The sequence below is a fragment of the Gopherus flavomarginatus genome, chromosome 5 (assembly GCF_025201925.1).
Source record: "Gopherus flavomarginatus isolate rGopFla2 chromosome 5, rGopFla2.mat.asm, whole genome shotgun sequence".
NCBI classification, from domain to species: Eukaryota; Metazoa; Chordata; order Testudines; family Testudinidae; genus Gopherus; species Gopherus flavomarginatus.
In genome coordinates this window covers 143,018,307-143,089,874 of record NC_066621.1, presented here as the reverse complement: position 1 = coordinate 143,089,874, position 71,568 = coordinate 143,018,307, and the positions used below count along the sequence as shown (strand labels likewise).

The 71,568-nt window shown below is 43.5% G+C and overlaps 2 protein-coding genes and 1 long non-coding RNA gene across 12 annotated transcripts in view; 2 read left to right on the top strand and 1 right to left on the bottom strand.

Annotated features, from left to right (window-relative positions):
* Nucleotides 1-23,367, top strand: part of LOC127050958 (SERTA domain-containing protein 2-like) — a 24,873-nt gene extending 1,506 nt beyond the window's left edge. For 2 of the 10 annotated variants that reach the window (XM_050952725.1, XM_050952724.1), the window contains exons 2-4: nt 994-1,682; nt 1,983-2,113; nt 18,747-23,367. In XM_050952725.1, coding sequence (XP_050808682.1) covers nt 18,751-19,605 — 855 coding nt within the window. In that variant the 5' untranslated portion in view covers nt 994-1,682; nt 1,983-2,113; nt 18,747-18,750 and the 3' untranslated portion in view covers nt 19,606-23,367. Of the gene's footprint in view, nt 1-989; nt 1,683-1,982; nt 2,114-11,946; nt 11,976-18,746 lie in introns of those variants that run through there. The other 8 variants (XM_050952721.1, XM_050952723.1, XM_050952726.1 and 5 more) reach the window with 5 other exon arrangements.
* Nucleotides 23,368-34,794: 11,427 nt separating this feature from the next.
* CLBA1 (clathrin binding box of aftiphilin containing 1) lies at nt 34,795-53,795 on the bottom strand. Its single transcript, XM_050952695.1, has 6 exons — nt 53,695-53,795; nt 51,541-52,245; nt 46,121-46,269; nt 43,434-43,563; nt 38,505-38,615; nt 34,795-36,767 (listed from the first exon to the last, which is right to left on the bottom strand). Exons 2-6 carry the CDS (start codon nt 52,018-52,020, stop codon nt 36,600-36,602), a joined length of 1,038 nt encoding a protein of 345 aa, XP_050808652.1. The 5' UTR covers nt 52,021-52,245; nt 53,695-53,795; the 3' UTR covers nt 34,795-36,599.
* Nucleotides 36,778-49,757, top strand: LOC127051003 (uncharacterized). Its single transcript, XR_007774373.1, has 3 exons — nt 36,778-37,753; nt 45,339-45,369; nt 49,674-49,757. It is a non-coding gene; the product is annotated as an uncharacterized LOC127051003 (long non-coding RNA).
* Nucleotides 53,796-71,568: the final 17,773 nt, after the last annotated feature.

The window sequence follows — 71,568 nt, the reverse complement described above, 5'->3', positions numbered from 1 at the left end:
AAAATGAGTTATAGTTAAGGAAAAGATACTCTCTTTCCAAATAATGACAGGTTTCAGAGTAGCAGCTGTGTTAGTCTGTATCTGCAAAAAGAACAGGAGTACTTGTTAGTCTCTAAGGTGCCACAAGTACTCCTGTTCTTTCCAAATAACTAATCCTCTACATAGTTCTTTAAGGTCTATATGTAAAGAAATTAAGATCAATACACCTTGAATTCCAACAGTCTTTCCAGCCAGAGATCAAATTTTGAAGGATATTACATATTTTTAACTTTTGTTAAAAACCACTTTTGCATTATGAAATCTTTTTATTAATCTCAAGTTTGAAACTAAAATCCTTTCTTATGTGAGTGTGCACACTGACTTGCCTGCTTCACAGCTGTTCTTGAGTGCTGGGCTGACCATTTAAAATGTGAAATCTCATTAGCATTCTTATAAAGGCTATATTCCCCATGAGCTTCACAAATAGATTTTTTTTTAAAGTAGATTTAACTTTCAGGCGTATCAACCATGTTAGTGCCTTTTTTTTTTAAACAAAACAAGAAAAAGTCATGCTTTTTTAATGTTCTACTCAGTGTTAAAAACCTATTTTAATTTCTTGTGAAGAATGGTGCAGATCTTCAAAAACCCAATTTCTGTGAGGAGTTGGGTTAAATTGGCAGTCTCAAACCAAGGGTGGTGTTCTGCTGAATTATTACTTCTCTTTTTATGAGCTGGTCCTGTGTGGTGAAATTTTGAAGTGGAAAAGCAAACATTTTACAGAGCTCTCTGTAGCCAGATGCTAAGAAAGTAAGATGTTCTCTGTTGTTAGAATATTAGAACTAATTGCTATGTTAAATGTACTTGCCAATAACAAAAATATTGGTTTATGAATAATTGAGTATGATTGTTGAAATGAAGATTTTGAACTTAAAAGCTAGTTCTTGGTTACAAAGGAATATGTTTTCAACTAGATAGAGTGTTGATATTTACTCCAGTGCTGAATTTTCTAGACAGACAGACAGACTACTGTGGCTAGGTCCAAGTTTGAAGAAACATTCCAGGCACAGACTGAAAAAGCACTCAACTACCAACAGTACATGGGATTCCAGGGGGCAGATAGCTGAAGTCACTGGAGCTACGACAACTTGCATCAGCTGAGGATCTGCTCCCAAGAATAAATGAGACTATCAGAGCAACCCAGTTTGTGGACCTCAGTGGAGGTTGAACAGTCCCTTTTACTTACACCCTCAAGCCTTCGCCTAGTCTACTAGCATCACTTGAGCTTCAGCCACCTTGTTATAATCCAAGTTGCAGTTTCTGTTGTGCACTGATGAACCCCACACTCTGTGCTCTCTGGGTATGATGAAAATTATACTATGTTGTGTGTTATCTGCAAATTTATGGCTCAGGTCAGTTCACTGTATTCCCCAGTGGCCTTGTATATACTGAAGATGAGGAAATTTGGGTAATTACTGTGAAAAATATTTTCATTAAACAAAAATCTAATAAAATCCAAATCTGGATGCCTAATGCCATCTCTCAGTAGATATCAGTTTTGAAATATGTACGTTATCCAGAAAGATTTACTTATAACTTGGTCTGCCTGTTGTCTTTATGGTCATGTTAGAAATCCTCTGAAAGAGAGGAGTTTGTTGTTGCAGCATGTTGGATAAGATGATACAAAATTAATATCTCCGAAACTGGTACGTGGTGGTCAGTTTTTTGTTCCATGTTTAATTATGGAGGGTAATTACCGTTTAACATGCTATACTGACACTTTAAAATTCTAATTTATATTTTATGAGCCCAAGGCATTGAATGAACTTAATTTTGACTCTTATCAGTTCAGGTTTTTCAGTTGTTTATAGTTGTCCTGTTAGCACTGAATATCTAAAATGTCAGCTTAAGAAAGTAGTCTTAAATTTGTCTCTTAGTATAGTCGAACTTTTTTTTTGTAAAGCAATGTCATAGTAATAGATCATTTTTATAATTCTGTCCTAAAGTTGCATCATTCTACTGAAGTGGATGACTTGGGCTGTTATCACAGTTTTATAGTTCAACACCTTTTCGGATGAATGCGCTTTAAACAAAATCTAGACTCTTCCTACCTGGAACACCTTTCTAACTTGTAAAGGTAACTTTTTTTTTCTGTGAAATCTTATTTTTACCTGCAGAGTTTCTATTATGCTTGTAGCTAGACTTAATATCCAGCTTCTAAATAACTTTTTGTGGTAAAATCAACAGTCCAAAATGACAGTGGGCTTCCCTATGCTTAGCGGATAGGATAAAATCTTCAGATTTGCTTTGAATGACATGTTTTATGTGAGTTTCTGTTCACTTAAACATTATAGGGTTTGGCTACACTTGCAGCTGTACAGCGCTGGGAGTTAAAGCTGTCTTCGTACAGCTGTGTAGGAAAAGCGCTGCACTGTGGCCACACTGCCAGCTGCCAGCGCTGCAGTGTGGCCACATTTGCAGTATTTGCAGCGATGTTGGGAGTGGTGCATTATGGGCAGCTATCCCAGCATTCAAGTGGCTGCAACATGCTTTTCAAAAGAGGGAGGTGGGGTGGAGTGTGACAGGGAGCCTAGGGGGGAGAGAGTGAGTGGATTTTTGGAACCGACGCTGTGTCAGCTCCCTGCTTTGCAAATTCCGACCACTTCCCCCACCCCTCTCTCATTCACTCTTAAATGCAAATAGCCTTCGGACCAGATAAGCAGCTGCTCCGAGGGACACACAACCCCCCCCCGCCCCTGTTTCTCTCCTTAAGCAAACGTTAGCTGTGGACATTCCCTGCCTGCCTCTGCTCCAGCACACAGTAGCTGTGTTTGTTTTTCGGATAAGCAGCTCCCCGAGTTCACAACAGAACAAAGAGAGGCATCATAACAAAACAAAGAGAGTTCTTTAGTTAAAAGCATTATGGGAAGGTTCCGGAGGTCAGTTACAGTGTAGTAAGATTAATCACTGTTTACACTGGCACTCCAGCGCTGCAGCACCAGTGCTGTTCTCTTTATTCCTCTCGTCCATGTGGAGTACAACCAGCACTGTAGCCAGGGAGATTCAGCGCTGTATATGCCTTGCCAGTGTGGACGGGGAGTAAGTTGCAGCACTGTAAAGCCACTACCAGCGCTGCAACTCTCCAGTGTAGCCAAGGCCTATGTGTTACAATAAATTGTTTACATAAGACCCCATTTTTCTGGGTTTTAATAACTAGGGCCCCAATCCTACAGTGAGCTCTGGGGTGCATGTTCATTGGCAGACCCTTCAGCTGCAGGAATCGGGGGGCCTTATGGGGGTATGTCTACAGTGCAAAAAAATAAAAATAAACCATCTGGGACTACAGACTCCGGCTCATGCTAGAGCAATGGCTCTCAACCTTTCCAGACTACTGTACGTCTTTCAGGAGTCTGATTTGTCTTGCATACCCCCAGGTTTCACCTCACTTAAAAACTACTTTCTTATAAAATCAGACATAAGAATGCAAAAGTATCACAGCACCTTGTTACTGAAAAATTACTTTCTCACTTTTACCATATAAAACAAATTGATTAGAATATAAATGTTGCACTTACATGGCAGTGGATAGTATGTAGAGCAGTGTGCGTAAGTCATTGTATGAAATCTTAGTTTGTATTGACTTCCCTAGAGTTTTTATGCAGCCTGTTGGGAAAAATAGGCAAATATCGAGGTGAGTTGATGTATCCCCAGGAAACCTTTGCATACCCCTGCTTGAGAATCACTGCACTAGAGCAGTAAAAATAGCAATGTACATGTTCCCCTTTGGGCTCAGACACCCACCCCTCTTGCTTAGCTTCAGAGCCCAATCTCCAGCAGGACTGCAAACATGTACACTGCTATTTTTAGCTACGTAGTATGAACCCAAATCTGTACACCCAGGTTCTGAGGTTTGTTGCTGTGGGGTTGCAGGTGGTTTGTGTGTGTGTTGTGTGTTTGACATACCTATGGTTTGTTATTACTATACTCTCTCGTGAGGCAGTGTTTCTGATATATGCTGCTCTACCATAAGATCTTGGGTGTGATCAAAAGAATGAATCCCAGTTTGGCCCAGTCAAATGTTTTAATGCACTTCAGTGAATTGTGTGACATATTAAAATGTATGGCCTTATGTATGAGGAAAAACACTGCTGCTGCCCTCCCCTCCCCATATCAGTTACATGTATTTATTTTGGTGGTGGAAACTTTGATTCTCTACCAAATCCACATACTAGCATTTCATCATTCTGAATAATCTAAATTCTCCTGACAGTGGATTTTCATGTGAATCACTGCAACTTATATGCAGTTTCTGTCTATGCAGGGCCGGCGCTACCATTTAGGCAGCCTAGGCAATCGCCTAGGGCGCTAGAATAATTGGTGGGCGCCGTTTCGCCGGAGGGGGCAGCAAGTGGCTCCGGTGGAGCTGTCGCAGTGGTGCCTGCGGAGGGTCTGCTGTTCCGCGGCTCCGGTGGAGCTGCCGCAGTGGTGCCTGCGGAGAGTCGGCTCCTCATGTGGCTCCGGTGGAGCTGCCGCAGGCACGACTGCGGCAGCTCCAGTGGAGCCGCAGAGCACCGGACCCTCCACAGGCACCACTGCGGCAGCTCCACCGGAGCCGCGGAACCAGCGTGCGGGGCGGCGAAATTGCTGTCCGCGTAGGGCGCTCAAACCCCTAGCGCCGGTCCTGTGTCTATGGCATTATATATCTGATCACATGCAATAGTTTTGCATCTTGAGTAGGTAGGTGACTTAGAAAACAGTTGGAAAAAAACTATTCCTTCTCTATCAAGTAAGGAAAGCTGGTAATAGGCATTACATTGAATCTGATTTTTTATTTAGTTTGTCAGTCCAGCTGTATTTTGCTTCGGTGGAACCACAGTTAAAAAGTTCAAATTTAATTAGTTAAACTTTTTTTCCTGCAGTTTCTAAATTTAGTAACTTTTGATCATGTTTGGTTCAGTTCAAATTTTGAACTGTTCTGTTCTGCCTTAGCTTAAATGACAACCCTCCCCTTCTTCCCGCTGAAACCTTTCACCCAAAAATCTTAGCTGAAATGTAGCTGCTGCAACACTTTTTATACACTAAGGGTACATACTTGCAGGGTTCACAGCTGAAAGTGGAGTCATACGCACAAATGACACAAGTTTGGGGACAACCTTTTTGAAAGATATAGGTTTTTTTTTCTAAAAGCCATGCTACCTCATTACTCTCCTGCAAGTGACTCTAGTGATAGATGTTAGATTCTAAGAGTACTACTTGTTTATTGCTATAAGCAGTCCCAGAGACATCACACCATGCAGTTATAGCAGGTAAAAATATAAATCCTGACTGAGTTGCTTCTTTCCCAGAATGACATACCGAAACTAATAAGTAGCAGTAAGTGAAAAACTGTTCATTTTCTGTACATAGAAAACTGATTACCGTTGCTTTACAAAGAATGACTTGTGACTGGGGGTCTTTTTAGTGTAGAAAGTCTCTTAGCATAATTAATTATTTTTATTGCTCAGCTTTTCCACTCTTCACCTCTTATTTTTAGATGAAAGTAAAACTTGTCACTTGAGTAGCTCCTTCTATCCAAGGACCTTAGTACCTTACAAACACTAGTTTAGCTTTGTAACATTCCTGTAAAAGTCTGAATTCTCCTGTGTCTATAGATACTGAAACTAGTGCAGAGAAGTTATAAAATAGAACTGAACTCCCAGTCTTGTGCTTTACCAAGGCTATTGTTTCTCCATTTATTTCATTTAGTGCTCTTTAGAATCCTGTCTGTATTAAAAACATTGTTTGGCAGGTGGATTGTCCTCATTTGTAATTTTAGGAAAATCTTGTCACTGTGTTCAGATAAGTCCCTCTATTACTATTAAAAGTTAACTGAAGCATCTGTCAGCATTTGGGGACCAAAAATATGTCCTGCTCTAAAATCACTTAACATTATCTGTTCCCCCTTTTGAGGAGCTATTTCCTTTTGGATTCTAGCTCCAGTAGATAACTTCACTGTACAGGAGCTTAGATTTTTTTTTGAAAGCAACAAAGAGTCAAGGCAGTATGTGGGAATAGTCCTCTTTAAACTATTTCAGACATGCATAGCTCCTATTTAATCTCTCATACCGTTTGGCTAAAATAAAAAGAAAATGCTTTTCTTTGTCTCGTTCTGTCCGTAAATCTAGAGTCATATCTTATCATTTAGTATAATATATTTAATCCTTCTTGTTTCACCTCATAAAATGACCCAGCCCAATTGTTAATAGAAACCTGAGTTGAACTGTAAAATCCTCAGGGACCTTGGCTAGCAGGACACCAGTTGTGATTATCCAATCACACCTTGCTGTGTTATGTAAGCTATTTTGGGTTGTCAGTGTAAATCCATTCCTAATGTCCAACCTGGTCACTTCTGTTTTGTCCCTTGATCTCTGCTCCATTAACAACACTAGCTTCGCTACCTCCTTTGCTGCTCTTGTCTCTCTTTTGTGAGGAGGAGAGGGAGCAGCCATTGCAGGAATACTCAACCTCCAGTTGTCAGGACCTTACCGTGCTAGGTGCTGAGATAAAATGTGGGTACATATACTCCCTTACCCTTGGATGTTTGCAGCCTAAGACAGGATGCAACAAGTACGTTAGTTAATACATTAAAGATTGTCATGCTCAGATACTACAGTGATGGGAGCCAGATAAGTACCACAGGTGGATAGATAAGTGGCAAATAGTAGCAGGGAAGGAGAAAAGATGAGGATAACAAGTTCACACAGTTACATATACTAGCTGTGTGCACAATTTGATTGTTCTGAATTATAACTTTCTAAAAGTCAGCTACAACTACTTCCTTTCTAGATGACCGCTGTTAATTTGCTGACTTACTGTAAGCACCCTTATGTCTCTGATGTCTCCATACTTCCTCGTATGTTGTTCTAGTGCTTGGAACACCACTCTTTCAGAATCTATTCAAGCCCCCAACTCTTCACCCTCACCTAATTCAAATTATTGCTAGAAGTCTCACTTCTCTAGTATTGCCTGCATTAAATGAGCGTTTACAAAAAAGAAAGGTACCGCCAAGATGAATGAAAACTTAAACTGGGTCATCACGTAAAATCTCCATAACCTGTGCCCTTTCTTGCCCTATCCTCTTGTCTGTCTAGTCCATCACTTATATTGTAAGTTGGGGCATTGAGACTTGTCTTTTAGGTGTTTTATCTTAAGTGCCTTGTACAGGCATATGGGCACTCTAAAATCTGAAATTTTGAAAGCATGTCAGTCAATCTATATGCCATGTCTGAATGAGTCAACATGATGCAGCTGTGAATAAGGCTAATATAATTCTGGGGTGTATTAGCAGGAGTTTGTATAGCCAGGTGATTGTTCTGCTATACTCAGCACTGCTGAGGCCTCAGTTGGAGTACTGTGTCCACTTTTGGGCACCATACACCAAGAAAGATGTGCGCAGACTGGAGAGAGCTCAGACTAGAGCAACAAAAATGATAAAAGGCTTAGAAACCTTATCTATGAGAAAAGGTTTAAAAAAAAAGTGGCATGTTTAGTCCTGAGGGGAAAAAAGATTGAGGAAGGATCTGATAAGTATTCAAACATATTAGGGGCTGTTATAAAAGAGACTGTGATCAGGTGTTCTCTATATATACTGAAGGTAGGCCAAGAAGTAAGAGGCTTAATCTGCAGCAAGGGAGGTTTAGGTTAGATATTAGGAAAAGCTTTCCAACTGTAAGAGTAGTTAAACTCTGGAATAGGCTTCCAAGAGAGCTTGTGCAATCTCCATCACTAGAAGTTTTTAAGAACGGATGGATGAATGCCGATGAGGGAAGGTCTAGTTCAGTGGTCCCCAAACTTTCAGTGTGGTGGGCGTCAGATGACCAGCCGCCGAAATGCCACCGAGAAGCAGCATCATCAAGAAGCGTTGCCGCTGATATGTTTATCTGGCAGTTGCGCTCCTTGTTGGCAGGGCGCTCCCTTGTCAGTAGGTGAGTGCACATAAATGCCCTGGTGGGTGCCATGGCACCCGCCGGCACTGCGTTGGGGACCACTGGTCTAGTTTTACTTAGGTCCTGCTTCAGCACAAGGGGCTGGCCTTGATGACTTTTCAGGGTCCCTTCCAGCTCTGTGTTTCTGATTTTGACTTTCTTGGTATAGTTATTCTAGTTAATTAATTCTTGGAAATAAGAAGGGCAAACATGATTGTTGTGGCTGTTCCCACAAGATAGCATACCTGACTTAAGCCTGGTCTACTTTACAGAGTTAGGTCAACGTAGGGGAGCTTATGTCAGCCGAACTGGGTAAATGTCTACACTGCAATGTTCCGCCCACCGATTTAACTCGCCCGCCACACCGACCTAATAACTTCACGTCCGTGAGAGGAGTAGCATTTAGGTTGATGTAGTTAGGTTGACGCAGTGTCTGTGTAGACACTGTGTTGCTTATATTGCCTGTTGCTGCCTTTGACAGATGGAGCCCTCTCAGCCTTGAGACTTCGGCTGTTGGCCCAGGGCAGTGGGGCTGCGGTTGTCAGTGCCCCACAAGGCCCCACTAAAATCGGTGCAAGTGCTTTTGGTGAGGACCCGCACTGCAGACAGAAGGAGCGTAGTGTGGACACAAAGATCTGATTTACCTACTGTGGTTACTGTAGGTGGACCTAACTTAAGTCAACTTAATTTTGTAGCATAGACATGCCCTTAAATAGGCATAAGTTCAATAAAGATGATTGTAAAAGTGACCCCTTGTGCAGAAAGAAACTCACCAGGAGATCCAGTAAAGCCAAGTCAGATTGTAAAGCTGGAGTGGGCAAACTTTTTGCCCTGAGGGTCACATCAGGGTATGGAAATTGTATGACGGGCCATGAATGCTCACGAAATTGGGAGTTGGGATGCAGGAGGGGGTGAGGGCTCTGGGGTGGGGCTGGGGGTGCAGGAGGGTGCTCTGGGGTGGGACCGAGGGGTTTGAAGGGCGGGGGAGGGGGAAGAATCAGGGCTTGGGTAGGGGTGTTGGAGCGGGTCAGGGGTGCAGGCTCCAGCTAGCACTTACTTCAAGCAGCTCCCAAAAGCAGCAGCATGTCCCGCCTGCAGCTCCTACATGGAGGTATGGCCAGGCAGCTCTGCACGCTGCTCCTTCTGCGTGTGCTGCCCCTGCAGATCCTGTTTGGCTGCAGTTCCCAGCCAATGGGAACTGCAGGGGAGGTGCTTGGGGTGGGGGCAGCTTCCCTACGCTTAAGAGTCGGATGGGAGCCATGCTGCTGCTTCAAGGGGTGCCCCGGCTGGAGTGCCAGAGTGGGGCAAGCCCTGGACCCCACTCCCCAGCGGGAGTTCGAGGGCCAGATGAAAACATCTGAAGGGCTGGATGCAGCCCCTGGGCCATAGTTTGCCCAGCCCTGTTCTAAAGTCAGAAGAAACCATTGTGATCAGCTAGTCTGGTCACCTGCATAATACAGGCCGAATGATTCCTTAGAGATCATGTCCATCAGCATGTATTGTAACAGCAAATGAATATGTTAGCCCCCGTGTTGGGTGTTGTTCATGAGAAGGAAAAGTGTGCACACTGTATACAGTCCTAGATTCTATAAATGCACTTTCTTGGAAGCTTGCTCTTGTTGAAACTTGCACCACATGCAGTTCTAAAGTTTAGCAATGTTGCATACTTCTAGTGGGATGTTTTATGAAAGGTGGAGAAAGAGGAAACAAGGAAATGGGCTTGCCCAAGCAGAAATAGGAGATTCCAACTCAGTCATTCACTGCTTTCCTCCTGTGACTGCAGTTCCTCACCACATGTCAGCAGCAGCTGCTCTGCAGCATCAGTCCCTGTGACAGATGGAGCTGGTGTCTTCCTCTAAAATTGTAGCACTTATATAATCTGCCGCAGGCTTCTCAACATTTCTGGGAGACTTGAGTGTTTCTTTTGCATCGCTGCCTGCTCTAACCAGGCTTCCCATTTGGCATTCTTTGCTTATGGTTGATCAGTGACATACCTTCCTGTCTCCTCCCACTTCCTTCATACTTGAGTAGAGTTTAGAATTGTGGCCTATAGTTGCTTTTGCCCAACCCAAAGGGGCAAAATTTCTGTGGAGCTACCATGGGTCTTAAGTGGAAAGCATGCTGCTGAGCCAGCACCTGCTCCAGACTGGATCTGTGGATGTGAGCTCCTCTCGCCTTACTGACATGGATGGGAATATTTGGCCCTCTTAACAGTGAAAAGTAAGCTTTTTTGACTTACTATGCAAAAAGTAATTAAGCTTTTAAACTCTTAATGTAAGCTTTCCATCATAAATGACGTATAACTCAATGTTGGTTCACATTGTGTGCTAACTTTGGTTAAATAGATGAGAGGACAGTACCCAAAACACTTAAGTGTAGAAGTCCCTATTTTTAATTATTCTGTGTGTGTCGTGACCAAGACTCCAATGGAGACTCTAAATTATTTTCTAGAACATGTTCTAGTTCTTATCTAAATTTAAGGAAAGTGTAATCTATAACTCGTCCTTTCATTTCTAACTGGATAAGTACAAATCTCAGGTTTATGTTGACATAGGCTTTAGTCTGTGCTCACTTTGTATATTTACAGTGGAATTTTGAAATCAGTAACCACATGATCATTTTGCTAGGGCCCTATTTTTGAGTGTTGAGTAGCTTCCTGGAATTAAGCTAAAGCGAGAAGGATACACTTCACAGCAGATTCCAGAAGCTCCTCTTAACAATTCTAGCATGTCCAGTTTTTGCTTCTCTGTTGTCCAGATTGTACAGTTCTGTCAGCTGTTTGAAAGGACTGACAACTGGAGAGCAGTCACTCAGTAACATAGGATTATCTGGGTATGGAATTGATAGAGGTTGGTTCTTCGTCTGTAACAAAAATTATAGTGCGAAGTAGATTACAAAATTAAACAATGTGGTCATAGTTCCGTGCTGTGTAATGGAGCAGCACTGAAAACGAGTACCTAGAAAAAATTACAATACTCTTAAAAGGTAAGTTATCCATAGAAACCTGGAGCAGCTTGTTAAAAGATATACTCGTAACAAATTGACAAATTATCTTATACTAGAAAGTAAAGCAAAAGGCCTGATTAAATGTGGTTTATTTGGTAAGAGAGGCTTCATGCCTTTGTAGGTCAATGTTTGAGTGTATTTGACACAGAATTGAAGTGTAAAATGACGGTAGTATTATGGTTACTAGTGAAAACGTTAGCTGCAGAGTTATTGCAATGCTGCTTTGGTTTTATTATCCTCTTTAAAAATTTCTATACTTCTAAAATTATCTAGCTTCTAAAAACAGACTTGCAGCATTTGTTTAGTTAAGCAGACAGCCACATTAAACAGGTATAAAGGCTGCTGCAAATAAGACTAGGTATTCTAAAAGTCCCTCCCCCTTTATGGATTTAGAAATAGATTTGGTTAAAAACAAATTTGCTTTGGTCTCACTCTTCATGTATTAGAAGAGTTAAATGTAATGTTTAGAAAGCTACAATCACTCAAACTGTATTGAACATATCTAGAACTGCTAGTGTTAAGGAGGTGGAACTTGTTTTGTTTTGCTATTGTGGGAGGAGGTAAGGGAGGGCATTAATGCATGTGTGTGTTGGAGTTTAGTGTGCTAGGCACACTATGTGAAATGAAAAGTTAAACTATATAAAACTGTCATGCAACTTTCATGAATTTCAGCACTGAGCTGGAATTTAGCTGAGTGTCTTCTACTAAAATTGGTGGTTTTGCAGTAACTAAAAGACTGTGCACCTCTCTGAGAGAGAATGTAGGGATTATCGTTTATCCATATTAGTCAAATTGATTACTTATAAAGGTTCCTGAATTGACGATGAAGCCTAAATATGTATTGCAGAAAAATTACATTGACTTCGCAACCTTCTAGTTATTTTAAACACTCAAGAAATACTAGATTTTGGTGTCCTATACAACCTTAATTTGGCCCTCTTGTCCATATGTATTAAGAGAGTCTTTATTTAAGTGATCACATACTGTTTTTTTCATTCAGTGTCAGGATGGATGACGCTCCCTGAACGGGTAAGCTATTCAGTATTTTTTTATCCTTGTTCAGCATGTGGTTCCAGGTCATTTTGCTGCACATTATCTAAACCCTGCACTGATTACAGAATTAGATATTTTCTCATGGCTTTTCTATGACACTCATCACCATAGCAGATGGCTGGTTTGCAAACACTAATTAAACTATTTTCACAAGGCTCCCATGGGATGGGGTAGTGACATTATTCCTAATATAGATTTCCCCCTGCCTCAAGATTGTGCCCCAAATTGCCAGAGAATCTCAAGTTAGTCACCCAAAATTAGAATAATGTAGGATCTGATTTGAGTATTTCACATTATTTTTGCATTGTATATGTTTAAAGCACATTTTCTATAGACTTGATCTACAGTTAAGTCCTCAGCATTTCTGTAAATCAGTCTCCAGATGTCTTAAGTTGAGCACCCAGAAGAAAAGAGAGATGCAGTTAATGGCCACTTTTTAAAAGTTTGATTTAGGTGATTTGTTCAGTATAGTCTCTAGTCGTGTTCTTTGAAAAACTGAACTATTTTTGTGGAAAACTTCTGCCCAGACAGTTGACAAACTGAAAGCAACATCTTTATAATGGAAAGTATTAGGCAACTTAACAATAGGCAGAACTACTAGCCCCACCTGTAACTTAAAAGTTCATTTGAGTGGCAAATTTGATTTCCTCCAGGAACATCTACATCAAATACACAGACTATGAGGGAGTCTCACTTTCATTCCTTTACCATCTACAGTGTCCTCCTTCCCCCTGCTGCTCCATCTCTTGCGTCCTGTTACCTTAGACAGTACTCTTCAGTTATGTTCTGATTCAGTTCAATTGTGATGCAACACAGACAGTGACACCCACTGTCAATAAATGCCTGCTGACTAGTTTCAGCGGTGGCCTAGAAGAGCTGCATCACTCCACTGAAGATGCCATCACTTGGCTAGATGGCTATGCACACTAAATGTATGGTCCAGGCAGATGGATGCATTGGAAGCCCTGCAGTATGTTTGAAAGTCTGAAAATCTGAGATGGGATCATCCTCTAGGGTGAAGGGGGCTTTCTTCCTCCATTCCCCTCTAACCAGAAATCTAGCAGCAGGTTGTCTTAATGGATAATGTGTGGTAATGGTCTGGCAGCTAAAGTAGGCATCTGGACTACTGCTGACTGTACCCAGTACTCACATGAAAGGGAAGTCAGGAGGCCTTCTACAGTGTGCTGGGCCTGGATCCTGGCGTGCAAAGGATCTGACATTAATCTGCCACTGGGTGTCTAATTCGATTGTTTAACATTTTATGTTGAGTCTGGGAGTAAACTCTTTCCAGTTGTACGGACAAAACCAGGTCCAGGCTTTACCAATGTCTTCAGCAGAAACTGAAGTCCTTTTTTCCCCCCCCGAACTGCATATTCTAGCTGAATGTTAGCCATGCTGTGTTCTCTCTACTGCAAGCAAGTAGAAAAAATACTCAACTCAAATACAGAACTGCTTTTTTTTTTTGTTCTAATGTGTATAGTAGTAGGACTGGTTAATATCAAGTCGTTGTTTTGAGCCACTTCATAGAATCATAGAAGTGCAGGACTGGAACGGACCTCAATAGGTCATCTAGTCCAGTCCCCATCACTCAAGGCAGGACTAAGTAATAATTAGACCATCCCTGAAAGATGTTTGGAGGTCTTTAAGAACAAGTTAGACCAGGGTTTCTCAAATTGGGGTCAGTGGACCCCTGGGGGTCCATGAGGGTACTCCAGAGGGTCCACAAGTCATGTCCAGGGCCACTGGCCCTGCTGATCAACTCCTCCGTCTCCTGCAAATGGCTGAACAGCTGTTCCACAGTGTACAGGGAGGTACTAGGAGGGACGGGGAGGAGCGGGGATAGGGCTTGCTCAGGGGTGAGAAGAAGAGGGGCAGGGGTGGAGCGGGGACAGGAAGAGGTAGGGTAGGGGTGGGACCTTAGAAGGAGTGGACTAGGGGCAGGGGCTGAGCATGAAAATTTTTTAAATCAAAATGAGGGTCCTTGGGTAGCTAAAGTTTGACAACTGCTAGGCTAGACAATGATGGCGATTCTCCAATTTGTCCCACATCTTCCTGAAATGTGGTGCCCAGAGGTGGACACATTATTCCCATTGAGGACTTAGCATGAATTAGAGCAGAAGAATTACTTCCAGTGTCTTGCTTACAACACTCCTGCTAATACATCCTACAATGATGTTGGCTTTATTTTGCAACAGTGTTAAACTGACTCGTGTTTAGCTTGTGATCTACTATAATCCGCAGATCTCTTTCCGCAGTACTCCTTCCTACTTGTCATTTCCCATTTTTTGTATGCGTTGTGACAAAGTTCTTCCTCTACCTTGATGGGTCCTGTGCTTATTGGCGGATTTGCTCACCTCACAGATTCACCCTGTGGGTCAGGAAACAGCCCAGAGACCTTCCCCTCTGGTAGAAGCCACAGTCCAGGTCAATACCTCCTGTGTTTGATCAGGGGTTGGGAAGTTTGGGGGCGGAACCCGGGCCCACCCTCTACTCCAGGTTCCAGCCCACGATCCTGTGGACTGCAGCTGTCTAGAGTGCCTCCTGGTACAGTTGCATGACAGCTACAACTCCCTGGGCTACTTCCCCATGGCCTCCTCCAACACCTTCTTTGTCCTCACCACCGGACCTTTCTCCTTATGTCTGATAATGCTTGTACTTCTCAGTCCTCCAGCAGTCTGCCTACTCACTCTCAGCTTCTTGCACACCTCTTGCTCCTAGTTCCTCACACACACCTCCTCTTCTCTGGCTCCCTTTGCCCTGACTGGAGTGAGCCCTTTTATAGCATCAGATGGGCCTTAATTGGAGTCAGGTGCTTAGCAGGTTAATTGGAGTCAGGTGTTCTCATTAGCTTGGAGCAGCCCCTGCTCTGGTCACTTAGGGAACAGAAAACTGCTTATCCATTGGCCAGTATATCTCCATTCTACTATTCTGCTGTTCCCAACTGGCCTGGGTCTATCACAGCATGCAATTAATTGTTCTTTCCTAAGTGGAGTACTTTGCATTTGTCCTTGTTGAATTTTATCCTCTTTACTTCTGACCATTTCTCCAGTTTGTTCAGATCATCTTGAATTTTAATCCTATCCTGCAAAGCACTTGCAACTCCTCCCAGCTTGGTATTGTCCACAGACTTTATAAATGTATTCTCTCTGTGCCATTATCTAAATCATTTTATGAATATATTGAACAGAACTGTATGCAGGAACAATCCCTGCAGGACCCCATTCAGTATGCCCTTCCAGTTTGACTGTGGTGATTACTCTTTGGGAATGCTTTTCCAATGAGTTATGCACCCATCTTATAGTAGCTTCATCTAGGCTATATTTCCCTAATTTGTTTGAGCAGGTATGCAGAATTGTTGCAGCTGTATCAGTCCAAGGATATTAGAGAGACAAAGTGAGTGAGGTAATATCTTTTATTGGACCAACTTCTGTTGGTGAGAGACAAGCTTTCCAGCTACACACAGCTCTTCTTCAGGTCTGGGAAAGGTACTTGGTCCAATAAAAGATATTACACCACCCACCTCGTCTCTGATTTATTTGTAGGCATTTCTGTGGTGTTCTCTCTATTTGCATGATGTAAATGTGAGCAGTTGTCTGTTATAGCAAAATATGTGGTTTATAAATTGTATAGTTAGTATTATGTTGAGACTCATTATAAAACTTTACCTCCCTTTTAGCTTTCTGAAAATCTTCATATACAATTTTCTGTGTGAGTTCTCAGGCGGTAGGTGAATTTGAGGAGAGGGGGCTGAAGGAGAGAATATGAAGCAAAATCTATTCACTTTTTGAGATGAAAGGGTAGAGGGAGGATTGGTGTAAGATTTTATGAAGTTATAATGAACATGTTACTCGCTGCTGAATTTCTCAAGCTGAAACTTGGCAATTAGTTCTTACTAAGGACTACAGCACATTCTCCTCCCCCCACAAAACAGTGGAATAGTAACTTTTACACTGCAGTACAAAATTCCTAGTATGTTCAGAGCTATGGGACTGAAATAGTCCAGCATACAGTTTTATTTTCCCCTTCAAGTTAAAGTAATTAACAGTGAGGAGTAACTAACCAATGGAACAATTTACCAAGGGTTGTGGTGGATTGTACATCACTGGCAATCTTTAAATCAAAATTGGATGTTTTTTCTAAGATATTCTCTAGGCATAACTTCAGGGAAGTTTTCTGGCTGGTGTTATTCAGGAGATCACAATAGATTATCATAATGGTCCCTCCTGGCTTTGGAGTCTATAAATCTGTGAAAAATCAGTTTTGATGAGTAAGAACAGATCCAGGAATTTATGGGGTTTTATATAAACGTTGGCAGTTATGGAACAGTTTTGGGAGGAAGACTGAATTCTAGGTACTGTTTGTAGGTGGGCAGTTTGGGGTGGGGGTGGGGGGAGCGACATACCTATACTGGGGAGCAGTGTTCCCTCTAATTTTTCCCACCCAGGTGCGGAATGAATTTTGTTATGTGCACCACTGTTGAGGTGATGTGACACATCACCTTCATATCGGTCAGTGCACATAACAAAATTCATGTGGTGGGGGTGAGGCTGAGAGGTTTGGCGGGTGGGAGGGGGCTTAGGGCTGGGGCAGAGGGTTAGGGTACAGGGGTGTGAGGACTCGGGGGGGTGTGGGCTCTGGGCTGGGGCAGAGGGGTGCAGGAGGGTCCTCTGGGGCTATGGTGGGGTGAGGACTCCCCCACATCTCTCTTCCCCACAGCAGCACCTAGGCTGTGGGGAAAAGCATCTCTTCCCTGCTGCAGCAGCTCCGAGGCTAGGGCCGCAGGATAGATGCTCCTCCCCCCGCCCCCGCAGGCCTGGGCTGGGGCCGAGCCAGGGGAGGGGCCCCTGGGCCCATGGCCGTGGCATAGTTGGGGCCGGAGGGCCACTGTGGCAGATTGGGGGTTGGGTTAGGTTGGGGCCAGGGGAGAGGGGCATCCTGGCCTCAGCAGGTCCCTGGGTGGGTTCCCTGAGTGCCTGCATAGTGCTAAATAGGCTGCTATGCAGCTTATAGGGACCTTAGCTGGGGAGTCCAAGATGAATACCTCTGTTTTCAAGGCCTTAACATCTGTGGGATCATCTGACAGCGAGAGCCCACAGAAGCCTGCAATTGTCATCTCTGGTGCCATGCAATTCCACTTACCTTCTCCAGTAGCATCACTGAGAAGCAGCAGTCTTGTTCTTTCCCCTTAAGATTTTTCAATAAGCTTCAACCTGCACTTCTTCCATTTGGGAATGAAACAGCATGATGCGTTCTGCTCTCCACTTAGCTCATTAAGGGAGACTGTAGGCTTCTCGTTTGATTTTGTTCTTGGTCTTAGACAGTAGTCTGGAGTGTTCTAGTCCCCAGAAAAAATAATTATCCATGAATCAAAATCCCTCACTCTTTGGTGTAATGACTGGCAGGATTCTTGACCAGCAATGAAGAGAGCTGTCCTGCAGCCACATTCCCTTGCCTGTCCTATCTGGACCCCTTCCCTGCTGCCTTTTCACTGCCTGTACTTTTAAATTGTCTGAACATTTAGTGGCATAAGCACATAAATGGCTTGAAATCCCTGATGTAATGTTTTAAGGCAACATAAGTGCTGATAACATTCGTTGAGAAGTTTGCATTTATGAAGGAACTTAAATGCTCCTAAGTCCTTTGGGCTGACTGGTGCTTACTGGTATACATTAAATGGGGTGCACTTCACATGTATGTACGCAAGAAGCACATCTACATATGAACACTGACTGAAGTGTTGTAGCCACGTCAGTCCCAGGATATTGGAGCTTACACAGAACTTTTCTTCAGGTCTGTGTAAGCTTGAAAGCTCGTGTCTCACCAACAGAAGCTGGGCCAATAAAAGTTATTGCCTCACCCACCTTGTGTTTCGAACACTGACTGAATGCAGTTTTCTATTGTGGGAGTGTAGTAGCTCATTTTCTATTGCTCACAACTTTATTATATAACCATACCTAGTGGCTGATCTGCTCAGTGAGAGCTACTACCTCTACATGCCAAGTCTCAAAATCCATCTTGTAAATTTCATGGCATGGGGAGAGACTGTGGTGAACTCAACTCAGACAGCTTCCTGTTCCAGTTGGGAGAGAAGGGGAATTCAGGAAAAGAAACTTCAGCCTGCAAGGTGTATTTTTAGGAAGCTTTGACCATATGAAAATAAGGTTAATGAAACCTATTTTGAAAGCTTAACTATAGTATCCACAACAAGTGAATACTACCATAATGCAAATTGTGAAATATTCATTATAGCTAAGGCAATTATAATAATAAACCTCTCTTTACTTGGCAGGATAGCTGTGAAACTTTTTTCCTATCTTCATTGAATTCCTCTGTAATTCTGTCTTTCTAGCCTGGAAAGGTTGTGAGCTTTATTCCAAAATACTTGATCTATAAGCCTGCAAAATGTTCAGTTAAAAAAATTATCAGCTATTAAAAAGCCTCAATATGGTCCTGTTGATGCAGTTTTTTGTAGTTATCACTGAAGTATTTTTTTCTCTAATCTAAAATTGTAAGCATTATTAGGGAATCTAGTTGGAATCTAAATAGAAATAAAAACTTCTGGGGAAGAGAGGATATGCTCCCTTAGCTATGTGTGATCAGCTCTCATTAGCACTGATTAACTTAGACAGACTGTCTCCACTTTCCTCATTGACCACTGTTAGGAATATAGCTTTTGTAAAAGTGTGCTGTTTTCCTATGATGCTTAATTGAAAGTGTAAAAGATTGACTAGAATTTTTCCTTTGCAGGTTCATGTTGGGGAGAGGCCTAAAACGCAAGCTGAGTGACTATGAGGAGAACATGGCTGGTCTCTCAAGTGCCTTTGATTCCAGTCGAAATCTGCCATATCCACTTAAGAGGCAGTTAGTGCTGAATATGTGCCTCACTAAATTACAAACTTACAAAACGCTGGTGGAACCAAACTTACACCGTTCTGTGCTCATAGCCAACACAGTAAGGCAAATTCAGGAGGAAATGAGGCAAGAGAGTAGCCAACAGCCAATTAATGTATGTAGTGGCATTGCTCCCCATCCTCACAGCTACCCAGGAATTGATTCATCTGGAATTTCTTTACATTTGCCTTCAGGTAGCAGCCAGCAAGAGTCTAACTGTTGTAACTCATGGTCTGCAGAAGGCCCAATTGAAAATAGCCTGCTGATGGTTTCAGATGATGACATGTCATCTGCCATTTCATCTATTCTGAAGGATTTGGACTTCATGGAAGATATAAGTCCACCTACTTCTTTGGTTCCAGCTGGAGATGATGAGCCGCTGAAGTCTCCAGAGAAAACATGTCTCAAGCTAGAAGATGATAGACAAGATTTGAAGGGAGCTGAGTGTGTATTTGGTTCCTTTGAAATTTCAAATTCGACCAGTTACTTAAAAGATTTGGCTATAGATGACATCTTTGAAGATATTGACACTTCAATGTATGATTCAGACTTCTGCTCTCCCCTACTAATGGCACCTAGATCACCTTCTGCTGCTACAGAAGAAACATTGAAAACCTTCCCATCTTGCAATTCTTCCTCAACAAACAATATTCCGATATGTAGAACAGATCTGAGTGAGTTGGACCATATCATGGAAATTCTTGTTGGATCTTGATATTTATTTATTTTTTTTTTAACCAAAGATACTTTCTGTACTGCCACTTAACATTGGTTTGAGGATAAAGCCACTGGGAAAGCTGCAAGGAATTTCTTTTAAAACAAAACACAGTTGTCCATGAGTAGTTCTTAAAATGTCTATTATAAATCAAAAAAAGTGGCAGTTTTTAAAAATAATTTATTTGATAAATTGTGCAATCATCTTTTTCCTTCTGGGAGTGCGTGTGTGTGTGTGTAGTGACATAAAGACATGCACGTATCCTTACCCGCCACCCCTCACCCCCTTTGAGTAAATGTTTATGTGCAATTTTTAATTTGTCAGAAGAATTTACATACAAAATGAATTTCAAATGTGAATCCTCTTATGAAGCCTAGATTTTATTTTTAATATTAAAATACTTGCCAAGTTGGCATACATTGGAGTTGCATATTTGGATTGTGCAAATCCATCAGCATTACTAGAGATATAGGTATATTTTAAAAATATTAAAACAAATGTCACTTCCCTTTGGTCGGAAAAGCAGACTCAAGATACTTGTCAGTGAAGTATCTTGCATTTTCTAAAGCATTCAGAACTATTTATTTTTGTAAATTTTATAGTCTTTCTACACTTTACTACGTTATTTCATCATAGTACAAATATAATGTATTTCTAGCTGGATGTGGCTAGTACTACCTCTATAAGCTGAAATGCTTTGACTCTTTCCAGTGCTTTGTCTAAGACTGCAAGTTTTTTTTTTTTTTTTTTCCTTTTTGTTTCTCCATGGTATTTTTCTGTTGGAGGAAGGGGGGGCATTTTTAATTCATTAATTAGATCCTTTGTTTGACAGTGATGACCTAGCTGATTTGTGAAATTAAGAGTATTAACTGTTTAAAATTTCTACAAGTATTTGCAAATGTAATTTATATGTATAATGTCCAATTTAACATTTTCTGTCAGTATTATGTGCTTAGATTTTAAATAATCTTGGCATTCTTTAAATTAGCATTTACTGTAAAGATAGCTTTTTATTCTGTTTGGAGAACGCCATATGTCGTCTTAGTCCTGTTTTCACTACAAAGCTTTTTTTAATGTGCAATATTACTTACAGATACATATTTGCACAGATGACATTGTAGAAAGAAATGCTTTACATTTAAACTTGTAAAGTAGCACCTTGGGAAAGGTAGCTGAAGAACCAGTGTCTCTGTATTCTTTTAAGAAATAAGTTGAGCATTTCTTATAGTACCAACATTTACTGTGTTGAATACTCCTGAAATGTTCTTATAAATGTGGTGGGTCATTTCTGATGACTAAGTACTGTCTTGTGAAAGCTCGAGGGTCAGCTCACTCTGATGCAGTTGCAGGACTGGAGCCTAAGTGTGCTGAAAAAGTATGTTTCCAGTACAGAACAGAAGGGTTTGGTGGGTTTTTCTTTATATTATTAGTTGAAGATGAGGTTTGTAATGAGAACTGTTGCTCCATGTGATAGTGGGAAATACATTTTCCCTCAGACTGGGGTTTTTATTAACCTCTGGAGTGGCTTTCTAAACTGTACAACACTGGTTTTCCCTTAAAACTGTAAAACTGTTTCAGTATAGCCATTAACGCTGCAGTACATTTAGGACAAAAAAGTTTATAGTGAGTTTTAAAAGCTTCTGTAGTTCATCTCAGTCTCGCCATTTCCTATGTCATTTCTGTTTTCAGCCAGTAGCAGAAGTTTAGCAGCAATAATGTCTCCATTTTGAATAAAGATAATTTTTGCTTTTTTTTTTAAAAGCATGAACTCGCTCATGTTCACTTCAGTGTCTTTTGCTCAGAGCACTGCTTAGATCTGCCCTAACACCCCTCAATGTGTTTTTTAAAAGTCTTTGCTTTTGTTCCATTCTTTAATTTTTTTTGTGGGTTCAGTATCTGAAAAGAATATGAAGAGCAAGAAAATGTGCCCTAAGTATTACATCTCAAAAACAAGGGGTGAAGTCCTGGTCTTGCAGAACAATGGGAGTTTTGCTATTAACTTCAGATAGGCCAGTATTTCACCTGGGATCTTTAGTCTTAAATATGCTGCAGCATTGGTTATCCTGTGCTAAGATCTCCATTTCAAACCATGTGAGTTCCCCAGTTAATAGTCTGTACCCCAAAACTGTGCAAACCCAGTTTAGGTCACATTCTCTCAGCCATCTGGATTGTTTGGCAATTGAAGGGTATAAATATATGTGCTCAATGTTAATGGTTCTAATAATTAATCTAGATATTCCGATGGTATAAAACATTCTAAATCATTGGATAAGGGATTAGTTGGGAAAATGTATAAATAGCTACTGAGAAGATACAGCTTCAGAATGTACACAGACTGCATTGTGTATAGACTACTCTGGCTTTTCTTCAATCTCTACTTTTGTATGTAAAGAGATGCCTCAATAAATCCTTGAAATATTACTGTCCTTCTGCACTGTGATGAAGCAGAATTGGGTTCAAGATACTTCTAATGTTGGTCACAGAAATAAAAATTGTATCTAATTTCTTGTTTGCATTTGCAAATGTGGAATTTGACAGTGCAGTAAATATCACCCTTTTTTTGTTTAGTATTGCATTCATACCATGTAGCAAATAGTGTTAACTTTACTATGTTCCCACCATATTCACCACCCTGCTCTGCAGAAACATAAGAGGTTGGGGGAATTAACTTCACGTGCAATTGCTGTAAACTAATTTCTTATACACTTTGGTAATTCATACAAATTTGTGAATACAGTAGATGACACTTCATTCACTCTTTCTGTTGGTCATATCACTCTTGCCACTAAACTCTAATTCTTAACTGGTTGCTTAGTATCCCAGTACCAAAACCATAAACTGATATGTAATGCAGTGGTGGGTGGTATGGTATTTTGTTTAAAAGGAAAGTGTTTCATTTTAATTATGCACAAGTTAATTTTAATTCAGTATAAAATAAAATCAGAGACTAGCTAGGGAGGTCTATTCAGTTGTTTAGGAACAATTACTTTTCAATTTAGCCATAATTTCATGAAGTTTCCAGTATGAGTGTAACAAATTTACCAGCCTTGCCAGTATTCATTGAACTAATGAAGATGCAAAATAAATGTTTCCCTAGCAGGTTGCTTTTGGGAATAACAGTTTTAATAAGAGAACTTGCCTATCTCTTCACACCCAGACCCCATCTCTCTCTAAAGCTACAACTTGACAGAATAGTGGTGGTTGGTTATGGGAATTCCTCCCAAGTCAGTGTGCTGGGAAAAGCCTCACTGCTCTTGATAGTCAAACATCACTTTCCTACCAGTATTAAATGTAGTTTCCCCGTCTACACAAATGTACAGCAGTTTTCAGTTTAGTTTGCAGGAAACAAGATGCACTGTTTTTCTTGGTGGAAATACAGCTGAGATCAGAGGCTCCCATCTGTGTATGGGGACTAATAGTGCTCTTCACTCAGCATTCGTGGAAGTTAGCTGTCATCCAGTGGGAGAACGGACCCCATTGATAGGGAATATATCTTTGAATGAGCTTATTAGTTTAAAAGTAACATCTTCAGGGTAACTTCTCTTATTGGTGAGTTGGGATATGTTAGAGTATGCAGTGCCTTAAAAACGTTGACTGTGTAAGTTGTCTTGCTGATACAGAATATTTCATATCAGGGTAAGAAATATGGATAAAATTGCTTTCGTGTGTGGCCCAGACATCTAATCATGTGTTCTTACCACAAAAGAAATAACTGCCTTTACACGTTATGGAATTTAGTTTATTAAACAGCTTTATAAAGCACTCATTTGCTTAAAAAGTGCAGTTGTACTCTGAGAAATGACTAAATAAAAATGGTTCTGTGGGGTTTGACATTGGTGTCCATCTTCTCCCCAAAATAAGGTTACTAATTACAGGGGAAAATGTCTGTCTGCCACAAATGCTCCTGGACTTTAAGAGCCTGGCCTCTCTCATTAAAATCAAATCTGGGTTCTTCTCATGAATCGCCACCAACAATGGATTCTGCAAGCCAAATTGGGCCTTCAGTGATGAGTGCACAGGTGTAGGTGATTGAGATTTAATAAACAACTTGTTGAATCCAGCTCACTTCCAGTTGTGTGGCCTCTGTAGTGGTAACTGATGTAGTAAAAATCCAGGGAATGCTTAGTGTTCATTCTTTTTAAAAGATCAGCATTTTAAAAGATACCGTACCTTAAAATCACCCCAGTTACTTCCTGTTCTATGTATAGGGTATCTCAAAAATCAGTGTGTGATAACTCTTAAAAGGAGCTCAGATACCCCAATGATCTTATTAAAACAAAAAAATTTGAGAAAATAGTCAAATGCTAAACAAAGATTGTAGTGGTACATCACTTGTATGTAGCTTTTTACACTGAGAGACTGCAGATCTGGAGGCATAAAGCTGAGTTTTAAATTTATATTGAGGACAATAACATCTTCAGTGCAGTGACTTGATTACAGTCTAGACCAGTGATTCTCAAACTAGGGCCGCCGCTTGTTCAGGGAAAGCCCCTGGCGGACAGGGCCACTTTGTTTACCTGCACTTCCGCAGGTTTGGCCGATTGCGGCTCCCACTGGCTGCGGTTTGTTGTTCCAGGCCAATGGGGGCCGCAGGAAGCAGCATGGGCCAAGGGACATTCTGGCCACCTTTCCCAGCCCCATTGGCCTGGAGCGGCGAACCGCAGCCAGTGGGAGCCATGATCAGCCGAACCTGTGGACATGGCAGGTAAACAAACCATCCCAGTCCGCCAGGGGCTTTCCCTGAACAAGCGGCGGCTCTAGTTTGAGAACCACTGGTCTAGAACAGGGGTTCTTCACCTATTTACCATTGTGGGCCACATCCAATACTACTTTTATGGCCCTGAGGATGTCACATGGACTGCAGCTGTGTGCTGATTGGGCCACAAACAGGCTGCAGGTTGAGAACCAGTGGTCTAGAAGTACCTATGTAGGGACTAAATATTTAAGTGTGCTTTTCAATCTAGGAGAGAGAGAGAACACAATCATGAAGCTAGACAAATTCAGACTGGAAATACAGTGTAAATTTTTAATGGTGAGCATAATGCACCATTGGAACAATTTACAAAGGGTCATAGTGAATTCTCCATCACTTACAATTTTTAAATCAAGATTGGATGTTTTGCCTAAAAGACCTGCTCTAGGAATTATTTTGGAGGGGGAGTTCTATGGTCTGTGTTACACAGGAGACTAAATTAGATGATCACAATGGTCTCTTCTGGCAGTGGAATCTACAAATAAAATTTGCCCTCAAATTTGAAACAGTTGAGCAAACTCTAATCCCAAGGGGTGAAATTGACACAGTACTGCATACAACCTGTATAAACAAGCTTTTCACAGGGGGAACTTTGGTAAAGAATCAACTCGCTTCCATGAGCAAGGCAGCTTCTAGTTGGAACAGAACCTGAGGGCTTGTCTACATCAGAAAGTTGCAGCGCTGGTGAGGGAGTTACAGCGCTGCAACTTAGGAGGTGTACACATCTGCAGGGCACCACCAGCGCTGCAACTCCCTGTTTGCAGCGCTGGCCGTACTCCCGTTTTGTCTCGGGTGTAGAGGATCCAGCGCTGGTGATCCAGCGCTGGTAATCAAATATAGACACTTACCAGCGCTTTTCTTGACCTCCGTGGAATAAGCAGGTATCCCAGCATACCTGAGGAAGCCTCTGGTAATCAAGCTGGTCTCCTTCCCCGGTTTGCTCTCGCGTTCCCCGAACCCCGAGCAAGCAGGTCTCCTTCCCCACGGTTTGCTGGGTGGTTCCGGGAACGCGAGAGCAAACCGCGGCGAAGCTGGTCTCCTTCCCCGGTTTGCTCTCGCGTTCCCCGAACAAGCAGGTCTCCTTCCCTGAGGTTTGCTGGGTGGTTCCGGGAACGCGAGAGCAAACCGGGAAAGGAGACCAGCTTCGCCGCGGTTTGCTCTCGCGTTTCCCGAACCCCGAGCAAGCAGGTCTCCTTCCCTGAGGTTTGCTGGGTGGTTCCGGGAACGCGAGAGCCAACCGGGAAAGGAGACCAGCTTCGCCGCGGTTTGCTCTCGCGTTTCCCGGAACCACCCTGCAAACCGCAGGGAAGGAGACCTGCTTGTTCGGGGAACGCGAGAGCAAACCGCGGCGAAGCTGGTCTCCTTTCCCGGGTTTGCTCTCGCGTTCCCCGAACCACCCAGCAAACCGCAGGGAAGGAGACCTGCTTGTTCGGGGGTTCGGGGAATGAGAGAGCAAACCGGGAAAGGAGACCAGCTTCGCCGCGGTTTGCTCTCGCGTTCCCCGAACCTCCCTTGAAGCCGCCCAACAGCGCTGCAGTGTGGCCACATCTAACACCACTTGCAGCGCTGGTTGCTGTAAGTGTGGCCACTCTGCAGCGCTAGCCCTATACAGCTGTACTAATACAGCTGTAACAACCAGCGCTGCAAAATTTTAGATGTAGACATGGCCTGAGATGTACTTGTACTTAATTTACTGGAGTTTGAGCTGAGTCTGTCAGCATAATGGCCACATCTCACTACTCTGAAGTTGCCTTCCAGAAAGTGGTGCAGACCCCAGCTTTGCAGTGTGCAAGGTCCCCCTGCGTACTGGCTAATCTGCCTCCATGCTACTAAATCATTGTGACTCTGATGGGCGAGGGTGTGTCTTGGAAACTCACAATATTAATAGTATCTTTTTGGAAAAAAAAAAAGAGCTTGGGTAAAAAATATTGCTCCTGTTTGAGCCATGCTACAATGGTCATCTAAATTTACGTCGTCTTGTTGTTACAACAAGCCCACTAGCCCTCTTTTGCCCCCCTAAAACTGCAGAGGTGTTAATGGGCCATTATACCTTGAATGGTCCCTTACAATATGTGCTAAATACTAAACAATCTGTTCCACATCACATTTTGCTGTGAAGCTGAGAGTTCCTTTCCCAGAACTGAAGAAGAGCTGTGTGTGGCTGGAAAACTTGTGTCTCTCACCAACAGAAGTTGATCAGATAGATAAGGTGAGTAATATCTTTTGTCTAAACCAAGGTTTATAGGTGTGTGACAGCATGTGTGTTCTTTCTAAGGCTTTTATTAGTTAACGTATATACAGAAGCATGTAGATATCAATACCTTTATTGAAATAAAAGCACAAAAAAATTATATTTTATTTATTCGTAGATACTTAGCCCTGCTCTACGGTGGAGGTGGGGGGTCGACCTGAGATACGCAACTTCAGCTATGCGAAGTCACTGAATTTACCTGGCCATGAAGACGGCAGTGAGTCGACCGCTGCCGCTCCCCCGTTGACTCCGCTTCCGCCTCTCACGAGCTGGAGTTCCAGAGTCGACAGGGAGGGTGTTCAGGGATCGATTTATCCACATCTAGATGAGATGCAATAAATTGATCCCTGATAACTTGATCTCTATCCAGTGGGTAGTGAAGACCTGCCCTTAGGTCAGAAGGAACCATTATGATCCTCTAGTCTAATCCCCTGCATGGTACAGGCCACAGAACATGGCAATTAGAGCCGTTGAAATTTTTTTTTTTTTACAGAATAGTTTTTTATTAGAAAATGCAGTTTTGTCCAAATCAAAATATTTTGCAGGACTGGGTATGTTGATGAGATTTTAGGGCAAAATTCTAAAATCATTTTGACGTCCTGATTTAATTATATATATATAAAGAATAATTAGACATGGTCAGAAAAACTTGGATGGATTCTGTGAGAATGCAGTTCCGGCTAAATCTAAACACTTTGCAAAATTGTCTCTTGTCCAAATCCTGTTTTGCTGGAGAAGAGGGGGAAGGGGAAAGGAGTTCAAAAATGTTGAAATGTCCTGTTTTGACATTTTTTGAAAGAAATATGTGTGCTTTTCAATTGAAAACAATGTTTTGAAGTTTTGGTATTTGGTAGAATGTAAAGTCATAATAAAAAATGAAAGACTTGTGAATGGCATAGAATATGCTGTAGCTCCTGTAATCCACCTTCTAAAACTATACTTGTGTAATTCAGTTCCTTATCTTTCCCCCTCTCCTTCACAGAATGGGTACTACGTTATCTATCTTAATGCAAGGTTGTGTGTCAGATGCTGAGAAGTCACTGATTCAGCTAGAGCAAATGACTCAGTGCCAAGGAATGGGAGCAACAAGCAAAAACCAAAAGGAAATAAACAGCAAGTATTCACAGGAAATTTATCTGAGGCTGTCTCCCCACCCTCTCCCAGACTCTTTAACTTCAGAGAACTAGCATGCGGCTGCTTAGATTCTAGCCATACTGTTTTCCTACCTAAGTTGTCTTTGGATTTTGGGAATGCTTGTATACATTTACAATGTATATGTTGTCTACATTAACCCTTTTTTTTTTTCTTTTGGCCAAGACTTTGCAAACTCTCTAAACTGAAAATAACTTCCTAAAATAATTTTCAAAAAAGGCGACCTTTTTTCTTCCAGCTGGCTCCTACCTGTCTTGGCTCAAAATCCTCTTGAGTGGTGGTGTCCTTGGATCTTGTACTCAGCTAAGTCTAGGGAGTTCAGATGGCTCCAGATTAGTAGAAAATAGAAATCAGCCCCAGCAGATATCAACAGGTTGCCTCCTGTTAGCTGAGGTGCAAGCTTCCCCCTAAGGGCTTGTGTACATTTAAAATGCTGCAGCAGTGTTGATCCAGTGAAGATGCTACCTACACCGACAGGAGGGGTTTTCCTGTTGGCATAGGTACTCCACTTCTCCGAAAGGTAGTAGCTAGGTCGACAGAATTCTGTCAACCTAGTGCTGTCTACGCCAGGGTGCTAGGTCGGTTTAACTATCACTTAAGTGTGTGGATTTTTCCGGCCTAATTTCCTAATGAAGACTAGACTAAGGCAGAAAACTGTTTGAAACTGTTTCTCTCCCCATCTGCCATATCCTGGCCAGGAGCTGTAAAAACCTGTCAACACTGGGAATTCAACTCCAGACGTGGCAGGAGCAGAACAGTGGTGGAAATGTGTACTTGTGAGGCTGAAAGCAAGATGGAGGAGCCAGCTGCCAAGCAGTGACAGTGCAGTCTGCAATATAGATATCACACCTGCCTGCTATATGTGTGAAAGTAAGGATGAGGTGTTGGGCTGGGAACTGAAGAGATGCTGGGCCTGCCGCAAATGATGCTTAGCTATTCAGAAACACAGTGGAACCTGGTGCTGTAAATGCTGCAAGTGTCAGTCGTGAACCTCCTCAGACGCATTTTGTGCAGATATTCTGCAAAAGCAGGGGTAAGTTGGGCAGGAAGTGAAGGAGATGATGATGTTTTACCTAAGACTGTTGTAGCTGTTGCGTTTTGGCCTTGAGCAGTAACTGTGCATGTCTCCGGTGACACAGAAGTTTGGTGTTGATGTGTTGGAATGAGGGAGTGCTCTGTGCCATAATGTATGCCTCAGTCGCACTGATATTTCTGCTTCTCCCTCCTATATCAGTCTGTCTTAACTCCGCATTCTTGACTGGTTAGATGAAGGAGATTGTTCTGCTCAGATGAGCTTTCAAGACCTTGCTTCAATGGGAGAACAAAGCATTAGGATAGCTGTTGCAGCCTCCTAGAATGCTTGTAATCCAACATGTGGCCACACAACATTGCCTCAAATGGTGCACAGCCAATCACATCACTTTTGGGATTGCATTTGCTCTGAGCAAGACTCTAATCATCCCAGACTGTATTCTAGAATAATACAACAGTGCAGATCACTAGAGCAGTCAGCAAGTACTGCACTAGAGCAACTGGTCCGCCCAGAGCTTCAGAAAAGGGAGGACAAAGGATAGTGATTTTATCTGAGACACCAAACGAAAAAGGCTTTTTTGGGGTAGTGCTGAAAGACATGCATGCGTGGAGTGAGATACCATAACAGAGTACAACTGTCAGAGCAGGGCCAGGAGGCTGGAGGAGAAAGGCTTCCGCACCACCCCTCCTTGCTTAGGCTTTTGAAGTAGCAATTCCAGAAGTTCCTTCAAATTTACAACGATGTCCAATTCCAGTGTGTCCTTCAAACTTGCGTGACAATACACCTCACGGTAAAAACACCCATTGTTTTCTCTCGCCCCGGTAAAACCAGTAGCTGCCATTTAGGCTTTTACAGCTGAAATCTTTCTCACAAATCCATTGTTTCTCCTTGTCCTTGGAGACAAAGAATAGCTAGGTCTTCCTTACAGGTTGTTTTCACACTACTTAGCCTGCTAGCTGAAGGACAAGCTGATAATAGAAACTTTGAGGGGAGGGAGGACTGACTTTATAGCTAATAAAAATATCACCATCCATGGCAGAATCAAACCCATACAACAGCCATTATTTTGGGCGAGCTTCCTGTTCTTTTTAAGGAGAAAGGTGTAATAGTGCCATTGTCTTTCACTTATACGCAGGGGTCCTGGAACAGTTTTTTATAGTGGGGGTACTGAGAGCCATTGAACCAAACTAAACCCCGCATATAATGGAAAGCACTTCAGGCCGCTGCACCCCAGCACCCTTAGTTCCAGCACCTATGCTCATACATCAGCAAAAGGTCACTAGCGCATTAAATCTGCTCTTCCTACTACTTTGGCTAAACTCTGCGCTGCTAACATAGCCAGACTATGGTTCCTTTGTCTTAAGGTGGGTTCCTCTTTTTTGCCTCCTGTTGCAGTTATATTTGTTTTCCTATAGAAGAGACTGCTGTCCCCGCTGCCTCTTGAAAAGAGAGTGTATGAGAGGGCTTAAGAGGTCTGGCACCACTTTCTCTATTCCAGCTAACCATTTCCACTTCTCTTTGCTATTTGTGCCTTAAATGAATGGCATGGAGGATGCTTAGCTTCTCCTATGAAAGCTGCCTTGACATTTTCCCCCTAGACTTTCTTTGGTGACTTAGGCCTGGTTCCCACCATTTTTGGACCAGTGTAACTATTTCAGTTAGTGTAAACTGGTACAACCTCTAGGGCATGTCTAGACTTATCATTTAAAGCATGGAAAAAGTCCCCTTTTTGCACTAAAACTGTGGAGAATGCACTGCCAATGACTTTTTGCAGTGAAACTCAGAAGTTTCACCACAGAAAGAGAACCACCTCCACAAGAGGTGTACAGCTCTTACCGGTGATGCTTTTGCAGTGATGTGCAAGTGAAGATGCATTCTTCCTGTTTACAGAGCTTTTAGCCTCCACGGGATATCCCACAGTGCCCAGGTGACCACTCTGGCCAGCAGCTCTGCTGCTCTGACACCAGGTAAACAGATATCCACCACTCCTCCTTGTAAAGCCCTGGGACCTTTGAAACTCCCCTTCCTGTTTTCTTGGGAAGTGCTCACTTATCTGGCCAGGTGACAATGTCTGCTCCATGGAGCATCCCTTGCTTGGAGCAATGCTGAGCCACTGGAGCTGATCAGTGTTTGAGGAGAGGAGACTGTGCAGGGACCCAGGATGCCCCGTGATCACCCCCCCGCCCCCTTCCTACAAGACCTATAATCAAAATGGAGAGAGCTATACTGTGGGATAGCTGCCCTCTGTGCGCTGCTGTCATTGGGGATGGAAGTGCTGCAAATGTAAACGCTCCCTGATGCCTATGGAAGTGAGTACACAAACCAGCGCTTTTCTTTCACCGGGTCACTATCACTGCTGAAACTGACAGTGCAAAAACTCTGCAAGTGTAGACACAGTTATACTGGTATAAAGTGCCTGATAACAGTGTAGCTTTCCTGTATGGGAATAAGTTGTATTGGTGTAAACACCTTTTTACTGGTGTAACTGTGCCCCCATTAGTGGGGTTGTACCATTTTAATTATATGGGGCAGGGCCGGCTCCAGAGTTTTTGTTGCCCCAAGTGGCGGGAAAAAAAAAACCAACCAGCCGCGATCGGCGGCAGCTCCACCGCGCCACTTTCTTCTTTGGCGGCAATTCGGCAGCAGGTCCTTCCCTCCGAGAGGGACCCGCCACTGAAGAGCCCGGCGTGCTGCCCCAAGCACCTGCTTGCTGAGCTGGTGCCTGGAGCCGGCCCTGATACAGGGATAGTTTAATGCCACACAACGTTGTGTAGACAAACCTTTACTATGCAGTTAATGACTGGCTTTCAGTCAGTAATATGGCTATTTACAAATGCCTGCAGAAGTTTATGGTTTATAATCCTAGGCAGCTACATTGTTTCTATTGGTGGCATTAAATCAATGGAACTAGAGCCACCTTCTCCCTTCTTACAGTCTCACCTTCCTTGATCAAGGTCTAACCATCACACTGTTGCTGCATCCTTTATCAGGGTCCTCTGCTGCTGTTACTATTGTACGGTTTGTAGCGATTTGTAATACAGAGGTCCCAGCCAGGTTAGGGGCCCCAGTGTGCTAGGTGCTGTGCAGATGCATCATAGAAAAAAGTCCCTGTCTCCAATTACATCTAATCTTAGCTTAAGCTAAGGTATGTGGCTGAAACAAGTGGGGAAGATGGCACTTCAGTCTGGTTTTCAGAGTCTTCCAGACTCCAGGGTTCTGAGCCACAGACAAGAGCCTCTTTCTTGCAGCCATAGTTTCTACAGGGGCAGGGTTAAGAGCCAAATACTCTGGCCAACTTTTCCCTTCCCCAGCTACTGCCAGACGTGTTTTTAACAGTTCCTGCCCTCTTATTTAACCAAGACATTTTTTTAGCTAGCTTTTGTCCTTCACATCTAACAGTGCCTCTTGCAGTTAGAAAAGCCTTGAAACTCTGCTTAGGAATTCTATTACTGCAAATGATTCTTATGAGAGGGGCCCAGGAAGGGGGCCAACTGTTGTAGTTACTTTAGCTCACTGGTTTTAAACTTGTGTTCAGGAGTCCTGTTTGGCAAAAGGGACTTGTCCTCTAAATATTCGAGCTTACAACTTGGCCTTTAGCCACTTGCTGAGCAGAAAAAGTAGAAATAGCCTCGCTGAAGTTCCATGCAAATCTGTGTACAATCTTCCCAGCATACTTCCACCCAGCATGACTGTGTAGATACGTGCATATGAGCAGATGGATTTTAATTGATTCCCGTTACTGTAGTATTTGAGCATCTGACAATCTTCAATGTATTTATCCTCACAACAGCCCTATGAGGTAGGGAAGAGGCACAAAGAAACTGTGACTTGCCCAAAGGTCACACTGCAAGTCTGGGGCAGAAGAGGAAACTGGATACAGTTGTCATGAGTCCCAGGCCAGTTCCTTAAGCACTGGACCTTCCTTCCAGCTCTGAGTGCCAAAATCAGATGTTCCTCAGGACACTCCATCCCCAACTCCTGCTCTTAATGTGCAGGATAAAGATGGACCCTCCACATCTCTCCCTAGCCCCAAGATTGCAGACTGGCATTAGGCATTTCTTCCTCACCACATTCTCCTTATCAAACTTTTCCTCTGTATTTTTCTTTCAGATGCTCCTGATGATGTGTTCAGAACAGGTATACACTTAGGAAGAATGATGCCTCATTGTTACCTGCTTTTAAGAGATTTTTAGACATTGTGTGAATGGTGTGTCAACACATCTAAACCAACATCCTGGAATTTACTCTTCCCGGGCTGATATTTGTGAGCTGAAGTCACTAGTAGAATTCCAGCCTGACAACTTTTCGACTTTGTTTAAACTTTTATCACAACTACTATCTTCCATAACAAAGAATGGGACCCTTTCACTAGGTTTTTTTTTTGTATGTTTACTTAAGTCCCTGCTTTTAAGCATTGCTTTTATTCCTGAAGGCTGTGGGAGATCCCTCTGGGAATTGTAATAAGTAATGGCACTACAAGTCCTCTGTCTCTGAGGCAGGTGTTTGGGGATGTCTACACTAGAAACTGCTACAGCAGCGGAGCTGTAGCGTAGACACTTACTACAGTGACGGGGTTCTTCTGTCACTGCAGTAAATCCACCCCTCCGAGAGGTGCTAGTTAGGTTGACAGAAGAAATCTTCCATCAACCTCTGGTGTCTACACTGGTGGTTAGGTCACCGTAATTACATCAGACAGGGTGTGACATTTTTAACAGCCCTGCCTCTCTCGGCAACAGAAATTCACTGTTTGTCGTACATTAGAGATGCATTTACAGGTAAAAATTCTAATCTAGGTGTCAACGGAAAAGTCTTCTGTATGCCTATCACGCATGTATGCTCATGTGTAGCGATTGGGGCTGGTCACTTGAAGGCATCATGATAATATGCCCTAGGCTGCTGTTACAGGCACCAACTTGCTCCGGTGGGTGCTCATGCCCCCCTGCCCCAACTCCACCTCCATCCCCAAAGTTCCTGCCCTAACTCCACCACCTCTTCTCCAGCATGCTGTATTTCCCCTCCTCCCCTTCCCTCCCTGCCCCGCGAATCGACTGCGTCACAGCGCAAGCGCTGGGAGGGAGGGGGGAGAAGCAGGATGTGGTGGCATGCTCGCAGAGGCGGAGGTAAGCTAGAGCAGGGGGGCGGGGCAGGGCCATGGGGAGCTGCTGGTGGGTGCTGAGCACCCACCAATTTTTTTTCCGTGGGTGGAGCACCCACAGAGTCAGCACCTATGGCTGTTATACACATTATCTAGTAGTTGGAGCAATGGCCAGGGAGTTATGATTTCAGGTTTGTATACCCAGCTCCACAGCTGATTTACTGTGTACCCATAAGCAACTTATCCAACCTTTGTAAAAGATTTCCCCATCTGTAAGATGGAAATTCTTGACCACGTTAAAGGGACACTGCCTACTTCTGCTTTCTATCAATAATGGATAAAAGAAAAACCCCACCTATTAGGTATTAACTGAAAGATTTTTTTGTTTTCTCAGTCTGCTTTCTCACAACGTCTTCGTGCATTGTTTGTATGTATCCAGTTTCTCCTGTTTTTTCACATGGCAAGAGGGGAGAGCAAAATGGGGTAAAACCTATACTAAAGTTCCTATGCCGATTTTGTGGATGTGAATCTACTTAGGGATCTGTTCAGATTGAGTTATTTGGTGATGCTTGTAAAGAGTGATGCTCTTGATGAGAGGTGCTATAAAAGCTATTTTTGGGGTGGGAAAGACGTTCCGGTAGCTTAAATAAGCTTTGCACACCCTCGTCTCCTTGGACAGATTTTTACAAGCTAATCTTGAAATAGTGTCTAGTATGTTTTAAACTAAAACTGGTTAGACTAGCAAAATAAAAATCCTATAGATATGGACCCCAATATGGCAAGATTCTTGAGGATGTGAAGCCAATAGTTAAAGTTGCACATGGGTATATAAGCACATTATTGAATCTTAATGCAATGATTGCATTTCCATTTCAAAAGAGATGAAAAAATACATGCAGCAGAAATCTGTATCTGGAACGTTTTATTAAATACATTACAAAAATCAGTGCAGACTTGTTAACTCTTGCCAACTGTTTACTATAAGGTTTCTGAAGCTAGGAATCAGTGTTTCTTTAAAGTTCTAAGACCTTCGGCCCTGATCCTACACCCACATAAAGCTTTGGGTCTAGCCACGCAGAAGTCATTGTAGGATCAGAACCCTAGATTCCTGGGCCATGTTAAATGGCACCTAGTCAAATAAAAGACTAACGGTTAAGCTAAACTGTTGCCATTAACTGAGCAGGCATTATGTAAACACTTTTTCCTACATTAATAGCAGTGAGGTATCCTGAAAGTTCCTACTGCTAGTAAATGTATAACTCAGCTCTGATTTTACTGCTGAATGGAGTTTACACCGATTTAGGCCTCGATTCTGCCAATACCTATGCACTTCATTTTAAGCACAGACTACGCATGTTCTTAAAGTTAAGAATGTGCATAAGACTTGGCAAGGCGTTAGTGAGAATCTCATTTAAATACAGGTCCTAACACAAAAAGAATGAATTGTTTTATTATTATTTAAATTAACATTTAAAACATTTAATTTCAGATTATCTAGTTTCTCTGTCACATGCCTTTACAATTCGACTATATACAATATACTTTAACATGTACAAAACCTCTTGTGCAATGCTGTAAAGTTATCTTCATAAAGTCACAGAGGCTTATCTGGCTTGTTAGAATAAAAACAATCATACAAAGTTTTCACATTCATAAGGGACAAAATAACAAAAATATCAATATAACCTGCATATAAAGTTCTTGCTAACAAGTAATGTAACTTATATACCCAGTGAAGATGAATGTTTGTCATGAGCGAGCCATAGATTCTATGGCTGATATTAAATATGAAGTGTATCTGACTTGGTACTATGGGACTTGTACATGCAGGACAGTGGGCAAACTAGTTAGTCATTAGTATGAAATTTAAAGTCTTAAAATAGCAGCCTACAGCACTGCACAGTACAAGGCCTTGACTGCACAACTAGCTTCTAACAGTTTTACAACCATGATGACTATGCACAGTTTAAAATGGCTGGGGACTGAATGTTTCTAAACACATTCAAAAGACATTCTATTACAAGCAGAGACTGATCCTAGAACCGTTTCTGAACCTGATTATAACACTGACTCCATCCAGGCTAGCTGGTTAAACTGTGTTAGAACGCTACTCAGTAAAAATGCCATTCGGCAACCGAGATAAAACTGTACAGAGCCATGGTTATAAACAGAAAACGATGTGAAGGTCATAGTGTGTGTGTGTGGTGGAGGTGGAGAGGGGCTCCTCGGAGTAAGGGATCAGCAGCAACACACAGTACCAGACCCAAGGATGGTCCAAACCAAACCAAGTCAAGGAAAAGAGATGGTAACACCAAGGCACACCTTACAACACACCAAAGATGTGTTCAGAGTTTTGGGGGAAGGAGGGAGTTTGAATTTAAAAGATCCATTTAGACCCAAAAGGGAACAGTTGTTTAAAAGGTCACAGAGCAACGACCATATGCCTTCAAATGTAACACTTGATTCTAGCTGGATTACCATACAAGATGTGACTTCATCATTTACCATGACTGCCACCAAAATTTACTAGGACAAAACTAGAATCTAAAACTAAGTAGAGTAAGTACCTTTTGGTAAGAGAATTGCTTTAAGTGCAACACACAACTATTATATAAGATTTTTTTTTCTTTTTTCTTCACAAAAACATCTCCAGTCTTAGGTAACAACATGAAGGTAACCTTTAAATGAAGGAAAGATAGGTACATTTGCTTTAGCAAACATCACTATTGAAAATTTTCATTTTTAGACTGTGTGTACTGAAAATCCTCTTCTTTCCTGGGACTGTTTTAAATTGCATATTTCCATTTGATGGTGTCCTCTTCAAAAACAGGTTATAACTAAAGAAATGACCATGTCTGGAATCTGGTGATACAGCCAGCTGAGTCAAATGAGGAAAAAAAAATTGAATAGTTTTCTGCAATTAACTAGTTAGGGAATTAAAACTGTTTACATTTTCAAACAGACTGAGAAATTATTAGTCTTCCTGACAAAACAGGGTTACCAAATGGAAATGTTTGCAATCAGGAACAGAAATGGAAAAGAGCTTATTAGTGCATCTAGCCCATCCCTAAGTAAATACAGGATTGTTCACTACAAGACCCTGCCTAACGTGTATTCTAGTTTGCAATATCTAGCTCTGGGACTTCCTGTTTCTCCTGAGAAGCTATTCCAAAGTCCATTAGATCTTGTTAAATAAGATTTTCCTGTTCAGCCTACATTTTCCTCTTTAATTTCATCCCATCGTGTTGATTTTTACCTCTTTGTTTTTTGTGGGAGGAGTGAATCCTGTCTCTTACAAATGTTAAAGGTGTGTAGCCAGAAAGATCACCCCACCCTTACCAAATAACACAATAGCTGCAGTTTATACCTTCATGAATCAATCCTACCACTTTTTCTCTGTCCCACCTGTTTCTCTTCTCTAACTCCCTCCTGTTTATATCTTTCAGGTACTGAGGTGTCCAAAACTGAACACAGTTCAATATTCAGCTTGAAGTGGACTAAAAACCAGCGTGTGTGTGTGCGCACTTTGCACTACCACAGCAACAAGACAGTTTTTCTCCTTAAGAGAAAGGGAACTTTTGTTTGACATGCTCATCTAAACTTTACCATGGCTTATTTAAAAAAAAAAAGAAAAAAAAAATGGGCCTTTCCTTTTAAAGTAATGAACAGGAAAGCAGTTTTGCCACATTTATTTCTAAATGTGAAGTTTTCCTTCAAAATGAACTAAATTCCTTTAGCAGAAAACGAATGGAATTTGTAAGGCTCATGAACAACTGCTCCCTAGCGCGTAGAAATGCTGACTTGAAATAGAGACTAAATTTAAGGGCAAAGTACACAGACACCAGAAAATGTTGTTTTCAATTGGTAAGTGATTACCTGATTAAACTAGCTTTAACATTAAGTATTCCCAGTTACATCTCTCTCAGCCTACTAACACAAATGGGCTAAGTCCTAGTAGTATCCTTTGCTCCTGAAACCCCCTACTCTTATGGTAGTTTTATTTTGCTTTATTCCAAACAGGTTGCTATTGAGTCTCTTGTTGAGAGTAGTTTTTGTTTATTTCTCACCACCTCTTCTTTCCCTCCATGAAGGAGCTTAACCTCTGATTCAATCTGAATACCTGAAATACCAGTTGGACACAATTGCCTCCTCCATTCTTGTTCCCTTCCTCCCTCGCTGTTCTGTAAGAGCGAGTCGAGTCAGTGTTGCTATCTTTTCATTCATGCCTTCATCACATTAATCCTGTTGTTTGGTGACTGGACCTTCTCAGTCATCAAAGTGTCATCAATCAATCTTACATGTTTGCTACTGTCTTAGCACAGAGCCCATACTAATCATGCAACTCAGGTTCCTTAAATAACACATGACCTGAAGTTCTAACTCTCCCAATCTTACATCACTTTGCACTTGGTGCCTACAAAGTACATAGTGCACAACTTCCAGGAGCATTTGAAAAAGCAAAATTTGGCTGAAGAACTGCCAGGTCCCACTAGAAAGTATGTTAAAACACCAGCAGGGGAAGGGAAATCCTGACAACTGTCTGAACAGCACCCAGGGACATGTAAAATATGAGACCTGTATCTCTCTGATGTACTTACCTCAGAACAACTCTTACCTTGGTTTGAATTAGTGCTTTACAGTTGTTAATATTGAATCTATCTTCTAAGTCTTCATTTATTTTAACATTTGTCTCTTCCAAACCATCTTTGCTGTCTCCTGAGAAGTCCTAATAAACAAGAAGCATCATTTAAAACACTCTTCATAATATTAAGTGTCCATCAATGTCAGAACTGTTTTATTCAGGAATGGCCTTTGGCCCTCTGAAAAAAGGTCCCCCTCTCAGAACTAATAAACAAATAGGCATTTAACTTTATTTTTGGAAGTTGCAAGCTAAACCCCTGGCCTATACTCAGATCTGTAATGTGTATCCCCTGCCGCCACCTACCTCTCATTGACTTCAGTGCAGTTCTGTGCTGGGGCAAGATTCTGTCCACTTGGATCACACAGCTTGATTGTGGTCTAAAAAGTTGCTTGGAAACCATTCTTATTAGTTTTGTCTTTTGGGGTTAGGCCGTGTGTACATGAGAAAGCTGTTCCATTTTAACTGTAGCAGTATCACTAAAGCGGTACCACCCCTACTAGGGATGCTCTTGTATAGTATAATGTGAGGAAAACCTGTTTGAATGCAGAAAAAACCCCTCCAGCCACACACTCCTAATTGTCACCTGCCACCCTGCAATGGAACCCATACTGGGTATTATTAAACAACTAAAACCCATACTTGATGGAGACCACATCCCAAAGAAATATTGTTTGAACCCCCTCTTCTGGCCTTCAAAGCTCATCTTCAGAAGGAAGCTTCCCACAGACAAGGACTCACCAACTCAAAATAGCATCCAATCCTGCCATCAGTGGCGGATTAACGCATGAGCCCACGCCTAGGAGCTCCAGCCATTTTGGGGGCCCCCACAGGAGCCTGGGTAGAAGTAGGGGGGCAACTGGCACCAGAACAGTAGCACTGCCCCCTGCTTCTCCTCTTCGCCCTGAGGCCCCACCTCCAGGTCAGACCAGAAGCCAGAGCCAGGCAGTGGTAGGAGTTGCCCAGGGAGCCTGGGCCACTCCAGGAGTGTGAGGCCCAAATGTTCTTTGTGCCCAGTGTCTCAGTAAATCATAATCCACTTCTGCCTGCCATAACAGATGCAAAACCTGCAGATAAATCTCCACTGCTATACCTCCCACAACACACCTTTTAAAGTCCATGGGTATTGCATCTGTCTATCCCAACACAGGGCATACCTCATGCATAAGGCTAAGATTTTGTCACGGATATTTTTAGTAAAAGTCAGGAACAGGTCATGGCTTCCGTGAATTTTTCTTTATTGCCCATGACCTGTCCCTGACTTTTACTAAAAATATCCGTGACAAAATGGGAAACCACTGGGTAGCTGTGGGGGCCGACTAGGAGCCCTGGAGGCCCCCAGCACCCATGAGGGCTTGGAATTGAGGTGGTACCCCTTTCCCCAGTGGTGGCAGGAAGCTGCTGGGGGCTGCAAGGATCCCCAGCTGGGATCCCCCTGTCCCCCAGGGCAGTGGGGAACTGTGGGGGCCCCTTGCCCATGGCAGCTGGGGACTGTGGGGTACAACTAACCCTTTCTCCCCCCCCCCATGGCAGCGGGGAGCTGCTGGGTACCCTCGCTGCTGCTGGTGGCTGGGAGCCCCAGTGCCCTGCCACCTACCTGCAGCTCGCAACTGCTGCGGGCTGAAGTCACAGAGGTCTTTGGAAGTCAGGGATTCTGTGACAAAACTGTAGCCTTACTCGTGCTCCAATAACAACTACGTGGGTGAAACTAGACAATCATACTCTCAAATGAACTCCTCCAGATAAATAAGACAAAACCACTGTATCACCCACAGGCAAACACTTTTCACAAAATGATCACTCCATATCTGATCTCTCAATCCTCATCCTCAAAGGAAATCTGCACAACACCTTCAAAAGACGAGCCTGGCAGTTTAAATTCATAACTTTGCTAGAAATCATAAAGACATGGGATTTATGGCTTAATACAACATATTGCAACCCTATAACCCCCATTTTTTATCCTATGACTGCACAGGTAATAAGCCACTTCACTTTGAACGGTCCCATAGATCAGTGGTGCTCAATCTTTCCAGACTACTGTACCCCTTTCAGGAGTCTGATTTGTCTTGGGTACCTCGAAGTTTCACCTCACTTAAAAACTACTTGCTTACAAAATCAGACACAAAAATAGAAAAGTATCATAGCACACTATTACTGAAAAATGGCTTACTTTCTCATTTATACTATATTATTATAAAATAAATCAACTGGAATATAAATATTGTACTTATATTTCATTGTATAGTAAATAGAGCAGTATAAACAAGTCATTGTATGACATTTTAGTTTGCACTGACTTCGCTAGCGTTTTTTATGTGGCCTGTTGTAAAACTAGGCAAATATCTAGATGAGTTGACGTATCCCTTGGAAGACTACTGCGTATATATGTATATGTACCCCTGGTTGAGAACCATTGTCTGAGATATGTGTTACCTACTTATGCTAAACAATCTCTTCCACCTTGTATTTAGGTGTGACAGTGAATACCTGTCCTAGCCCTGAAGAAGAGCTCTGTGTAGCTAGAAAGCTTCTCTCTTTCACCAACAGAAGTTGGTCCAATAGATTTATTACCTCACCTATCTAGTCTCTCTCATATTGACATAAAGATATCTTATACCAGTATATTTATTCCTGAACAGAAATAGGGCTAACTGTACCAGTATAAGGTGCTGTGATGGGGTGTACCTATCCCACCCCAGCCCCAAGAGGGTTAACTGTGCTTTGCAAACTGAGGAAGCCCCGCTCCTCTGCCTCTGCTGGACGTGCTCAGCTTGGAGGCGGAGTATAAAAGAAAGCAGCACAACTCAGTCTGGGCATGCTGCTGAAGGGGGAGAATACAGACTACAGGCTCCTTCCAGGGAGCTGCTATAGGCTCCAACTACAGAGCCTCGGCACGCAGAGTTCCACATGGACTCCAGGCTGTCTGATCCCAGAGAAGAGACCGCACCAGCAGGAACTATGCCATCCGAGGGACCCAGGGGATCCGTGGAGCACCACTGAGGGAGAAAGGGTAGGAAGTAGCCCAGGGGACTTAGACTCTTCTCCAGTGAGCGAACCAGGGAACCAGTCAGCATATTTTGGGAGGATCCCTGCTGACTCGGTGGTGAGCACCCCACCACTGCCAGGCCCTGGGCTGGGACTCAGAGGAGTAGGGAGGGACTGAGTCCCGTTACCCTAGGTGCCATACACCCCTGAGTGGTGCCCCATTTCCCCAATGAGCCAACAGACCACCTAATTCCACAAAGTGGGGTGACTTTGACCATTGGGCCACGCTGCCCTGGGTGGGAGGGCTACGCTCTTGATGCTGGCCACTAGGTCATACTACCACATTTATAGTAAGGGACATCAACATAAGAACTAACTGGCTGTGGAACAGACTTTTCTCTTCTTTTTGACCATATTTGACCCGACACCCTGTGACGGGGTGTACCTACCCCACGACAGGTGCCTTCATACTGATATAATTGCATCCACACTAAAAGAATAGTAATGCTCTAACTATATCAATTCAAAATAAAATCACCCAACACAGTTATGCCAGTATAACTCATGTGTAGACCAGGTCTTGCATGACTAACCAGCCCTGCAATTTTGTTTGATTAAACTCATGTGAGAGGTTGATTTAATCCAGGTAACACCAGTAGTTTCAAATAGGCAACCATCAGGAAAGCTAACAGCAACTATTAATGAAGATATAGTTAGCTCTGAAAAGCAGAGCAAGAAGATTAAATTTGCACTAACTAAACAGGCGATAATAAAAAGCTACCTCCAATTAATCTTTCCAACATAAAAAGACTGAATAGTAACAATTCTGCTTTGAGAGTTTAAAATGTTGCTGTGTTTTAATCTTCAAATTTATTTAAAACATGTTTTCTCTATTTTTTAACCCTGAAATGGATGAAATGATTTGAGTAAAAGCAAAATGAATATTGTGTTCCAACCTGTACAGCTAAGCCAGATATTCAAGCATACAGAACTTAATTGGACCAACTGATTACATTTTTCACAAGGAGCAGTCCAATTTCCACTTAAGTCAAGTCAACTGACTTCACTGGACTGAACCCATAATGTCTTGTATAAATTCTGATAACTCCTCCACCTCAAAGTAGGCAAAAAACCCTACATTTGTGGAACTCTGCCAACTAAATCAGAAATTGATTCCATAATCCAAACAAAGTGACATACTGTCATTATAGTAGAGAATGTATTGAAGTATCTGTTGTAAATTGGCAAAGACAGCCTGAATTTAGTCTTTGCATCATTATAATAGTTATAACATCTTAGCAGAGAAGTCTTAAACTACATGACAATTCATCTGGAATAAAGTATGGTGTGAATTAGAGGGTATGTCTACACTACCCGCCGGATCAGCGGGTAGTGATCAATCTATCGGGGATCAATGTATTGCATCTCATCTAGACGCAATACATCGATCCCCGAACGCGCTCCCCGTCGACTCTGGGCGAGAGGCGGAAGCAGAGTTGACATGGGAGTGGCGGCCGTCGATCCTGTGCTGTGAGGACGCGAAGTAAGTCAATCTAAGATATGTCAACTTCAGCTACACTATTCTCGTAGCTGAAGTTGCATATCTTAGATTGATTTCCCCCTCCCGTGTAGACCAGGCCTAAGTGGGAACAACTATTCCTGATTTACTCCATTATTCTGGAATAAGTGTGTCCACACAAGGGATTAATCAGGAATAACTCCCTGTGTAGACAAGCCCTTTCATCATAAAAAAGGCCCTAGTTGAAGACATTAGCATTTGCAATCCACCAAAATACACTTCCTAGTGTAGCTGTGTGTCTGAGATCTGTTTTTTTTCTGCCTGGATGACTTAAATGAATACAAGTTTAAATCAAACACTTACAGTGGTGTTCTAGCCAAACATATTTTTTAAATTACCTTTTGATTTACATCTATTCCAAGAGCAGATAAGAAGTTTTCCTGGCAATGGGATTTATTTCGGGGACATCTTAAACCTGTGGTGCTATCCGGGTCTCTAAGAGTTCTCCAGACGTTGCCAGAGTCAATGCTAGAAAAGAAATGCAACTTGAAATTGTAGTTCATAAAAAATTTCCAAACAAAATCAATGATCTTGAGCCTCATATAAAGCCATGATCTAATTTTCAATTCTAATGCAACCTCCCTGGAGACAACTGTACAGGGGCACACCCCTGAACCACCTACTATGGAAATGTAGAATTATTTCTTAGAATTATTTGCCCAAGTTATCAATCCAACTTGCTAACAAAGATGCATGATCTCAATGATATAAGCAATTGCAAAAAAATTGTGCATGCTTTTTTTATCAAATAAATAGCCATACAGTAAGAGCATGTCTGAGAGAGCTTTATATGCCCACATATCTCCAGAATGAGTAGAAGTAGACAGGAGATATGCATTAGAAAAATCATGATCCAGAGGTGGTGATGTCCAATTCGTGTTGTGGAGAGCAAGCAGGTACAAAGCAGAGCTCTATTTATTTCTCTTCAAAGGCAGCTAACCTACAGTTTGGTTAGTCTGTGTCTCTCAACCCTCTTCCTTATTTTGGCTTTTGGGCTGCATTGAGCCAGCCTGATATTCATGTAGGTTACTTTCATATTTGGTCTCATCTGGGTAGGTGTGATTTCCTTCTCTGTGATGCTCAAACAATATTTAAAGCAAAGGCCCAGCTCCAGGGAAACACAGAGGAAAAGAATTAGGCATCTAAATCAGGATGTCAAATTGCAGAAGCCTAACTACTTACTCTGTTCAGGTTCTGTCATAACTATAAAGGGAAGGAAACAGCCCTCCTGTGTACAATACTATAAAATCCCTCATGGCCAGAGACACCAAAATCCTTTTACCTGTAAAGGGTTAGAAAGCTCAGGAAACCTGGCTGACACCTGACCCAAAGGACCAATAAGGGGACAAGATAATTTCAAATCTTGGTGGGGGGGAAGTCTTTTGTTTGCGCTTTTTGTTTTGGGGGTTGTTCGTTCTTGGGACTAAGAGGGACCAGACATCAATCCAATCTCTCCAAACCTTTCTGAACCAATCTCTCATATTTTAAAATTGTAAGTAACAGCCAGGCAAGGTGTGTTAGTCTTATTTTTGTTTTCTCAACTTGTAAATGTTCCTTTTTTGCTGAGAGGATTTTACCTCTGTTTGCGGTAACTTTGAACCTAAGGCTAGAGGGGGTTCCTCTGGGCTCTATGAATCTGATTACCCTGTAAAGTGTTTTCCATCCTGATTTTACAGAGATGATTTTTACCTTTCTTTCTTTAATTAAAAGCTTTCTTTTTAAGAACCTGATTGATTTTTCTTTGTTTTAAGATCCAAGGGGATTGGATCTGGACTCACCAGGAATTGATGGGGGAAAGGAGAGGGGATGGTTAAATTCTCCTTGTGTTAAGATACAAGGGTTTGGATCGGTGTTCACCAGGAACTTAGTGAAAAAGTCTCTCAAGGCTACCCAGGGAGGGGAAGGTTTTGGGAGGAAAGGGGGTGTTCCAGACTGAGGAATCTGGATGGTGGCAGCGAAACCAGATCTAAGCTGGTAGTTAAGCTTAGAAGTATTTATTCAGGTCCCCACATCTGTACCCTAAAGTTCAGAGTGGAGGAGGAACCTTGACAGGTTCTTATGCCATGTTCATCACCACACTATGTGTGCTTTCCAGTAGTGCATTAAGCAAGGTGGCTAACATCTGTCATGGGTAGTTTGTCACATAGAATATCTAGGTTCCTTGTATGTTACACAGCACCATGATATTGGTGTGCCTTCCAAGAATTAAAAATAACAATCTCTCTCTCTCTCCCCTTTCCCAGAAGTAAGCTACCTGATCAGAGTGGTGCACATGTGAGGAGTTTACTGAGGGAAAAACTAAATAAAAACACTTACTTTATTGCATGTGTTAATCCTTGGACCTTCACTAATATACAGTACAAATAACCAAGCCTACTTTTTAGTTACAATGTTCTAGATGTGTGCAGAAACCAGGACAGCTACTACTGCAGAAGCAGTAATCCTTCAAAAATGGGTAACAAGTTGATCAGCATTCCAGCAGACTTAACAGCCAAGTTACCCATTTCAACTGCTGTTAACTTCATGATCTCCAGGAAGGAAACCAGATGCACTACTGATTAGGGAGAGTATGTAGCTTAACAGGAGGAGCAGTAATTCCTGGGAGAATTGGGAGGCTGTACCAGTGATTGGGAAAGAAGGACCTGTGTTCCTACTCTTGATGAAAGAGAAACAACACAGAAATGCTGGAAAGGGAAGGAATGCTGACAACAGAAAGAACACATTGTCTGTTGGTGTCCAGCATTCCAGGACTTTAATAATCTGAAGTGCTACCATAAGCAGTAAGAATTCTACAAAAAGAATTAATACCACTGACAGGTGGACTGTTATGCTTTTCAGGGACTAGAAAAACAACCCCATTTCCTTTCTGAACCTAATAAGCTGATAAAATTAATGTACTGATTAAACTGAAATAGCTTATTTTAAATTGAAACAAGTAAATTCACTCTCCCCTCCCTCATTTAGTCTTTCAGAAAAATTAACAGTATTATTGCTGGGTGTTTGAATGTTTATGTAAATTCATTACCAAAGCTGTCTCTTCGTAAATTCAGGAGTCCCAATGTCTTCATTATCTGTGTCAAGAACTTGATCTAAGCTTCTTATGCTCTCTGTGGACTGTGGTACAATGACTTCTGGAAAACTCAACTTAAAAATATCCTCATAGCTGAGATTGGCCTAGAAAAAGCAGAGTTTTATTACACACCTCATAAGCCCAATCGTGCAGTTCACACAGGCCCTGATCCAAAGCTTACTGAAGTCAATGGGAGTTTTTTTCCATTGACATTAAGCCTGATGCAAAGCCCATTAGTAGTGGCACACAACGCACTAAAATCTACGAGTGTTTTGCTTGAATAAAGGATCGGGCTCAGAGTATGTGACAGATGTAGATACGCATACATCATGTTTATACATTCAATTAAATGAGGTCCAGTATATTCACATTATACAAGAAGTCAATAGTTAACTATATGCACACAGTTTACAGGATATCCAATAAAGCTGAAATGTAACTGTTTACTTCCTTGTGTGTGCGCCATGAAATGGTGTTTTTCTTTAATTGCTGGTGTAGAGCCAGAAAAGAGAACTTACACGTTTGTTCCTCCTATGACAATAATGACTGAGAATTTGGAGGATCTGGTCCTTACCCACATGAACGACTCTTACTCATGCAAAGAGTCCCAGTGCAATTAATAGGATTACCTGGACTGTGGACTGCTCACGTGAGTAAGGATATGTAGAATCAAGCTCTGTTCTAGAAATGCTCAGTCTATCTGCTCCAAAGTTTTGATTTGGACCTTTTAATTCCATTTTTGCCCAGAATGATAGAATTATTTTAATGATTTTTGAAAAGTCTGTTTGGATTGCAATATTCCTTCAGTGTGTTTGCCACCCAAACTCTGTAGTTGCATGAGAACCAGAAAGGGAAACTCTCTAATCCGTTTTCATTGTCTAAGATGAGTAAAATGCAGAAATGAAAACGTAAAAAAAAAATGCAGTTTTAAGTGTAAGTAAATGCTAGTCCAGGGACTTTTCAAAATATGAACTCGTACTTGATACTATCCATTTAATGTTTTTTAAATTCAAATAGTTTAAATCTACAGCTGGTTTGCTACCAAATTATAGACTCATAGACTCTAGGACTGGAAGGGACCTCGAGAGGTCATCGAGTCCAGTCCCCTGCCCTCATGGCAGGACCAAATACTGTCTAGACCATCCTTAATAGACATTTATCTAACCTACTCTTAAATATCTCCAGAGATGGAGATTCCACAACTTCCCTAGGCAATCTATTCCAGTGTTTAACTACCCTGGACAGTTAAGAACTTTTTCCTAATGTCCAACCTAAATCTCCCTTGCTGCAGTTTAAGCCCATTGCTTCTTGTTCTATCATTGGAGGCTAAGGTGAACAAGTTTTCTCCCTCCTCCTGATGACACCCTTTTAGATACCTGAAAACTGCTATCATGTCCCCTCTCAGTCTTCTCTTTTCCAAACTAAACAAACCCAATTCCTTCAGCCTTCCTTCATAGGACATGTTCTCAAGACCTTTAATCATTCTCGTTGCTCTTCTCTGGACCCTCTCCAGTTTCTCCACATCTTTCTTGAAATGCGGTGCCCAGAACTGGACACAATACTCCAGTTGAGGCCTAACCAGTGCAGAGTAAAGCGGAAGAATGACTTCTTGTGTCTTGTTTACAACACACCTGTTAATGTATCCCAGAATCACGTTTGCTTTTTTTTGCAACAGTATCACATTGTTGACTCATATTAAGCTTGCGGTCCACTATGACCCCTAGATCTCTTTCTGCCATACTCCTTCCTAGACAGTCTCCTCCCATTCTGTATGTGTGAAACTGATTGTTCCTTCCTAAGTGGAGCACTTTGCATTTATCTTTATTGAACTTCATCCTGTTTACCTCAGACCATTTCTCCAATTTGTCCAGATCATTTTGAATTTTGACCCTGTCCTCCAAAGCAGTTGCAATCCCTCCCAGTTTGGTATCGTCCGCAAACTTAATAAGCGTACTTTCTATGCCAACATCTAAATCATTGATGAAGATATTGAACAGAGCCGGTCCCAAAACAGACCCCTGCGGAACCCCACTTGTTATACCTTTCCAGCAGGATTGGGAGCCATTAATAACTACTCTCTGAGTACAGTTATCCAGCCAGTTATGCACCCACCTTATAGTAGCCCCATCTAAATTGTACTTTCCTAGTTTATCTATAAGAATATCATGTGAGACCATATCAAATGCCTTACTAAAGTCTAGGTATATCACATCCACCGCTTCTCCCTTATCCACAAGGCTCGTTATCCTATCAAAGAATGCTATCAGATTAGTTTGACACGATTTGTTCTTTACAACTCCATGCTGGCTATTCCCTATCACCTTACCACCTTCCAAGTGTTTGCAGATGATTTCTTTAATTATCTGCTCCATTATCTTCCCTGGCACTGAAGTTAAACTAACTGGTCTGTAGTTTCCTGGGTTGTTTTTATTTCCCTTTTTATAGATGGGCACTATATTTGCCCCCTTCCAGTCTTCTGGAATCTCCCCCATCTCCCATGATTTCCCAAAGATAACAGCTAGAGGCTCAGATACCTCCTCTATTAACTCCTTGAGTATTCTAGGATGCATTTCATCAGGCCTTGGTTATTATATTATAACATTCTCCAAGCTGGTCTAATTTTGGGACTAAACTATTTCGCTGGGTCCTTTTAAACCACCTCTGTGTGCAGAAGGTAGAGCAGAGGAGCATCTTGTATCATTCTTTACTGCATTCCATGATGGGGTGTGAAGGAGTTGGCATCTTAGCCACAGTTGTGTAGGATACTGAATAGTGACACCTTGGAAACCAGGAATGTAAACTCTGGTGGGTTTTTTGTTTCTCTACATTATTTGACAGCGATAAAGCAGGAAATTAATCTTAGTCAGACAGGACATGCTCAGTTCCTCTCAGTGAAGCTGGTGGAAGTATTATGTAGGGGATGAGCCTGGACTGCCTAGAAAGTCTCAAGGAATGGTGTTAAGTCCTAGGTAGGGTGACCAGATGTCCCGATTTTAAAGGGACAGTCCTGATTTTTGGGCAGTCTTCTTACATAGGCTCCTATTACCTTCCACCCCGTCCTGATTTTTCACATTTGCTGTCTGGTCACCCTAGTCCTAGGTTGCCCACAAACTCCTGATACTGTCAGAAGGGAGATTTATTCCTACATATAGACCCAGATGAGCTAACTTTCCTGAAGGGTTATTTTTGTGGATTCCAAACCATCTATATAGACACACGTGTAACAGCACGCTGTTTTAAGGCTATTTCTGACCAAGTGTCATGTGACAAAACACTTCCTGTAAGAGGGAGCCTGCTCAGTCACAGAAGGAGAAAGTGGGTCAGGAAAGACTGGGGAGGGCTGTGTATCAATCAAGTGGATGGGCTGGTTGGGGACAGCTGCAGGGATTAGAGGCCTTACTGGGGAGAGGCTTTAGGAAAGGCCAGGCAGCAGGTCCTGACTTTAATGAAAGAATGATAGTCTATGAAAGGTGTGTTGAGTTGATACTAAACTCTTTTTTTGTTAAAGAAAATGCTGAAATTATGTCACTGTTGGGAGCTTTCTTCAGCGTACTAGCCAGTGAGCTGGCCCACCAGTCAGCAGTATAATCAGATAAAGGTAAGTTAGTATAAATATATTTATTTATCTTTTTCCTGGATGTGAAGCTCTCTATGTATAGTTGTCTCATCTGCTTAGTTACATTATTTCTAACACTCAACTCCAGCCTATTTTCCCTCATCTTGTGGCTTTGTCATAACTATAACTAACGCCTAATGCATGTCCGAGTTCAGATCCGTTACTTTGTTAAGGCTAGGTACAGAGGAATTACCATATCAGACTAGCCCAGTGGTTCTAAAAGTTTTGTACTGGTGACCCCTTTCACACAGCAAGCCTCTGAGTGTGACCCTCCCTCCTACCCCTTATAAATTAAACACATTTTTATATATTTAACACCATTATAAATGCTGGAGGAAAAGTGGAGTTTGGGTGGAGGCTGACAGCTTGCGACCCCCTCCCCCATGTTATAACCTCATGATCCCCTGAGGGGTCCCAAGATCCAGTCTGAGAAGCCCTGGACTAGCCCATTGGTCTTTCTAGCCTATCTGACAGCGGCCAATAGGAGTTCTTTCAGAAGAAGGTATAAAATGTCATAACTGACAATTAGGTAATAACATGGGGGGGAGGGGCAGGCAGGAAGTCTCTTCATAGGCCCAGGAAGCTGCTGTTTGGCTTGTATCCTGAGGCCTAAGGGCTCTGTCTCAAATTATTACTATTTATTATTGGCAGCAGTGACAATGTGCTAGGTATGTTCCACACGCAACATGTAGTCACTGCCCCAAAGAGCTTTCAGTTGTAGGCAAGCACTATACCACGGGAGGGATAAATTACGTTGTTTTCATATACATTATATATACAAGGGGAATTCTCAATAGCCCATCATTGTCTCTCTGCCCTGAAACTGAACACACAATTCAAAGTGGAGTGTGCCACTCAACTATGAGGTATCAGATATATCTCTTTGCCTTGGTTAAGCATACAGATTAAAGTAGGATGTTGGTAGCAGAAGAGATTTAAATGTCTCTTTTAGAGAGAAATCCAATGACTTGGTATGCCTGTTTTGGCCAGGAATAACTAGTAATGTGTATTTATCTCTCCATATGCTCCCCTCTCTTCTGTCCCACCACATCCAGACATCTTGTCTTAATTTTCAGAACCCTCCACAATTTAGAGCCTCCCTCTATACATCCCAGTGTCTTATCACAAGGCAACTCCCACCTTTCTCTGCCAATGATTCCAGCCTCAGTCTTCTCCCACAAGCACCTTTTGTGCTTTCTCCCAAGCTACCTCTTGCTCCTGAATAAAATTCCCAGTCAAAATCCATAACGTCACCACCCCACTCAACCCCTTCTCAAAACTCACTTCTGGAACAGCACATTCAGAAAACTACCATCTGATAACATGTGGGTAGGTGGTGAGTTGTAATTACTGATATAATTGGCTAAGAATTATGCATACTACTAATCTCTCTGCTTTAAAATATAAAATGTTTGTAACCCTGTCCCCCTCTCCCACATATTCTAGCTATTGTCTTTTAGATAAGTCCCTCCCCTGAAGCGTGTACAGTAGCTTACTTTGTTGATATGATGCCTAGCACAACAAACTCTGACTACAGCCTCTAAGCATTATAGCAATAAAAACATTAAATACTAATCTACAGTATTTCATGAAAAAGAATCACATTTCATCATCAGCTTTGCATTCAATTACATTATCCTCCTCCTAAAACTGTATCCTCCCAAAGTACAGTTTGCAGAAAGTGCTTTCTAGTACCCCAAAGAAACTGTAGCACAACAATTAAACTTTTAGCAGTCTTTGACTTACTAGCACTACATACCTTATCCTGAGAACTAGCACTAGCTTCCCTCCCATTGTGTACAGATGCTTTGGAGCAGTGATGCCCATGAGAAGTGTTGCAATGTTCTCCATATAACTCCATGTCAGTTTTAGAAGTTTTTGTTTCTGCTGAATTCACCAAAACTTCAGAAGTTTGACTGATGCTCTCAGACTTGACTAAGGATTCACTGAAACTTTCAAAATCACCCCATGAGCTGTTGGATTCTGATATACAATGAATGCTCTCAGAAAACCCTTCACAATTTCTTTCTCTACCATTCCCCCAGGGGAGGCTCTGATGCATCATTTCAAGTTCCACTGTATCTTCCTTAGTTCTGCTTTCATTTAGGTTACATTCGTCAATTCCCTCATTATTCTGACTGAGAGACATACTGCTCACTTTGGTCGTAAGATCTTTCAAAGACATCCAGCTTAATGCTTCTATGGTGCTAGGACTTTCCACCAATTGCTGGTCCTGCATTTCTGTGTTAGTGCAATAATATGGGATCACTAATAAAACTTGTAATGAAAATGTAGTTCAGATGCTTAAATTCTAATGTTTCCAAAGCAGAATAAAGATCTTCATTTTGTCTTAAATAGTCTGTAATAATGATGCTAAAGAACAGTATGTCCTTCACTCTCTCCCCCAGTCATCAACATTGTGTGTGTTATTCAGTCTGACTCTCGTTCCACCATGGATTTCAGTCTGCAAAGGAAGGATTGTAAATAAAGACATCTGTGATAATGCTTGTGTAAAGCTAAGAAAAGAGAACTGATAAAGGAAGAAAAAATGTTCATGTTTAAACAAATACATTATAATATACTGTTGAAAATAGAACCTTAGAGACATCGATTTAAAAATGATCTATTTAATAATACTTTGTGCCTAGTCAGTTTCACGATGACCCTTGGAATCTGTTTTGCCTTTTGTATCTGTCCTTCCTAGAGCAATAGTTTAAAAGATTTTTTTTTTAAAGGGGTGTGCATGTGAGAGACAGGATTGTAAAATTACAAACACTGGCAGTAGGACTCTAGGGAAGATATAGTACCTTTAATTACTTTTTAAAAATTGCTTAGAGGTCACTCTGACTTCTAACGGAGTGCAAGGTTGAATTTCGTAGCTTGGATATTAATGTCTGAAAGCTCTGATTTAATTTTAAAATATTTAAAACATGCAAATTCAAATGATAAAGAACTCTAAAGTGAAATAACATTTGAAAGATTGTTCCCAAAACACGACTTTGTTGGTGCTCAGTCTATGCTAGTCTTGATACTAAAGCTTACTCAGAAACTTGACAGTGAGACTAGGTAGTACTGATCCACAAAAATTGATGGTATCAGTACTGACAAAAACCATAAGCTGTCTTGCATGCTCTGTGGTACTGTGGCAACAAGTTTGGTCAGGTGTATTTCAAGTGATAATCAAAATGCAGGGAAATAAGCTAAGTGGCGAAATTCACGACTGTAGTGTGTGTAAGGCTTTTCTGCTAGTCCCTTTTCTCCTCAGGTGCCTGTCCGTTGTTTTGTGCATAAGAGCACATTATTAGCATCTGGTCAATGCATCAGCCTCCTGCTCACGAACTGGAATAACCCCCTGACTCCGGCAGCAGGTGCCCTATAAAGGGCTGCTCGCTCAGGCCTGCGCCCTCCTTTATTCCCCGTGTGTTCAATGGCAGAGGGGCGGGAAGCCCGAGCACTGTCACTGTGCCCGGCTACACGCCTGTCCGTGCCTCAGTTTCCCCACCTGTCCCGTGGAGGCGATGGGACGCGCCTGGGCAGCTGGCGGGCGGGTCCGGGCCCGTGCCCGTGCCCGGCTCTGCGCCGTGTCAGGCGGGCAGTCCCCGCGCCCGGCCGGGCGAAGCGCTGGCCCCGGGACAAGGTGCGGAGCTCGGCACTGGGCCGGGCCCGGCGCGCTCCGGGCAGCCGCAGTTAGCGCTGCTGAGGCCGGGCCGGATCGGTCGGCTCGAGGCGCCCACGGCGCAGCGGCCCCTGGTCACGGCCGGGGCCCCCCATGGGCCATCGGGTCCCTGCCCGCGAGCGGACTCCCGGGAGGGATGGATGCCGGGTGCTGGCCCCGCCCCGCAGGGAGCGCAGGGGCTGAGGGGAGCAGGTCGGACCCCGCCTGTCACCGCCGCGGGGGGAGGGGCAGCCTTACCCGCATCGCCGCGCACGGTCGGGCCCGACCAATGACCACCGCGACTGAGGGGAGAGTGAGTCCCGGCGCGAGCCAGCACCGGCCGGCCTGCGGGCGGGGCCAAGGGGCGGGGTCGGAGGGCGCGGAGGAGAGGCGGGCGGGGGGAGCACAGCCCGGGAGTGAGGTCACTGTCAGGGGGTGGCACCTACCGTCGCTAGGGGCGTGGCTACACGGCGGGGGCGGGGCCTAGCTGGCTGTAGGGGAGGCTTAGCTCTGCCTCCCTGTGGAGTTGCTAGATCAAAGCTGTTAGTCCCACAGTCTCTTGGGCAGGCCCAGCTCAACAGGCCTAGAGTGCCCGCCCCTGCCCGAGGCCTGGCCCAGGCCTGGCCCTGGCTCCCCCTTGCTACCCAGGCAGGGGACGAGATTTGCCGGCACTGCTACCCCAACCAGCCCCTCACAAACTGCGGGAAAGGCTCATTGGGACACGAGGGGCAGCCCCTCTCCACACCTAGGCTGAGCCAGCTGCCACCACCCTCCTCTGGCCATGGCTTTCCTGCTGCATTGGCAGGGAAGTCATTGCTAGTTTGCAGCCGGTGGATTGGTGAACTTGTCTCGTTCCTAGACTCAAGGCATCTGAAAGTTCTGCCTGCATCTCAGGTGCTATCATGTCCGTTGAGCTGCAGCAGATGTCATGTCAATGTCACCTGCCCTGATTCTGCCTCCTCACCACAAAGTTCACATATTACTCCTCAAGCCCACATCAATTATCCCAAAAGTGGAGCTCTGGCAGGTGATGTTGTCAGTATTGTCAAAATGTTGACAGGAGCAATACTGACAAACTGGGGGCCTGGGGGATGCTAGGCTGCTAGATGGTTGTGGGCATGCTGGTGAATTTTAGGGATGGTTTTCATATGAATATCCTAATTTGGCAGGTTTGGGAGTGGCTCAGGCATCCATAGCTAACACTGTAAAGGCCCCAGCAACCATCCATCAACACAAATCCCTCTTCTAACAGGCTTCTCCATGGGGCATGCCAGGGCTTGGGGCTTCAGCTCTGTGGGAAGGGGGTGTGCACAGAGGTTTCAGCCCTGCAGGGCCTTGTGGACCCCCTGAAATCAGCTCGTGGACCCCCAGAGAGCCCCAGAGCCCCAGTTGAGAACCACAACAGCATCAGGTTGGAGTCAAGGTTTGAGAATATTTACTGGAGCTTGGCTCCAGACAGCTCCAGCTGAATTTAAACCCTGCTTCTCTCCACCTCTCAATGTCTTGGAGTGGGAATTATCTTAAAGAGAAGATGTCAGGCATCTTCTCTCTCCCCCACAGGGTCGGCTTTAGGCCTATTCCACCAATTCCCCCAAATCAGGCCCCGCACCTAAGAGGGCCCCACGCCCAGTGCGAATCCCTTCCCTGGCTAGAGGTACCTTTTTAATTTTTACTCACCTGGTGGCACTTAGGGTCTTCGGCGGCACTTCGGCAGGTCCTTTGCTTGCTCTGGGTATTCGGCGGCAGGTTCTTCAGTGCCACCAAAGACCTGGAGCGAGTGAAGGACCCACTGCTGATGTGCCGCCGAAGACTTGGAGCACTGCCCGGTGAGTACAAGCCCCACGTGTTTTTTTTACGTGTGTGTGGTTTTTTATGTGTGTGTGGTTTGTTTTTTTTTAAGTCATCCCTGCCAGGGCGCCGTTGAAGCTGTTTGAATTGGGCCCCGCACTTCCTAAAGTTGGCCCTGCTCCCCCAACATCTCCCCCTGTTTGAGGGCAGGCATAGGTCTTTGTATCTCTCTAGTGGCCTTTCCCATGAGAGTATGTGGGGTTTCTCCAACTGATAGCACCCATTTTCTCCAGTTTCTCTTGGTTTTTAATATCCTATTCTCTCCTCCCCCTTCCTGGGCCTTTATGTGCCATTATCTTTCTGGCTCACTATTGCCAACCCCAATCTCATGAGTCAGGTCACAAACTTATGAGATTGGCTTTAAAATAACAGAATTTCAAAAAGTAGTAAATGTTAGGTTCTTTTTATTCATGTTTTCCAGCTTTTCTTCACAACCAGGAGGGCTAGAAATATATATATATATATATATATATTTAACCCAGCTGAAATGCACACATAATCACAAGATTCCAGGAGCTGGAGCTTTAAAAAAAATACCAACATTGTGAGACTTGGGATAAAATCCTGCAAGTTGGCAATGCTGCTGTCCCTCGCTGTGTGGCTTCCTATTAAGCCCCTCCCCCCCAGTTTTGTCCCCATTCCTCCCTTTTTGTTTGACCCACTCTCTTTGTCTCCTCAATTTCTTATTGCAGCATTGGGACTGGAGAGCTGAGTCTTCCACTGTGCTTGTTGATCCTACTGCTGTGCAGAGCCAGCTGGGACTGAGAATCGTGCCTCACTTACTTTCTCTCTAGCATTTGAGTACACAGGAGCTGATGCAGGGAGCAGGACAGAGGCACTCAGCCAAAGGCTGCAGCTGCTGGCAGGCTCTGCTCTCACACTCTATTGGCAGGAACACAAATTTGAAACAAGCACACAAACAAATCCCTGCTCAGTCTTTCTTTAGGCCTCTGGGTGTAGCTCACTGCCCTCTGGGCCAGGTTTAAAAATCTCTGGCAGTCCCAGCCAGCCTGGGACAGTTGTAAATGGGAGGAGAGAGGTTTTCTGGAGCAGGGACTAGGGCAGAAGTGGGCAAACTTTTTCGCCTGAGGGCCACATTGGGGTTGCAAAACTGGATGGAGGGCTGGGTAGGGAAGGCTGTGCCTCCCCAAACAGCCTGGCCCCAGCCCCCTATCTGCTCCCTCTCACTTCCTGCCCCCTGACTGCCCCCTCAGAATCCCCAACCTATTCAACCCTCCCTGCTCCTTGTCCCCTGACTGCACCCTCCTGGGACCCCTGCTCCTAACCGCCTCCTAGGACCCCACCCCCTATCAAACCCCCCTGCTCCCAGTCCGTGACTGCCCCGACCCCATCCACACTCCAGCCCCCTGACAGGCCCCCTGGGACCTCATGCCTATCCAACCGCACCGTTCCCCATCCCTTGACTGCCCCCCCCACTGAACCTCCGCCCCATTCAGCTGCCCCTTGCTTCCTGTCCCCTTACTGCATTCCCGGGCTCCCCCACTCCTTATACAACGCCCTAACCCTGTCCCACTTACCATGTCAAGCAGAACATGCAGAGCAGAATGGCTGGCTGCCACGCCGGCCGGAGCCAGACACGCTGCCGTTCTGCTCAGCAGGAGCACGCAGCTCCGCCGCCCAGAGCGCTGCCCGCACGGCATGGCTCTGCTGGGGAGCGGGGGACAACGGGAGAGGGGCCAAGGGCTAGCCTTCCTGGCCGGGAGCTCAGGGGCCGGGCAGGACGGTCCAGTGGGCCAGATGTGGCCTTCGGGCCGTAGTTTGCCCACCTCTGGACTAGGGAGTACTGTCCATGCATTTCACAAGTATGCATCCCACACATCTTACTCTTGTTCCAGGAAGGGGCACTGTACTTGGGGTGAGAGTAGGGTGACCAGACAGCAAGTCTGAAAAATCGGGATGGGGGGCGGGGTAATAGGAGCCTATATAAGAAAAAGCCCCAAATATCGGGACTGTCCCTATAAAATCATGACATCTGGTCACCCTAGGTGAGAGGCTGAATGTGGGGAAATGCCCAGTTGCGCAGCCAAAGTAGCATTTTATAGAAGGGCCTGTGAACCAGTTCCCCATCCCCTCACTGGAACTGTTTCCTGTCCTTCATCATCACCTATGCCAGTCTGAAGATTTGGGCAAAGTCAGCCAGATCATTTTCTGAGACACATCCCACATGTAGCTAACTCATTGTGTGGTGCAGTAACCATTACACACGCATATGCGTGCTGGAGATCTTCATGTTTCCAGCCCCTTTCCCACCCTGGCCCTGCAGCAGTGGAGCTGAGCTGCTTGTTCCTTCCAGCTCCAGTTTGCGATGCTTTACATTTTCAAGGCTGCCTTCCCAAGGCAAAGGGCAAGAAGCTTCCTAGCCAAAGGCTGAGAGTCTCCTTTATATTCCAGCCTCCCCGAGTCAGAGGGGCCCCACAGCCATGGGCTTTACAGGGCCCAAAGGCCTGGCTGTGGCCAGCTGGAGTGTGATGCATGATTAAGACTGGGAGTCGGAGAACTGAGGAGTGCTAGAATTTGGCCCAAACCCTTGGTATAGGGGAGGAGAAAATCACAGTGTCTGTCTTCTTACTGTAACACTAGCAGCCTCGCTAAGAAGACTCCAGAATAGTGAGGTAACAATGTTCTTTATTTATCTCTCCAGGGCACATAATAGCCCACTGTGGGAACAGCAACACTGGCTGTAGATTCACACAATAAGTTGGGCTCCCCCAAGTCTGACCAGCAGAAATAAAGAGGCCTAACAAAGCTGTGCCATCTAGTGGAAGTAACCAATAAAACCTCTCAAAGCCTGTAACATGAGTATCAAAGCCCCGAACAAGTCACTGAAAGAAGAATCTCTGTGATAATTTCTGCTTGTGCAAATTTTAGGACCATCCTGGGCTGTCTTCACTGCAGAGTTATCTACACTCCTGTTAACGCCTCTTGAGTTAGCTTAGTTCAGGTGAGATGGGCTACTCTGTGAATAACATGCCAGCTGCACTGTTCACGGGGTTAGTATCTGACAAGTTGTACTAACTTGAGTTTTAACCAGTACAGGCCTTGCCCCGACCTGCTACTCAAATTAAAAGCCTCCCTACACTCGAATTAAGGGGTTTACATGTAGCCCGGACTCAAGTTATAGGCAACCTTTAAGTTATAACATTCTGTAGTGAAGACAAATCCATATCTAGTCTGACTCCTGCATAACACAGGCCACAGATCCTCGCCTGGTATTTCCTGCACCAAGCTCATAGCTTGCGTGTGAGCTGTATCATAGCTTTTAGAAAGGCAGCCAGTCTTCAATTAAAGACTTAATGGCCCAAAGTTTCAAACCTGGGTCCCTAAATGTAGACTCATAAATCCAGATTTAGACGACTAAATAAACACCTGCTGTTTCTTCATTTCAGTGGGTGCTGTGTGTGCTCAGCCCTTTTGAAAACCAGGCCACTTATTTAAGCACCTAATATGGACTTTAGGTGTTCAACTTTAGGCCAGACGTTTGAAAATTAGGGCTGTAATGTACAGAGTGGGCGCTATTAAAACCTTGACACTGTGCCCCAGTATTTGCCCTGTTCTCTGTCCATAGCTTGGCGAATACCAGGGAAATGTCAAAGGTTTAATGGCATCTGCTGGGCAAGAGTAGTCTAATTGACCACAGACAGACTTACAGTTAAGAACAGATCCTTTACCTCTCTGGAATAACAACAAATATAGCAGTGCAGAGTCAGCATTCTCTGCTGTTAGGAGCAAGGGACTAGGAGCAAGAAGACCTAGGTTCTGTTGCAATCTGCCACACATTTTAGAAAGTTGTTATTTGTATTGTGGTAGCACCTAGATGCTTCTGTCATGGATCAAGGGTCCATTATGGTAGGTGCTGTACAAGCACAGATGTTCCCTGCCCCCAAGCGCTTAGGCTCATGTCACCACTCTGTACGTCTGTTCCCAATCTGTAAAATGGGGATGATAACATGTAATGCTGAAGTCCTTGAAGGGTGGTGTATAAATACAAGGTACTCAAACCACAGAGGGTCAGCAGAAAAGAGCAATCTTACATTCTGGGGCTTGGAAATCTGACCCTATCTTGCATTAGAGGGAGGTAGTTGGCTCTGTGGCACTGGAGCTCATATCCCGCCTCCCCAGAGAAAAGCTGTATGCATTTGATCTGTGTTTGAAACCTGCCTTGGGAACCAATAAGGATATAAGGTTGAGTTGGTGTGGGATATGAGCAGGTGTATTCATTCTGAGTGAGATTATGGCTGATGGATGATGCAGTCTTGATGCCACACCATTATGTCCATCAGCTGATGTAAGTTATCGGGCCTCTATGTTTTACATATAAAACTGATATGGTCAGGGTGAATTGCACTAGGCAGAGCAGTTTCTCATCTCTGTGTTAAACCTTTAGCCAGAGTGTTACAATTAGTGTTTATTTGCAATACAGGCAAAAGCTTCAGCAGGTTTATTAGGTTTCAATGTACCAATGACAAGGATCTTTTAAGCTCTGCCTTGACTTTTTAATGTTATTATTTACGATCAGAGTTGTGAAAGCTGTTGTAGAAGCACTTGGATAGACATGCTCCCTGCCCCAAAGAACATCAGCCCCAATCCTCAAAGGTATTTAGGCTCCTAGAGTCCATTGCAATGGGCTTTCCAGCATAGATTAGAGTACATTATCTCTCCTTCTTTGGTATTTGTCAATACTTGTGTATATTACATGTAGTAGGTCTGGGAGTCCAATGAGGTTGGCTGCCAAATGGATTTTTCTGATGTGTGGGCACGTACTTTTTGAAACATTTAACCTTGTAGCTTCAAGGAATTCCAGGCATGCACAGTGAAATGAGTTGAGATATCGGCTCTTTGCTAATCCTCTGTTTACTGCTTGATTACATCTGAAATCCATTATTGCTAATGAGACTATGGGGGCAGGGGAAGGAGGAGGAGATTTGTTCACAAGGGCTGGGAGCTAAGCTTCCTGATCTGTGCTGAGTCTGGTGTGATACACTGAGTATTAAATAGCTTGCCCTGAAATTTGACCAGCTTTGTTAAATAGTGCTGTGGAAGGGTCTGAGACTTGATTAGTAATATTTGTGCACCACCATGTTAAACCTTGGCACTTGACACTTATGCAACTCAGTAAATGGCTGTATTGGAGTAGCAACACTATATAAAGAAAGTCATGTGATAATTAACTGCTACGCTACAAGCTATCCCCTGCCCACATGACCAGGAGTGTCCGACAGAAATACTATGTCATAATAATTTGCACTTTTGTGGCTCCTGCCATCCCGAGATTTCAAATATTCATTAATTAAGCTTCACAATGCCTTTGAGATACTGTGTTTTACAAGGGAGGCACAGAGAGGCTAAGTTACTTGCTCAAAAGAAGACAGTGAGTCATTATTAGAACCAGTGTCTCATGCTTCCCAGTCCTTTGTTCTAACATGAAGACCATGTTGAGTTCCCAAAGCAAACTCAATCAGCAGTAAAAATGATCAGATTGTTTGCCCTGTAGAAGCCTGGCATGAGTGAAAAGTATCTGCTAGCTTTTAAAAAATAGCGTGGAATTAGTTGGCAAAAAGACAGTTTTAGCTGTTCATGCACTTCCAGTCAGACCTGGGGGTATGAAATGTTAGGATATAGATATTCAGGCCTGTCTGGAAAGGCCTATGCTTTAAGAATTTAGGTATATGTTTATTATTTAGCTAGTTATAGAAGTATAAAAGAAAGAATCAAAATCACTGTCTGCCTGCGTAAGGGCCTTTTCTCACTGTGACAATCTGTGGCCCTGTTCTTAAGCTATGGCCTTTGGCTAAGCAGTGGAAGCAGCCATAAGCTGGAAAGCATATGGTCACGTTCTCACACATTTCAAATCAGTCATATTGAAATAAGGCAACCTGGGCTGTTAGAAAGGTGATCTGATCTATCACCTCCAGATAAAGGGAAGAGCCTAGAAGATGTAAAAGGAAATTTAGTTTGATAGTTTTTTGTTTGGTAGGAACTTACCTATCAATAGACATAGTTGGGAAACCCTGATGTCTGTATAGATGTAGGGTTGTGAAATCCTTACTTCTGCATTGTTTTGTTATTATAGTTTCCACTTTGCTATTGTTTATTTGCATTGTATTTGTCTGGTTCAGTGATTGTTTCTGTCTGCTATATAATTAATTTTGCTGGGTGTAAACTAATTAAGATGGTGGGATATAAGTGGCTAGCTAATCATGTTACAATACGTTAGGATTGGTTAGGTAAATTTTAGTAGAATGATTGGTTAAGGTATAGCTGGGACTATTACTATATAAATTGGGGACAAACAGAAAGTAAGTTGGGATTTGAAAATAAGGAAAGAGGAACCTGGATTTAAGCTTGCTGGAAGTTCACCCCAATAAACATCCAATTGTTTGCACCTTTGGACTTCGGGTATTGTTGCTCTCTGTTCACATGAGAAGGCCCCGGGAAGTGGGAGGGTGAAGGAATAAGCCCTCTAACATGAAACATAAGGCCAAACCAAAAGGGGCTTCCACACATGATCACTTTCACTTTTTGGGACTGATCCTGCAAGTCCACAGCATGCAGAATTCTCACTATGCTCAACAAGGGTTCTGTGCATGCAGGCTGACATACTCACCCCTGCTCCAGCCCCTTCATGCCAGGGGAAGGGGCCAGAACGGCACAAAGGGGCTCTCAAAGTCTTGTTTTTGATTCTATATTGTACCTGTGTTCTAGGCCACGCTATGGAAAAGTAAATCGTTTCATGGATTAGCTCTCTCTCCTCTTTTCCAACGAAGATTGAGATGCTGGCAGTATATTCTGCATTCAGAGAGGAGAGACAGAGGACTTTTCCCAGAACTGCACACACATGATATGTATAAATGACTCTACCTTATGGTAAACATAATTTCAGCTATCTCACCAGTCAGTATTTCCATAAACTCTTTGCAGCATAACAGTTAATATTGGTGTTTGCAGTGTTGTAGCCATATTGGTCTCAGGATATTAGAGAGACAAGGTAGGTGAAGTAATAGCTTGTATTGGACCAACTTCTGTTGGTGAAAGAGACAAGCTTTTGAGCTACACAGAGCTCTTTTGCTTCTAGTTCTCCACATGAGTATTCTGCAGTGGAGCAGAAATTCAATTCCTTGGCGAGAGTACAAATAATTCAGCTCTGGTTAGGGGTATTCTTGTGGTGGGTCCTGCTGCCGGGTTTCCTCCCAGGAGTGGTGTTCTGTGAGTTATGGAGGTGTTGTAGTTGGATCCACTTTTTGTTTTTGTTTTGGACGGCTGTCATCAGGTTTGGGGTTTTTTTGATAACTGTTTTGGGTTTCTTGCATGACCTCCAGGTAGGTTTCCTTATTTTTTTCTTTCCAATGTGTGGGAAGTATGTGATGATTTCGTGTTTGAAGTGGTTCCTTTTGAAGTATGTCAGATGCAGAAGATGGTTCCTCAGTTTTCCTGAAGTCCTTCTGCAGAACTGTACAGCATATTTGGAGTTGTAGGTGGTGGTACCCCATAAATCCTCCTGTTTTGCCCTATACCTGAAAAGGTGTCAGCTGGCCCCTTCACCTTGAATGTTCTCTTAGAATATGTGTTAACTGCCAATCCATTGCACCTTGTTTTTAGCTGGGACAGTCTAAGAAGTAACGTTCCCGGCCCTGAAGAAGGGCCTGTGGAGCTTAAAAGCTTGTCTCTCTCACCAGCATAAGTTGGTCCAATAACAGATATTACCTCACCCACCTTGTCTCTCCAGTTAATATTTGGGCAATTCCACTTGAGCTCTATCGTAAATGGCATATTTAAGGTTGTTAAATACACTCTCCTGTTTTAAATGTAAATCTTTAAAGCTAAATGGCAGCAAGACATGAGCTAGTAATCAGGTGGACAAGAAACTTCAGTGCTCTCATCTCCTGTTTCGTAACAAGGAGCATCTTCATTTTAAGCGTTTTACAATATCACTTACAGTGAAGCTCAGAAGAGGGTAGTATAGTACAGAAGCAGCTATTCCTGAGCTAAGAACTCTCACATCTACAGCCAAAAGAGGGCAGCATGTATCTTATAAAAAGTTTATTTGCTGCATTGCTGAGGTTTTGTGCCTGGTGAGAGAAAAACAACATCAGTCATAGCAATCAGTGAACTGATAGTTACAATTGGAGCTGACCCACAGCTTCAAAGTTTGGCTCTAGATCCCAACTTCCCCGAAATGCAGGGTATTTGGATTCAGGGTGTTAGTTTTGGCTCAGTTCCATTTATGGTAAAAACCAGAAAGGGGTTAGCACACCTTTGCTAACAGCTGGACTAAACTTCTAATACTACTTGGGGGCGGGGACACCCAGTTAGCAGCACTGTCCAGAATATTAACAGAAGGATACACTTAAAAAAACAGAGTAAGGCAAGTCCACACTGCTGAGTCAAATACACCCCATCCTCACACTGGTGCTGTATCAAGACGTTTGGTGTTTGGATGACTGGGCTCTTATCCCAGGATTCTTAACACCTCACTAACTGAAGCCGCTCTAGCAGTGGGTTTGCAGCGTATTGTGGGAGAACTTGTCTGTCATTTCCAAGCCCCTGTGTGGGGGTGTTCCTAGTCCACCCACGCAGCTAGCCAAGGCACTTCTAACTCTGCACGCACCTGGCTTTTGTCTGCGCTGGCCAGATGAAAGGTGAGGTTTGGGCTGAAACACGGGTCAGGACACCCAGCAAATTGCAACCTAGACATACCCTGTGAGCTACAGTCTGCCTCCCAGTTTCCATCCTACTGTGTGCAGAGGATACCCTATGCTAGGTCTACACCTTGCCAGCACGTGTCCCCTGACATGCTGGTGCCATCGTTCTAGCTGACACATGGGAGGGGGGTGCACAGTCAAAAGTCTGTCCCTTCCTGCCGACATGTGAGAAGTGAGGAGAGTGCAGTAGCCTTGTAGAGGCTGCCCTCTACGCCCCACCCCCACCCCACAGACTACCCCCGGTGTTGTGGGTAATCTGCCTTATGCTCCCTTATTCCCCTGTGCAACCATGCATGCTGCTCCAGAATTTGGGCTTAACATAAAAGAGCTTGCTTCTGTTCTCCACCCCGCCCCCACATAAGTCTGCCCAGCTCCAGTTAATGAGTTTGGCATAATTTATTGCAAAAATACAACACTAAAAGTCATCCAGATTTGATGGGCTATTTTAAAAGTCAGATTTATAGCATGGATGAAACCAAGAATCAATATGCCTTATGGTTAACAGCACTGATTCGTGTGCAGAAGAGCAGACTGACACCAAAGTAATATCTTCTTCTCTGTGTATTTCCCAGTAACTTAGCAGACTCTTAGTAACATGCACCATTTTGGAAATCAAGTTGCTTCTGCATTCCAAAATTGCTGGTTTATTAAACCAACTAACTTGATCCTTGGGAATGTGACCTTGTATAAAATAGTGCCTCATACTGGAACAAACATCTGTTTATAACGAGTTGTACGCATATACATTTCTCTTTAGTTAACAAACTAGCAGTGGATTGTTACATCTGACTTTTCCAGGCAGGATTTATTGTGGCCAGATAGCTTACATGTTGCCAGAGGCCACTACAAAAAGACCAGGGTAGGTGTAACCAGCCTCTGATGCGCTCACTGGAAATGTTTACAGCCAATGCTGCAGCATGTCCGCAAAGCAGCGTATTCCTTGGAACAACTGTGTGTTAACTGGATTGGTCCATCTCTATATCAATCACACTGTGTTTGCATCGGATGTTCTGTCCCATTGTGCCTCAGCCGCTGATGATGGGGGCAGAATCTAGCCCCCCACCCCTATTCTGCCCCCTGGCTCTTGCTTTCTGGCCTAAACCCCAGCTGGTGCCTGGAACAGCGCTGAGCCCTGGACACCTGGCCGGGGCCGAGCCCTGAGCCTGGGCCGCCCAGAGGAGCACTGAGCCCCACTGCAGCATTAGCAGAGGTTTGGAGAGGCTTAGCCTCCCCCAGTCTCCATTACCTGCCGCCTGTGCTATTCCAGAAATCCTAGGAGTTACCATTCCCCAGTCAAAGTTTGTCCTTCAGAAATATACTGATCTAGGCCTTGAGCTTGCAGTGAATAATGAGTGGGCAGACTCTTGTGCCCAGGTGGCACCTTATTAAAAGCAGGGTGCTCTGGAGAGTCACAAGGATTCCGCCCTTCCCCCCAGCACTCACTACAGAATCAAAGCCCAAACTTTCAATTTCCAAATCTTGCATGAATGACACAGGGGAAGGGGGAGACACAGGGTAAAGAGATGGATTGTCATTTCTCTAAATATGCCACTGACTGATTCAAATTGGGAGTGGAAATAGTACAACTGATTTCATGAATTAAATGATTAGGTGTAAACTGATAACATACACTATTCCAGTACAGACAATGAAATACCTGAGCTAGCTCTGCGTATTGAGCTTAAATCTTTCTCAGAGATACTCATCCCGTGACTGACAGAGAGCAGTTTTAAAGCTGTATTTCCTACCCTAAGTTCTGTGCAAGAACTCGCATTGACTGTCCTTACTGGCAGCTGTGAAAATCAGTAGTGGCTTGCTCTGCATGTTTTGCCAGACGTGTTCCAGCAGGATTTCAAAGAACTAGGATTTGTGGAAACCACCCACATTTTGGCAACACAAGGAGAACCAGGACTGAGATAAACGTGAATGAATTCCTCAGTAGTACTTAATTTAAGAGGTGGGGTATGAGATAAAATAAAGTGCTGTTGGTTGGAGCCGGCTCAGACTGGTAGCCTGTATATAGGGTACCTCCCTACCCCCAACTATTCTAATATGTGCTACTAACTGGTTATCAAAGACCTTCTTAACCTGATATACACAAACCCTTCATTTTGGGGGAGTGACATTTTATGCTCTCAAATGACTGTGCCCATATTTTTATACCTGCAATTAATTACAGGTGCAAATATTCAAAATTAGACAACCTGCATGTAGATTTCCCCATAAGGGACAGGAATAGGGTGACCAGATGTCCAGATTTTATAGAGACAGTCCTGATTTTTGGGGCTTTTTCTTATATAGGCCCCTATTACCCCCCCAACCCCATCCCGATTTTTCACATTTGCTATCTGGTCACCCTAGAGAGAAAGAGGGGTAGAACATCACAGAGAGAAAGAACAGGTGACCCTCCGGACTTAACAGCATGTGTTGCTACAGCTTGAACGAAAGAGCCAGGCTCTCAAGGAGGGAGCAGTTACAGACCTACATCCTCTGTGGATCAAGCACTGAGGGAAACACAGTAGGTTACACCAGTCACATTGCTTGGCACATCACTGAAAGGCATTAAGGTCCAAATCCTTATGTAGGGCCTAACTCCCATGGAAACCCATGGGAATTAGGCACCTAAATACCTTAGAGGATTTGGGCCTAAGATACTATAGCAATATATACAGCATAGTATAAGAACCTGAACAGAACAGGGAGAAAGACAGTTAGCTGCTTGGACCTTTGAATCAGGCAGTTAGTTCAGTGGCTAACTACTAATGTATGTGCCCCTGAAGTTGCTGAGGTAAATCTCTGTGAGGAGAGAGCAGCCGAGACTGTACAAGATCATTCTGCAGGCCAAATTCCCTCATCCAGCCTCCCTGTCTCTTTGCAGGGAGCCACCTCTCACTGGTTGACTTATGATCTGATTTAGAGGTTTGGAGCAGTGCAGCTACATCACTGGTGACTGTAATGAGGATACATCCCTAGTGGAGAGGAGGCCAGTTTGCTGGGTATTACTCCCTTAACCTGCAGCAGCCTTATTCCTATCCTCTCCTTTCTTCTGCCTTCAATGTGGTTGCCTCCTTTTGTTCTCTTCCCTGTTCTTAGGATCACAGAAACTCAGGGCTGCAAGGGGACCTCACGAGGTCATCAAGTCCAGCCCCTTTCCAGTCCTCCTTTCTTCTCTCGTGCAGGAAGGTACATAAGCATGTGTGTAACTTGAAGCAGGTGACTAGCTCCATTGATGTCAAGCACTTAAGAGCCTTCTCGCCTCAGAGGGGGCAGTCACAGGGCTTCCTGCCCCTCATGCTTTTCCTTTGAAGCGATGCTGCTGTTGAGCTAATGAGTGAAGGCTCCTCTTTTTGAAGGCCCACGCTACCATGCAGCTGAGGGAGGGGAAAGACCGGGAGAGGAAGAAGATGCAGAGCGAGGGAAGGGTGGGGGTTGCGGGGCTTAATGGGGTACAGAAACGTGCTGTGTGTGCACACGTTTACTAGAGCCAACTACTGACTCTGGAGATAAGGGAGGAAAAAATTGGATGCGTCAGACAGTAAAAACTATGGCAAAGTTTTGCAACTGTGTAGCATCTGTGGTTAGTTACTTGTTTGCTTGTCAAGTGCTATATAAGTGCTAAGGATTGTTATTGCTGATGGAGCAAACGCTGCAAACGGGCTGTTTCTCTGGTGAACTGGAGTTATTAAACTGACTAGTAACATGTGTATTGAGAAAATAACCAATTTTTCAACCATTCTGGTATCTTACTCCAGGAGTAGCCCCCTGGAAGTCAATGGAGCTATGGCTGGAATAATTAAGCTGGCTGTCACAATCTTGCCTTTAGCACACAGAACACTAAAGCCAGAGTGTTCTTCAGCCAGTGTACACAAACCTTGGGTGTGCTAGCCATACGGCTGTGCAACGTGCCCCAGCTCACTGGCAGGGCATGTGCATGCTGGCTGACAAACAGAGACGCTGCCATGTGTTCTTGTGTACAGTGATGTGGCCATGGGATAATACTGTCTCACTGAAAGGGTGACGGGGTGGCATTCCAAGCAGAGGGAGTCTTGCAAGTCTCAGTGATAATAATAATAATACCTCAAACTTCTATAGCACTTAATAGCTGAGGCTCTCAAAGCAATTTGGAAACACTGGGCCGAATTGTGCTGGCTTAACTCACTGACTTCAGTAGTAAAGCGAGTATGATGACTTAGCTCATTATCTAATTAAGCTTCATTCCATCCTGGTCAGAAGGGAAAACGTGGGAATTCTCTATAGTTCTTTAGCAGGCAGGTGTTAAAATCCCTGCTTGGTTGAGCACATTGTCCATGTTCTGTGTTTGGTTTCTTTCCCCACGCTAATTTCCAGGTGGCTAAGGTTCAGCTTCTCTGGGCCAAGTTACACCTCACTCATTATATTCTGCTGGGTTTGACCCTCAGGAGTATCAAGGCATGAGAGAGAAGTGATTATTCAAGACCCTTTAGGTCAGATCTGGTAGGAAATGTGTTGTGATCATTAGAAGGGAGAATTACAATACTGTAGAAATGAGATGCACGCATACAGGTGCCATCCAGCCAAAGATTTCAAAGGGCTTCTATAGGTGGTGTGTGTGTGTGTGTGTGTGTGTGTGTGTGTGTGTGTCTTTCCACCTGCCATCACCAGAGTTTGAGTGCCACCATGGGGATGTGAATGCTATTCACTAAGTCTCACAGTGGCCTGGAAGGCCAATGAGACAACGTCCCCTTAACTCATAATGAGAGGAGATATCGCTGTGAAGGTGAAAGAATAACCATCCCTCATGGACCGATCAAGAACCAAAATGTTTACTTATTAGTGCCTCAGATTTGTACCTGCCAACATTCTGATGAGAGGCTGCACAAATTCTTCTGAGTAGAAAGGAGGAGGAGGGAAAAGTTCTCAAGAAATGAAGAAGAAGCTTCTTTAAAGTATTTCGGGAAGCTCTTCATAGAGAAGATATTAATGTAGATATATACATCTTTGGGTGGAATAAGAAGGAAATAAATCTTATTTTATGTATAAAGTTATGCATAGTGAAAATATCCACACCCACTTTAAAATGAATCTGTATCAGTATTTCTATTTTCCCAGCGTTATGGTAGTGTGTGTTTAGTATTACAGTTAATTGCAGTTAGGAGTCAGTTAATACCTTCCAAAACAATGAGGTTATAAAAAAAAAAGGTTCAGATTAGTTCTCATGCTTCAGATCTATGTAAAATTTATTTTTCTGTGGATGAAGTAATGATCAGTTGGAGAAGTAATCAATCAGCATCAGGGTGGGGAAACTTGTGTGGTGTATCAATTCACTAATACATCATGTGACTTTAGAGAAAAGATTAATAAATGTGGGGTTTTTTTCTCTAAAGGAAGAACAGATCTGTATGTCCCATCCGGATTATTGTTGTACATAGCTGGCAATCTGGTCTAAGACAGTATCAAGCTTAATTAATTGTATTACCATAGCACCTAGGAGTCCCACTCCTGGGTCAGGACCCCGCTGTGCCAGGTGCTGTACAGACACACAAAGAGACAGCTGCCACCCCCAGAAAACTTGCAATCTGTGTAAATCATCAGATTCAAAACAACAGCTGCCTTATCTCTTCTTTGTTCACTATTGATCTCTTGCATTGCTCTTGAGGTCCAGTTTAACGCAATTCAAAAGAGCCCCGAAGTCAAAGGATCCTGGTCTAATTGACATGTATAAACCAGGAACCACGCCTTTGGGTTACATCAGCGTAAGACTGGGAGAAGTATGATTGGGATCAGGTGCCATATCTGTTTATAAACTGAAGTGAGAGACAAGTGGGTGTTTGCTGTGTTGTTGTGTGTTCCAGGATATTACAGAAGTGTCCTTCAGCTGGATGTTTACGCTGAGATGAGAGTAATGCTCAGACAGGGCCAGAAGTTGTTTAGTGCTAAACAGAATTAATTAATTATCCTACACAAAAAGAGAACTTCCTTACAAGAACAAGTAAGTACATGCCGTGTTTGCACAGATCCCATGACAGGTTTGCTGAGTGATGACACTAATTTTTCAGTTTGGCAACACAGTTGCTAATGAGTGGGAGTCATGGGACTGGCCCTTTTGTGTTGATGAGATGGGGTCATACTGAAGGGGTCTGATCAAAGTGCAGCAGAGAAGGTGTCTGTGCTCCCATCATCAGGAGAGAGAGAATTATGTGTGTAACACTCTTTCAGACCCAGGGGAGCTTCCATCCTGCAAGGATGGAGCACAGGGTTTAGGCACCACCACTCAAGTCCCCATTAACCCTTTATTTTCAGGTTTAAATGAGATTGCAGTGGGGAATAGGCCTTTTTGATCTATGTCTACACAGCCCACAGGCCTGAATCTCCCGCTGGGGTCGACGGACGTGAGCTGGTGGAGCTTGCAGTAACTCTAAAAAAATAGCTGTGTAACTCGCCCACCCCTAGTCCCTAGGCTTCAGAGTCCAACGCCAGCCTGAGCTGCAATTTCAAAGCACTGTCTCACAGCTATCTTTAGAGCACTAGCACAAGCCCTGCTTGCCCAAGGCTATCGCCCCAGGCGGGCTGCCCCGGGCCGGGTAGACATCCTCTTGCTGACCCTTGGCACAGGGATGAATTGCACACATCAGTGCACAGATGGGTCAGTGGAACCCAACAGCATCCCTCCAAAGTAGCGCCAAGCTACTGGGGTGGGATTGATCAATGGCTGAGTGATTAGGAGTGTCAAAGTCATGGCTGACATTAAACAGCTGCGAACACACAAGAGTTTGTGCAGTCCTCTCCATTCTGATATAATGTGAGGGGCCTCGTACAGTATTTTCTCTAGACCTTCTGTCGGGCTGATTTTCTTTTTTTCAAGTGGTTGGCTCGCTGAGCATTCAGCTTACTTCGGATTTAATGGCGTAGAGGTGAAATTTGAACTGCTCAGAGGGCTAGCACAACACTCAGTGATACCTAGCTGTTAGAGAGCACTTTTCAGATGTAGATCTCAAAGCACTTTACAAAGACAACTTACCAAGGGGCGTGGTGGATTCTCCATCACTGACACATTTTAAATCAAGCTTGGACGTCTTTCTAAAAGCTCTGCTCTAGGAATGATTTCGGGGACGTTCGCTGGCTTGCGTTATACAGGAAGTCAGACTAGAGGATCACAACGATCCCTTCTGGCCTTGGAATCTCTGAAATTTTCCACCAGCTACGGCTGAGCTCGGAGACAGCAACACACTTTGTTCTTCAGCCCTCTGGTGCTAATAGCATGAGTTCGTCTCAGACAATGGAGGAATGGCCCTTCACAGAGCAGTGAGTTAGCTACTGGGTAATAGGTTTCAGAGAGGCACGACTAGTGAGAGGGGTTTGGGTGGGGAGGGGTTGGGTGTGTGAGGAAGACCTCTCCCCGCCCCCCCAATACTGCAGCTTAGCAGATGAGATGGGGCTGCCAAAGAGAGCAAAAAGAAAGGGCGAAGGTCTTGTTTTGTGTGAAAATTCCAGGCCTTGTGAACTATAGTGGCTGCATCTCAGCACTGCAGAGTTAGCTGCCTCCTCTCTGCAGTCTTCCTGTGCTCTGAGCAGGGAGGGAGGCTTC

Coding starts and splice junctions, on each gene's coding strand:
- CLBA1 (XM_050952695.1), bottom strand. CDS start 52,020: ATGCAGGACCAGCAATTGGTGGAAAGTCCTAGCACCATAGAAGCATTA. Junction 43,564..46,120: donor TTTACGAAGAGACAGCTTTG/GTAATGAATTTA, acceptor TTTCTTTTCTAG/CATTGACTCTGGCAACGTCT. Junction 38,616..43,433: donor GAATAGATGTAAATCAAAAG/GTAATTTAAAAA, acceptor CTTGTTTATTAG/GACTTCTCAGGAGACAGCAA.